The 70712-nt window shown below is 46.1% G+C and overlaps 1 protein-coding gene across 1 annotated transcript; it reads left to right on the top strand.

Annotated features, from left to right (window-relative positions):
* Window positions 1–35702: 35702 nt before the first annotated feature.
* PHGDH (phosphoglycerate dehydrogenase) lies at window positions 35703–67165 on the top strand. The gene is made up of 12 exons (XM_061186094.1): window positions 35703–35985; window positions 41913–42064; window positions 44871–44936; window positions 47731–47785; window positions 47874–47972; window positions 57168–57300; window positions 57831–57979; window positions 59542–59694; window positions 63309–63441; window positions 64684–64814; window positions 65766–66003; window positions 66860–67165. Exons 1-12 carry the CDS (start codon window positions 35848–35850, stop codon window positions 67012–67014), a joined length of 1602 nt encoding a protein of 533 aa, XP_061042077.1. The 5' UTR covers window positions 35703–35847; the 3' UTR covers window positions 67015–67165.
* The last annotated feature ends 3547 nt before the right edge of the window (window positions 67166–70712 follow it).

The raw sequence follows: 70712 nt of genomic DNA, 5'->3' as shown, positions 1-70712 counted from the left end.
CACAAAACACTTGTGTTTTATTTTATACTATTTTCATTGGTTCATGAGATGTTTTGTACAAATTGTTGGTCTGTCTCCCCAGCTAAACTCAAAGCTTCTTGGCGGAGGAATCTCGCTTCATATTTATCCTCTCCCTGCCTCCCCCACTGAGTGCCCTTGCTGCAGTGTGCACAGAGTAGGTTCACAATCCCAGGGGGAGTGTAGTCTCCTCTTTCTCTTCTCCACAACAGCATGAGACAGGCTGGGACCTGGGACCTGGGACCCTTTGCCGCAGTGCTTGCACCTGGACAAACATCTCCTTGAGAAACAAAATACAAAGAAACAATAAGGGACTAAAAATAACTGCATGCATTGGCAGTTGGGGCAAATTATGGACAACAAGATACAAAAAGACCAAAAAAAACCCAACTGCCACTTCTGAAGAACTGGGAGCAAAAGCAGGGTACTGCACATGCCCCCTGCACCCAACACCACCAAAGGGGTGGGCAAACCACCTAAGCCCCCCTCTGGCTGGACTGCTGGACGCACCCCTATCCCCCTTCAGGATCAAGCAAGGGAAACTGTTCCTTGTTTTCACTCACCGCTGCTGCAGCAGGGGCCCCAATAAAGCCTTGCCTGAATTCCTTGTCTGGCCTCTAATCAATTTCTATTGATTGGGGAAGGCCAAGAACCCTGGTCAGTATCAAGAGAAGTCCTCAGCAGCTGCATTCTCTCATCCCTAGCGCCGCAGAAACTTCCCAGAGGTGGGCAACACCCCAGAGTAGATGCAGAGCTCACGTTTTCTCAGGGTAGGGCTAAGTGTTGGCTGGCCCTGGGTGTCTGAGCCCTGAGGGCTGTCCTCCTCCACAAACTCACTAAGGCTCTTCCTGGCCCTGATCCCCAAAGTCGACATTTTTTGGTCCTATAGTCAGTACTCCAGCTGCACTGAGTTCCTGGCTTAATTCCCCACTACTCTCAGCCAGAAATCTTTCTGGTCCAGAACTTCAACTACATTCTCTTCTTTTGCTAACTTTGTTTCCCTCTCCTGTACTGTATGAGCTTGTTTCTTCTGGCTGCTTCCAGAAACACTTCATCCATTGCCAACGGGCTCTGTAATAGTTGCTTTAATCATTAACACTGATACTTATAGAGATTACCCATGCCAGCCCATGAAATGTTTGCCTCCAGTCAGGCCCATGAAAAGGGAAATTGTGTCCCAGGATGGTTGTGTCTTATGTGCTTGGATCATACTAGCATATTCTCCTGCCTAGAACATGGTCTGTCCAGAATTCAAGTGATTTAACTTTGAAGAGAAAATAATGCACATTTTTTTTCCCCCGTGAGATTTTATTCATGGTCATTTGCTTCAGCTGTTGATATAAATAAACCAGTTTAACTGCTTCAAAAGGTCAACTGAAAAAGGAACTAGTCAACCTGTGTACTCATTAAAAATAAATGGAAGAGTTATGGAGAGTTATTATTATATCATGTCAAGACTGCTTTTTGGAGGGGGAGGGGAATGCAGGCCAGGTGGTTAATTGGGATTATGCCCTTAGCTACATCTGTTGTGATATTTGGGTTTACTCCATGTGAAAATGAGAACAAGGGTTTGCCCCAGGCTAGGGTCTCTAGAGAGAAATATTACGTGAAGTGTTTTAAAGGCACAGAATCCAGGGGAATGACTATTCTAAGAGTTCAGACGGTTACAAGGAATGCAGTTTTAACCAGAAGCAGAGATAAAACCTCAGGGTCACCAGAAAACCCCAGGTGTTTTCAAGGACCATATTGAAAAGTTGGCTGACCAAGTAGAAAGGGAAAGAGCCAGGAGCTGTAAAGCCGGATTTCAGTGACGCAGACTGGATTCAGTGCCCATGGTTAATATCAGGAGCTTCTCTATCTGTACACCACTTACATCAACCCCAATTCCTCATCCTATAGTTGAGTCCGTTTTTAAATCTGAAAACTTAACTGTATCCTGGAACTGATAAACAGCTGAGAAAGTGTAGGGAAGAAAGGAATAGGTGGGTGGGGCTAAGCTGCAGCCCCAAGGTAACAACAGAGCAAAAATAAGTAACTGGATTCTCTTGGAGGTGGCAGATGAAGGAACCTATTGTTACCAAAGAGAGTTCCCTACCCAAGAGACCCTGAGGCATTACATCAGCAGACTAGCACATATGACTCTTTCCCAACTCTGGCTCCAGTTTGGAAACACATACCTGCTATAAATGGTGTTTGGAGAGAAGGAGAGGAGATGCCATGTCTGTTTTTCTGCTTCCCATGTCTCTATTAAAATTTAGCTGCTGTGGGCAGGGTATTCATCATCTCCTTTCTTGGTGACCCCTCAAATTGCAGTGGGCCACTTTGTAGTTGTTCGATCACATGGTCAGGACAGATGGCTACTGCATAGCAGTAAGATGGACAGGGTCAAATCAGTCCTAAATGCTGAGATCTGGTGCCTATTTAGGGGCAGAGCTTTGGAAAAATAATGGCTGGTAATTATTAAGAGTTTCATATGTGCAGAGACTGTGCTAGGAGCTTTAAGTGTATCTCCTCATTTACTGGTCACAACAAACCAATTAGGCATTACTGCTTTTTCTGCTGTAAATCTGAGGACACCGGAGTTCAGAGAGGCTCAGTAATTTGCCCAAGGTCACAGAGCCAGTGAGTAACAGAGTCAGATTTCAAACCCAGGTCTGACTCCAGATCTCGTGCTGCTACTCCTCGTGTTGTCATAGGAAAGGCACCTGAAGGGACATCTAGTCCTGTAGTCCTAGATTAAAAAATAAGGGTAAGCTGCTTATTTCCTGTCCCCAGTTTTCTTCGTTTTATCACATTTACACCTCATATCCAGATGCCAATATTGCACTTTTAGTTACATGCCGAGTTGTGTGGAAGGGTGAACAGAGTTTATCTCTATGGAAGAATGTTCATGGATCAATGGACCTGCCATTACATGGTCCCTATGTGGATGATACTGTCTACCAGGGGGTGGGGTACATACAGTTCTCACTCTCAGGAGATAAGACAGGCCTATCAAATGGTATCCAAGGCAGCATACCATAAGTGCTAAATCAACAGGAAGGAGAACTGCTCTCCATGCTGGAAGAGGGAGAGATCACTTCCGAGTAGACGGTCAAGGAAGGATTCCTGGAGGATGAGGCAGGATCTGAAGAGTGAGGGAGGGTATTTATTTGGAGGCAGAGGAATCACGAAATGGAGACATGGAGCAAGGAAGCAAAAGGCGTGTTTGGAAACAGTGAAGGCACCAGGTCACTTGAGCTAGGCTCACTGGGGGAGGAGTAGGAGACGAAGCAGGAAAGGCAAGCTGAAATTAGATTGTGCAGATCCTTGGAAACAATGCAAAGTGGTTTGAAATCATGATAATAAATAAGATCCATGGTGTGAAACCCCAGTCCTGTGGAGGCACTGGATCACCTGGGGAGGCTGCTGTGCAGCAACAGCAGGGAGAACAAGGGCTTTGAACAGAAGGTCTGCTTTGAGTCGAAGTCTAACTCTGTAATTTACTAGCAGTGTGAATTTGGCTAGTTACTGAATTTTTCTGAGTTGCTGTTTATTCATCAGTAATTCCCATCTCACCTGGTTATAAAGCAGGAGTCAGCAAACCTTTTCTGTGATGAGCCAGATTGTAAATATTTTGGACCCGATGGGCCATATCGTTGCTGCTATTGTACAGTGAAGGCACACAGACAACTTGTAAACAAATGAGTGTGGCCATGTTCCAATAACATTTTACTTACAAAACAGCCATCCAGACGAATATGACCTCTGGGCCATAGTTTTCTAACCCCTGTTATAGAGGATTAAGTGAAATTATATCTGTAAAACACCTAGCACAAAATAGGCTTTAAATAACCATTCCCACCTCTGCTAATTCCTTTTGCCCCCCCCAAAGTGGCTTGTACCCCATTACCACACCCTGATGTAGTTGATACTTATGCATATATTCTTTATCACTTGTTTTTCTTCAGTGCTGGCCATAATATTATCTCATAAAAATGGGCTTCAAAATCAATAGATTCCTTAGGGTATTGTTTACTAAAGGCATAAAGAAAAGGGAGTCTTCCTGGTTATAATAATAAAGGATACAGTGTGTGTGTGTGAAAAAAAAAAAAAAAGGTGTGAAAAGAAAAAAAAAAAAAAGAATGTAAAGTGCTGGTGACCTAAATGGGAAGGAAATCCAACAAAGAGGGGATATATGTATATGTATAACTGATTCATTTTGCTGCACAGTAGAAACTAACACAACATTGTAAAGCAACTATACTCCAATAAAAATTAATTTAAAAAAAAATAATAAAGGAGAACCATGTCCCATTTCTAGGCTGAGAGGGCATGAGGCAGTACCCTCCCTTTCCTTGCCACTTAAGGCTAAGAAAAATGCAGTGGAAGTCCACCTGCTGAATTTAGAATAGAACTGCTGGGGGATTTGGAATGAAAGGGTGCCCCCTAATGGACACTTACAGAATTCAGTTGAATTCTCTTCGTTTCATTCTCCAAAAAGGATTAACCAAGATGAATATACCTCACCAGCAGTCTACTATTTTTTTCTTTTTAAATATTTAATTAATTTATTTATTATTTGGTTGAGCCAAGTCTTAGCTGTGGCAGGCAGGCTCCTTAATTGTGGCATGTGGGCTCCCCAGTTGCGGCATGTGAACTCTTAGTTGCGGCATGCATGTGGGATCTAGTTCCCTGACCAGGGATCGAACCCGGTCCCCCTGCATTGGGAGCGTGGAGTCTCAACCACTGTGCCACCAGGGAAGTCCCCCAGCAGTCTACTTTTTACAAGCCCCCTTCATGTGACCTCATTTGATCAACAACTGCGTTGTGGGATGATTTTGCTCCTAAGGAAGTTGAAAAAGAAGTGGTTAAGGACTTAGCCAAGGTCACCCTTCCTGGCGTAAACCAATAGAGAGAGAGAGAGAGCAAGCTGGATATTGGTGGGTGGACAAAGTGATTAAGGCTTAACCAGGGCAAATAGTGGGAGGCTCTGCTCACCCTCTGAGTTTTCCCTGTTGCCAACACAAGAACGAATTGATCTACAGTAAGAAACCATCAGCTCATCTCACTGAAACCTCTCCCACTGCAAAAGGCTTCTAACTGGGCTGACATCATCTAGGCAAAGCAGTCTTCCAGCTGATAAGCCAAGCCACCCAACAGGGAAGACCTAATGGTTCTTTCCAAAGCCTCTACTTGGAGTCACAGGACACTCATGTGCAACAGGCTGGCCATCCCCCTCCCCCTTCGTCAATAATTCACTTCCGTAGTTGCTGAATGAGGTTTGTTGAAAACCACCCTGGAGCCCTCAGGGAGCCACCTGGAAAAAAAAACTGGAGACCCAGGGTAGGGCTGTGGTAGAAATGCTAGAATTGTATTTCTAAGGGCTCACAGAGCGCAGCTGTAGTAGTCCTCCCAGAAGAACAGGACACGTGGATATACTGGCCAGAGAGAAGAGAGCACAGGAGACTGGGAGAGACTCAGATGTCCAGAGAAGGACAACAGTGGCAAGACCAGGTCTCAGAGATGATCCAAGTGGCGGTGGACAACAGAGGGGAGGGTCAGCAGGGGCTCTGATTATATGTGAGGTGGTGGTCTACCTTCTGGAAATCTCAGAGAAAGAGACCACCAAAACTGGTGATTCCACTAAAGTTACACATTTCTGGGAATTCTTAGAAATAGTTGGAGAAATAAAGAGTGAAAAAACAAAAGCCTTCCTGCTAGTCAGCAGTTGTAGGCATGGAGGACCGAGATTTAGATGATGATTATTATAAACATGACCCTGGGCTATAATTATATAAAACTGCTTACTAAAGCTCGGGGCATACAGACTATAATTACATTAAATTTCTTTTTAAAAAATTTTTATTGGAGTATAGTTGATTTAAAATGTTGTGTTAGTTTCTGCTGTACAGCAAAGTGAATCAGTTATACATATACATGTATCCACTTTTTTTTCAGATTCTTTTCCCACATAGGTCATTACAGAGTATTGAGAAGAGTTCCCTGTGTTATTCAGTAGGTCCTTATTAGTTATCTATTTTATATATTGTAGTGTGTGTATATGTCAATCCCGACCTCTCAGTTTATCCCTCCCTCCCCTTTCTCCCCTGGTAACTGTAAATTTGTTTTCTACATCTGTGACTCTATTTCTGTTTTGTAAATAAGTTCATTTGTACTATTTTTTTAGATTCCACATATAAGCGATATCATATGATATTTGTCTTTCTCTGTCTGACTTACTTCACTCTGTATGACAATCTCTAGGTCCATCCATGTTGCTGCATATGACATTATTTTGTTCTTTTTTATGACTGAGTAATATTCCATTGTATATATGTATCACATCTTCTTTATCCACTCCTCTGTCAATGGACATTTAGGTTTCTTTCATCATTAAACTTCTTTTTAAAGTAAACTTTTCATTGAAGTACAAGTACTTACAGAAAAACACACTAGCCACAGATGTACAGCTCAATGAATTTTTCCAAAGAGAACACACCTGTGTACCCCAAATCCAGATTAAGAAACAGAAGGTTATTACCACCCCAAAGGCCCACCTCTCGCCCCCTCTTAGTAACCACCCCCTCCCAAGGGTAACCTCTATCTTGACTTGTAACACTGCACATTAGTTTTGCCTGTTCTTGAACTTTATATAAATGGAAACACACACAACTCTTTTGTTGGCCTTCTTTCACTCAACATTATGTTTATGAGGTTCATCCATGTCCTTATGTGAGGTTGTGGTTTATTTGTTGTCTTTGCTGTATAGGATTCCATTATGAATATACCACTATTTATTTATCCATTCTACTTCTGTTGGGCATTTGTGTTATTTCTGGTTTGGGGATCTTCTGGATAGCTCTGCCATGGACTTTCTACTACACGTGTTTTGGTAAATACATGATGTGTTTCTGCTGGGTATACGCCTAAGAGTGGCTTGCTAGGTCATACGCCATGTGTATGCTCAGCCTTTGAAGATACTGGCAATTGTTCGTGCTATTTAGACTCTCCAAACAATGTTTGAGGGTTCCAGTCGCTCTTTTTCCTCTGCAACACCATCTTTTCTTTCATTTTGGCCATTCTGGTAAGTACAATAAATACATAAAACTTTTAGTTTTATTTTCAGATCTGGCAGATTCCCTGAAGTGTGCCTCCCAGTTTAAAGTTTTTCTTGAATTTGGCCAGACGAAATCTTCAATATAAAGATCCAACTGATCTTCTCTTTCTGAGGAAATCGAATGTTTGTAAAAGATTTGGCTTATAGAAAAAGCATTTCTTTGTTTTTGAGACTTTAGGATCTTTTACGTTCTAAATGCAGAAACAAAATTAAAATAAAACAAAATAAAATTTTTTAAAAAGCAGATGTAAGGATGGCCACATAAGAAATTTTCCTTTCCCTCCTGAGCTGGTTCTTTATAAGACATCTACAGTAGGACTCAAAGTTATACCCTTTCTACTAGAGTGTACCTTGCCTTTTCAGATGCCTGGCTACTATACCATAACATATGGACCTTTCATTGAATCTACACATCCCAGAACAGAGAAGATTATTGCCGGAGACCTGCTGCCAGTGTTAGTAGGGGAACTGCAAGGCTTTTCTTATAATTGATCTTGAGAGGGAAGGGTTTTCTCATAGAGCGTTTTTCTAAGGGCAGCTGTGTTAATTTAAGTGGAAAGAATCTGTTAGCACCAAATAGCAGACAGTGAAACAAATCCGGCATGGCATGAGGATCTCATGCCTTTCTGCTCTAGAGATCAATACACAAAATGTGCATGATTGGTTTTCTCTGTTATCACCTTTGGCCTCGAGAGTCTGAATTCTGCAGAACTATTTTTGCCTTTACATTGGTCATTGACTTAGCTGAAGTATTAGCATACTTGGGCCGGTGTATCAGAACATTGAAAAGATTGAGATGGAATGGGGCCTAAAAATAATGTTTTTGTTTTTTTTTTTAACTGAAACCAGATTTATGCATTTGTGCAAAATGGGCTTCATTCTTCCAGTGCTGGTAACAAGCACAGTTAAGAACCCAAACATGACCACGGTAATGAGGAAGCACATGAAATGAAACAGGAAAGAGGTTACCTGAAAACTCTTAAGAATCACGATATTACTAGCATTTTCCTCCAAATCACTTAGGTATCATAAAGCCTTGTAGGAAATTTTGGGTTTGGCTGCAAGGAAGGAACTAGGGACACATTACCCAGTTGTTCTCTGAAGGACTGCCTCTTAACAGCTCTTAATTTCACAGATTATGTACAATAGCCTTGTTCCCCAACCAGATTGCAAGCCTCTGGAAGGCAAGGACTGTTCATTCTCTCAAAAAATTTGTTAAGCACCTGCCTGGTGCTGTGGGTGGCAGGATGATGCTTCCTGCTCTCAGACTTTCTGCTGGAGGATGGAGGGAACAAAAGTGCCCACCGAACTGAGAAGGCATCTTGAGACCGAAAAACAAGGCTGTAGCTCCATGTAATCTATGGATCAGTTTATTATAGGGTAACTTACTCACAGGGTGGGATCTTGATCAGGCAGAAAAATCTGGAAGCATTCGAAGCTGCCCTCCCCACTGCTGAGGGGCCATTGGGACAATTTTATAGTTAACCTAGGGTGTGAGGGTAGGTGCTTGGAAACAGGACGTGCATTCCTAAGTCAAGTTATGCACCTTGCTAGTGTCAGCCACTTATATGAATCCCTGACCAGTGCCTGCTCTCAGGATCCTGGGAACTCTCTTCTCCTCCTCTGGAGACACCCTGGACTTTTTGCTGTCCCCTCATGATGCCAATCATTTATCTGGATTAACACTGGCCTGAATACATATTCTCCCTCACAGGACTTTCTTCGTGCACCTGAGGCAGGTCCACCACCTTTGCTCTCACCACCCCACTCTGTTGCTGGAAATACACACCTCAAGGTCCACAACCTTTCTGGACTACGTCTCTTCATTCATAAATGCTTTAATTTCACAAATGTTAATTGAGCTTCTACTTCGTTCCAGGTGCTGTGCCAAGTATGAAAGGTACAAACATTTTTATAATCATTAGATTGCTAATGAAAACATAGGCATGTGGACAAATACATAGAAGGAAGTGTTACAAATGCATCGATCGATGTGTGTCTGGCATACAGGAGGGTGCCAAGGAATAGCTGATCAATTCTTCCATGAGGTTAGGGGTAGGCAGGTGAGACTTCACAAGGGTCAGTGTTAGGTAAGTTAGCTTTTACCCAGACCTGTTCCTATGGCAGTTCCCAACATTGTCACCTGCTGATGCTGCATTGCTGATTAGAGCTCTGGCAGCAGTGGGCCAGAGAGAGGGCAAACAGAGGCTACCCACAGGTGTATGCATACTGGAATTCTGTAGAAATTCTGGAATTACTCAGTGTGGTCGTCATTGATGCTGTTGGCCAAATGTTTCCAATTATGTGTCTTCCAGGCCCATGATAGAATTGTGTTTCCTGGCCCCCTTTTAAGGCCATGTAGCTAGTTCTGGACAAGGAATTATAAGCAGATATAAGTTTGTGGCCAGTGCATTGAATTGCCACCCTGAGACACTCCAAAGGTTTCTTTTCTCCTCTAACATGACAACTGACAAGCTTTCAGACAGTGGTCCCCCTGTCAACCTGGGTCCAGTGTGAGTAGAGCCACCAGCTGCCCTTTGATGGACGTGTGGCATACACAAAACATGAATCTGTATTATTTTTAAATACTCAGATTTTAGGGATGAGTCTTACAGCAGCCTAACCTAGAGTTTAGCATCTTGCAGGAGATACCAGTTGTCTCTTTTCAGGAGAGTAAGGGAAGATTAAAGAAAAAGTTGAAAGCAGAGCGAATTATCTGTATCTGTGCATGAGTTGCTTCAGTGTGCAGGTATGTGTAGGAGAAGGGGGGCACACTTGTGTGTGTTTTTTTTAATTCACAATTTTCTTTGTCTTTCCACTTCAGTGTCTTATTTCTCTCCTGTCTTTTTCCTCAGTCCCACATACAGTGACCATAAATGTAAAGTCAGCCCCTTATTTACTTAAATGCCCATTTGACAGATAATTATCGATCACTTACTGCATGTCTAGCACTGTGGTACGTATTGAGATAATAGAGATGAATATAGATTCTATCTTGAGGATGCCACCAATGACAAATTGATCCCAGCACAATTTTGAGAGACTGAATTCTAAAAATAATCCAGATTAATATCACGTCAGTAACCATACATCATATGAATTATATTTGTGACTATATATTGCTCATAGCAACAAGCTTAAAATAGTTGAGTCACTTTATAAATCTATATTCCAAAATAGGACAAAAGAAAAAGATGAATGTTGGAATCTTTTTTTTAAGGAGGTTTATTGAGATATAATTCATACATCATAAAATTCACCATTTAAAGTGTGCAATTCGGTGATTTTTTAGTATATTCACAAAGATGTGTAACCATCACCACAAAATCAATTTTATAACATTTCGTCACCTCAAAAAGAAACCCTGTACCCATTAGCAGTCACTTCCCATTCTACCCTTTACCCCTCCCAACCCCTCCCCACAGTCCTATGCAACCACCAATCTACTTCTTGTCTCTGTAGATTTGCCCATTCTGGGCATTTCATATAAATGGAATCATACAATATGTGATATTTTGTGACTGACTTCTTTCACTTAGTGTAGTGTTTCAAGGTTCATCCACATTGTAGCATGTATCTGTATTTCATTCCTTCTTATGGCCAGATTATATTCCATTGTATGGCTATACCATACCCTATTTATCCATCAATCAGTTGATGAGCATTTGGGTTGTTTCATTTCTTGGTTATTATGAATAATGATGCTATGAACACGTGTGTACAAGTTTTTGTTGTGGACATATGTTTTTATTTCTTTTAGCTATTTACCTAGGAGTGGATTTTCTGGCTCATATGTTAACTCTGTTTACTTTTAGAGGAACTGGCAAACTCTTTTCCAAAGCAGCTGTACCATTTTACATTCCCATCAGCAATGTATGAAAGTTCCAATTTCTCCATATCTTGACCAATACTTGATATTATCTCTCTTTTTTATTACCCATTCTAGTGGGTGTGAAGTAGTATCTTCTTGTGGTTTTGATTTGAATTTCCCTAATGATTAATGATGTTGAGCATATTTTTATGTACTTATTGGCCATTTGTATAATCTTCCTGGGAGGAATGTCTGTTCAAATCCTTTGCTCTTTAAAAAAAAAAATATATATATATATATATATTCTGGATACAATCTCTAATAAGCTTTATGATTGAAAATATTATCTTACATTATGTGAACTGTCTTTTCATTTTCTTCATGGCATTCTTGAAGTAAAAAAGTGTTTAATTTGAAGAAATATAATTTATCTATTTTTTTTTTGTTGCTTGTGCTTTGAGTACCGTATTTAAGAAGGCCTTGCCTAAACCAAGGTCACAAAAAGTTATCCCGATGTTTCTTTTTTTCCTAAAAGTTTTATAGTTTTTGCTCTTAAATTTAGATTCATGGCCCATTTTTTAGTTAATTTTATGAATGATGTGAGGAAGGGTCCAACTTCGTTCTTTTACATGTGGATATCCAGTTGCCCCAGTATCATTTTCTTGAGAAGACTATTCTTTCCCCCATTGAATTGTCTTGATTACTGTGTCTTTTCCTAAGTTTAGATATCAGGAAGTATGAATCTTTTAACTCTTTTCTTCTTTTTCAAGGTTGTTTGGGCTATTCTGGGTGCCTTGCATTTCATATGAATTTTGGGATTCATTTGTCAAGCTCTGCTCAAAGCCAGCTGGAATTTTTAGGTATTGTGTTGAATCAGAATATCAATGTAAGGAGTATTGCCATCTTAACAATATCAAGTCCTCTCATCCATGAACATGGGAAATCTTTCCATTTATTTGGTCTTAAGTTCTTTCAACAATATATTGTAGTTTTCAGAGAACAAAATTTACACTTCTTTTGCTAAATTCCTCGTCTTATTTTATAATCTTATTTTATTCATTTTGTTACTGTTGTAAATAGAACTGTTTTACTATTTTTTTCAGATCTTTCATAAAGTGTATTGAAAGATAATTTGAATATCAGTCTTAAATCCTGCAACTTGCTTATTAATTCTAATAGTTTTTTTTTTTTTTTTTAGTAAAGTCCTTAGTATTTCCTTTATGCAAGATCATGTCATCTTCAAATAGAAATAGCTTTACTTCTTTCTTTTCATTATGGATGCATTTTATTTCACTTTTTGCCAAATTTCCCTGGCTAGCACCTGCAGTACTCCTGATCTTAGGGAGAGATCATTCAGTCTTCACCATTAAGTATGATGCTACTAGTGAGTCTTTCATAGATGCTCTTTATCAAGTTGAGGAAGTTCCCTACTATTCCTACTTGTTGAGTATTTCCATAATGAAAGGGTATTGGATTCTATGAAATCTTCTTTCTGCATCTATTAAACTGATCATATGGTTTTTGTACTTTGGTCTATTCATGTAGTGTATTGTTTTAATTAATTTTTACATGTTGAATCAATTGTGTATTCCAGGGATAAATGCCACTTGGTCATGGTGTGTGATTCTTTTTACATGTTGCTGGATTCTGCTTGCAAGTATTTTGTTGAAGAATTCTGTGTCTATACTCATAAAGGATATTGGTCTGTAGTTTTTTTATGATGTCTTTACTTTGAGGATCAGGGTAATACTAACCTCAGAGAATGAGTTGGAAAGTACTCCCTCCTCTTTTATTTTATGGAAGAATTGGCAAATAATTTGTATTTATTCTTTTTTAAATGTTTGTTAGAACCATGAGAAAAGCTGAGAGAGCATATTCTTTGCAAATTGAAAGGGGCAAACTAATTGTCAAAAACAGATTTTCTTAAATAGAAAGAAAATTAAATTGAGGGGAGAAAGGCTCAGAGTGTTTGGAAGGTCTTTGCATGGTCTCACAAGACATATCACAATAGAAAATTACAGTTCAACCCATTTATGAACATGTATATGAAAATCTTGACCAAAAATACCAATGAATCAAATGTGACAGTACCATTAATCAAAAAATCATGATGAAAGGGCAGTCTTATATCAAGGATGCAAAGACAAAGCACTATTAAAAAGTCTATTAATATCAAAGATAGGTCAAAAAAGAAAACCATACCAATTCAGTTGATGCTAAAATGGCATTTGATAAAATATCTATTCCTGATAAAGGCTTTAAAAAACTAGTTATTCATATTCTTAGGTGTAGAGAAATACTGTTTGATTCCACTTATACGAGGTACCTAGAATAGTCAAATTCATAGAGTCAGAAAGTACACTCGTAGATGCCAGGGGCCAGGGGTGGGGGGAATGGGGGGAATGGGGAGTTACTGTTTAAAGGGGACAGAGTTTCAGTTTAGGAAGGTGAAAAATTTGGGAGATGGATGATGGTGAGTGTTGCACAGCAACGCGAATGTACTTAGTGCCACTGAACTATACAGTTAAATATGGTTAAAATAGTATGCTTTGTATTATGTGACTTTTACCAAAATAAAAAAATAATAAAAAAAAAAATAAAAGAGTGAACCCAATGTAAACTATGGACTCTGGGTGATAATGATGTATCAGTGTTGGTCCATGCATTGTATCAACAAACATAACGCTCTGGTGTGGTGTGTTGATACAGGGCAGGGGCAGGGGGGAGGCTGTACATGGGTGGGGGTAGGGGGCGTATGGGAACTCTCTGTACTTTCTGCTCAATTCTGCTGTGAATCTAAAACTTCTTTGAAAAAATTAACTCTGTTAAAAAAACCCCACTCATACAAGAAGGCTTCCTTAAAAATGATAAAGAATATATACTTCAGAGCAAGAGAAACAGTATTTAATAGTGAATCATTGAAAGTCATCTCCTCGTATATCTACTATCTCTAATATTGTTATCATTTGAAAGGTCCTGGTTAATATGCATTAAGATAGGTCACAAAAATAAAAAGAGTGGCTTTTAGAAAGGAGAACACAAATAATTACTGTTTAACAAATGATAATATCCACTAGAAAACTCGAACAAATAAACTAAAAAAAATAGTTAAAATTAATAAGAACAGGAAATACAATGGCCAAACCCAAGTCAATATACTTCAGCATCTTCTTTTGATAACATTAATGATAATACCCACATTACATGAGCACAGGTTATGTGGCAGATGCCGTGTGAGTGCTTTTCATTCACAATGTAATTTAATCTTTTAAAAACCTTTTAGCCATTAATTAATGAAACTTCACAGCAACACTTATGAGATATGTACTATCATTATCTCCATTCTACAGAAGAGGGAACTGGGGCTTAGGGAAGCAGATTAACTTGCCCAAGGTCACAAAACTAGTATAAAGCAAAGTTAGAATCAACTAAGCCTCATTCTTCATTATTATCACTATCAATATTACAGTTATTCTTATTATCATTATCTATTGAATTATCATAGGCTGAAAGTGTTGGGAGACAATTTTTCATAGTCTCACCCATTTCTGCACATCTTATGAGCTGTAGAACTGGCAGCTTTTGTTCCTATCTTTTCCAGGCTGTTTGTATAGTGAATAGCCTTGGAAGCTAGAGATAGAGTCTCCATCCAGAGCAAAGAACAGGTTTGTTTGCTGTCCAGTGTAATAAAGATAATATCTTCCTTTGGGAAAAAGGTCCTTTGTAAAGATGTGGTTTCCCTAAGCTCAAAGTTCTTGTGTAATGCAACTCTCTGCGTATGCAGGTGGTACCTGGCCTTCTTCACATTGCCCAATGGGAACTGGGGCTCAGGAAACTGATAACAAATGTTGATACTCTGACGACTGCTAATGCTGTGAGAAATAAAGTCCTTTGTCTCTGACCTGGGTATCTCCTGTCTTCTGCCAACATCCATAAAATGGTTGCAGGTTAACTTGTTAGTTTGCAAGTAGGGTACAATTGCAGACCCTTCCTGAATCTGGAGAGACATACCAGGATGGGAAGACTGACTATTGTAAAGATTTTCAACTTCCCCAGTTGGGTGATAGTTTTAGCGTAATCCTTATGGGTTTTTTGAATTTAATAAAATTCTTCTTAGCTTCAACTGAAAGAATAAATTGCTAAGAATCACTAAGAGTTTTTAAAACAAAAGAAGGGAGTAAAGAGGGAGTACTTGCCTCCCCAGATATTAAATTATTCATAAAGCTAAAATAATGAAAAAAATGATTGTGGTTCTGGCATAAGAAAAGATAGGCAAATCAATGAAACAGAAGAAATAGCTTGGAAACAGATTCTATCACACAGAAGTTAAAATACCACGAGGGAAACATCACAAATCAATGGTGGCAGGTTGAACTACTGAATAAATTGTGGCTCCAAAAAACCAGTTGGACATTTGGGGAGAAAATCAATTTAGAGATTCACATGATGCGTTAGTATACACTTTTGATAGATAAGATTTAAGTATGAGGAAACATATTAAACCATTAGCAAATATAAACAAAGCCTCGAAGAGTCTCATTTCTGGATGGGAAAGAACATTTTGAAATATCTTTCAGAATTTTGAAATTGTCATGTCCTTTGACCCAGCAATTTACCTAAGAGAATGCAAACTTCATCTTTACGGATCTAAGACCATTAACTATTGTTTATTGCTCCCTCCAGAGAACGGTAGGAATTCAATAAATGTTTGTGGAATGAGCAAAAAAATGTTGCACAAGAACATAAAGCTGTAGGTACAAGGATGTCATTGCAGTCCTGGTTGTGTAAGTCAGTTGCCAGCAGTCACTCTATGCCTTGAGAGTTAAGTGAAATTGACACGAGACGCTAACCCTGCCGGCCGTTCACTGCCCTCCTCATGATTTCTGTAAGTTTTGGCTGTTTTATTTTCTCATCATTACTTCTATCTTGCTCAGAGTTCTGGCTCCGTCTGAATCCTTAATCCCACTTGGGTCTCACCTCTCACAGCTAGTCTCGTCTTTTTTATCTGAACAAACCTACACAAGTCCCGTTTCCCTGATTTTCCATCTTCTTAAAACAAAACAAGACAGAGCCAAACAACAAAAACGCCTCCCAAGGCACTTGGATGTGTAGCAACTTTCACAGGTTTGAGATGACAAAAGGGGTTTTTACAGCCACACAAATGGACTCATTCAAAAATTAATGTTAGACATCCTCATACATAAAAGTTCTTTGGACACTCTCATGAGGAATTTCTCACTGGCTGCATTTTCCCATGGACTCCTGTCCTGATGGTCACTTGTTCTCCTCCCTTCACCTCTGGACTTTGCTCACATCCTATCAGGCTGTCTTTCCTGGGCTTACCGCCTCCTTAGGCTGTGTTGGGACAGGGGAAATGCCTCCCTCTGTTATTCAGAGCAGTTTTTCTTTCCACACCTTCCCCAGTCCCCAGCCTATCTAAAGCTTAGGTAATTGGCCAGACTACTCAAAACCCCATTAGTTTGGCCTCAAGCTCTCGCAACATGGAAAATGAGTAGAGATTTTCATATATCAGACTTCCTCTCTTTCTTATAAGGAAAAGGGAAGCAGTATAGATGTTTGATCTCCCTTTGATATGAAATATAACTTTCCTCTTCCCTTAAAAGGCAGAAGTGGGGAACTCCCTGGCGGTCCAGTGGTTAGGACTATGTGCTTCCACTGCAGGGGGCACGGGTTTGATCCCTGGTTGGGGAACTAAGATAGATCCCACAAGCTGTGCAGTGAGGCCAAAAAAAGAAAGAAAAAAAAAAAAAGCTGCAACAGACAGTTTTGGTTTTAAATAATATTTTTTCACCCAGCTACATTTGTAATAGTAAGAAAATTAAAGACGATCCAAATGATCATTAATAGAAGACACCAGGTTAAATAAATCATGATACAATAAAGAATGTAATAAATCCAGATGTTCTGGAATGGAAAGGATGGCCAAGATGGGTTAGTAAGTTAAAAAAGAGAAAAAAAGGAAGTTGCAGGAAAGCATGTATAGTATGAAACTGCTTGGCGCTGGGTACATTTTTGGTTGTCACAGATGGGTAGTGGTGATGGAGTGGGGTTACTACTGAGGCTAAACACCCGATTCTGCCCAGGGCAGTTGTCCAAACAAAGAATTTTCTGGCCCCAACTACCAGCAGTGTCGAGGTTAAAAAACCCTGTTCCAGATGAATATATGACAAACTGTTATCAGTGGGTATGTCCAAGGGTTGATTTATGGAGGAATTACACCCTTTCTAAGTCATTAATTTCTCTTTGCATTTCTTTTGATAAGTTTATTATAATCCGAAAAAAGGTTTCGAAAAGCTATAAATAGTTGGAAGAGATGGCACATTAAAAAAAAATCAATATATTTAATCAAATCTGGATGAGCAGATAGGGAGAGGGCAAGACCAGAGAGGAGAGGCGTGGCTTGTTCGCAAAGGACGCCACCGAGCTGGGTAATGAACTCAGGTAAGAATCAGGCCTCCAACCAACGAGGAATTTCCTCCCCAGAGCACACCTCAAGTATGTCCTGTTCTTTCCTGGTCTCACTCGGAAATGCTCTGCCTTCAGGAGATTAAGGTTGGCAGGTCAGGGGTGCGCTGTGGGAGCTGAAGTTCCTCTCTGTCCAAACGCCACACCCACAGTCCTGGGGGTTGGAACAAGTAACAGTAAGAGGCGTGATAGAACATGAAAGCACATGTGAAACGGAAGGGTAGCGCTATTTGTCTTCCAAGGGGTAAATTTTGCTTTTATTTTCCGCCTCGTCGTTTTGTTAAACTGGAATCTCTTGAGCGCCATCTGGTGGACACATTTCGATTACCAACTCAGATATGTCCTCGCCTTCCCCAAGAACATTTTAGTCACAGTAAATCACTGTCTACATTTTAAGGTGTTCTCTGGGCAGGGCTATGGCTTGATGTCACTGCCTCAGCACCTTGTACAATTGACAGATTATAAGCCACCAGAAATTGTTTGTTGAAAGAGTAAATATTGATCCATTATAAGCTGGGAATGGATATTGGCGTCCAGCCTGAACAGGTGTTGGGAGAAGGAGCCAGGAATAAGTTGTCCTGGTTGCCAAGGGTGAGTGCAATGCCTGCAACTAAGGAATAAAACCAACTCCAGGCCAAAGCGCTTCTGAAATCCCAAACAGACTCCCGGGGGACACACAGGGAGCCAATATGATTCCCCGGAGCCTAGGCAATGTTTGACGGTGGTGGACTCAGGCCCCCTCTGGGATGAGACTCCATGAGGTGCACAAGTGCTCTGGGGTGTAATTTAACTAGTCCCTGCCATTTCAGCTCTGCCCCACTCAATCCCGCAATAACACAATTCCCGGCCTCCAGAGTGGGCCCCAGGGGACCTGGCAAGCATTTCCCTCCTAATGAGGACAGCTGCTAATGTGTGGGCCCAGTGGGTACCTGAGACCAGTGTTGCAATGTTTTCAGACTTTTCAAAAGAAATGGAAATCTTGATTAGTATGTGAAATCGCTTAATTTTCCAATATTGGCTCAAATTACTTTGGAAACGCTCAATGGGCCAAAAGCCACGTGTGTTTGTGGCCAACAGTGAGTGACTCATGAACTAGAGGATCTCTAGGCTTCTTTCCACTCTTCTGACCCACTGCGGCTCTGACCTCTGCCCACATCTATGCATGGCTAGTTTTGAAATGAGGTCAATTGATAATCCGAGCTCAATATGACCCACAAGGTCAGGTGCTCTTTCTTTGAACTTTCAGGACAGTGAGCTTCTCTTCAGGGAAAAGAGCAAAGTGCTTCTCTTTAGGTAACATATTTTCCAGCGCAGCCCCCATGCCCACCCGGCCCCCCATTCCACTCCACCCAAATACAGCTCTCTTCTCCCATGCTTCTCTCTGCTACACAATTCTGCAGCCTGTTGTGTCTTGTGATCTGAACTGGATCAAGCCTCTGCGTTCTCGTCTTTTCCCCAGGGTGTGGTCTTTTTCAAACTTTCTGTTTTCATTTATTAAGAAGCCTATTATGTTATCAAATTAATTAAACTAATTCCAATCAAGCACCACGTGTTAAAGCTAGTGAATGACTTTGCTAGTTGGTCTTTAAAAGGAACAGGATTGAATGTAGACCCTGAGATATATATATGCAAATATAATTTTATACATATAATTATATGTGCATATGTAATTATCAGTTTCTATTAAAATAATAACAGGAACAGAATCAAAACAAAAGTAAAAAGTATGTATAAACCTACTGTTTTACTATGTTTTAATTTATATGTTCCGTTTCATACTTTATTCAAATGTTTGCCAATTTTTTTACAAAGATAATGAAAAACACACAGATGCATAAACATAAGCCCACACAGAGAAATCGTGTGTCTACAGGGGAGACCAGCCTGGGGGTGAACAGCAGGTCAACGATAATCAGATAATATTCCTCTGGTTCCACCCCTATTCATTCTGTGGAAATTCCAGTACTCAAATCCCTCCTAACTAATTCTTGAGTCTTCGGGAAGTAATCCTCCCAGCTATCGTGTGCCATCTCCAATTTCCGCCTGCTTTTTAGCGTCTCCCTTTAGAAACGTCTCCTGTTGCTGATGCTGCCATTGAAACCTCCCCACTTCCTCCCTCTTGCGTCCCTCTTCCATCAGCCAGGGAGGGCCAGTTCAGCTCCTTGGTTAGCTTGCTTCTACTCCATCAACAAACCCACAATGATAGAATCAGGGACACAGGCTAGAAAGCAGTACAAACGTGGAGATTTTAGTGAAACCGCACTTGTGGTTTTTACCAGTTTTTTCTTGCAGTCCATTCTTCCTTGAGCACCTGTGAGTCTGGAGTTTGAAGGAGGGCAAACTAAATGACAGACAGGTTTCTTGTCATCACCTTTTCTTTTTTGCTGACTCTGTTCCTGGGCTGAGCTTCCGTGATTTGATTCCCTTCTCCTTATGATGGAATTTTACTTAATAGGTTCCTCAGTCCAACGAGCAAACATATGCCAGGTGGGTCTCTTCAGAGAGGCCTAAATATGTTTAAAGACTTGAGCCAACACAAGTTAAGGTGTCTGGGCCTCCTAATACAATAGCATAGACACAGTTTAGGGTTTTGCCTTTTTCATTTCTCACTTTGAGTGTGTATCCAGGTTACTACCTAGTTCTCATAATTATTAGGTAAGTGGTTATATGATAAACATTACATAGGATGAATATATCATAATTATCTAATTGTTCCCTTCTTTTGGACATTTAGGTTATCATTAATTTTCCTCTAATTTAAATACTATGAATTGAGCAGGGACAATTTAAGTGGTCTTGACTGTATGTTTTACTTTGGGGATAGATTACTTAAAGAAATTGTAGTTTCTGTAACTCCCCAAATTTCAGGGACCTAACACTAACCATTTATTTCTCACTCACATAACCATCTAGTGTGAGGTTCTTGGTCAGCAATGTTGATGAGTGTTCTGTCCCACACATTCTCTAGGGAGCCAGGGTGATGGGGGCTCTACCATTGTCTACACAGGGCTTCCAAGACCTCTCTGGGTACCACCATTAGCTGGCAGATGAGTAGGAGAGAGAAATTCAAGTGAGGGTTTCATAAAATAAAATTCACCCATTTTAATGGTACAGTTTGATGAACTTTTGGTAATTGTTTACAGTTGTATGTCCACTGTGACAATCACAATATAGACATTTTCAATATCTTAAAATGTTCCTGATGTCTCTTTACATCTGATCCCTTCTCCCAACCCTTAGACCCAGGCAACTCTCTGTCAATATAGATCAGTTTTGCCTGTTCTTGAATTCTACATACTAAATGAAATACAATATGTATTCTTTTGTGTCATGCTTCCTTTGCTCAGTATAATTCATGTTGATGATTGTATTAGTAGTTCATTTCTTTCTATTGCTGAGTAGTATTTCATTGCATGGATATACCACAATTTGTTAATCCATTCACCAGTTGATGGACATCTGGATGAGTTCCAGGTTTTAGTTATTATGAATAGTTCTGCTATGATTTGCAGATATATGTCTTGTATGTTCATTTCTCTTGTGTAAATACCTAGGAGTTTGATTACTGGGTCATAAGGTAAGTGTATTCTCAATTTTATACTGTTTACTAAAATGACTGTACCATCTTTCATTCTCACCAGTAATGTCCGAGAGTTCTAGTTGATCCAGGTCCTCATCAATACTTGGAACTGTCAGTATTTTTAATTTCAGCCATTCTAGTGGGTATGTAATAGAATCTGGGTTTTCACTTGCATGGTCCTAACTACTAGTGATGTTGAGCATCTTTTCATGTGCTTATTGGCTATTTGCATATTTTATTTTGTGAAGTATCTTTTCAAATCTTTTGCGCATTAAAAAAATCAGGTTGTCTTCTTATTATGAGTTGTAAGAGTTCTTTATATATTCTAGATACAAGCAAAGAGTATACTACTCATTATCTAGTACTTTCCAATACCATGAGACAGCTGATTTTTGCATTATTTTCAGATCTTATAGTTGTTTCTGTGGGGGAATTGGTCCTGTAGCATCTTGCTCTCTCATTATGGGAAGCAGAAACTATGAAGGAGGTTTTAAGGGCCAGGACTGGAATTGGTTTTCATCAATTTTGCTTACATTCTGTTGCTAGAATTCAATCATGTGATAACAGCTAACTCTAAGAAGGCTGGAAATATGGTCTATGTGTGTGTCCATAAGGTAGTGTGCCCTAGAGAAGAACAGAATCGATGGTTAGCTAGCAGTATCTGCTGTGGTGGACTTAGAAGGCACACGTGGTAGCAGAAGTTCTGGCCCAGGAGCATGGTAAGTCTGTTTCTAGATCCCTTCCACAACAATAGTTATGCAGTACTTACTGTATGCTAGAATATGAGACTAATGTTTATTGAGCGCTTACTACGTGCCAGGCAAATACAGACTTTCTGTAAATGTTTCTTAACTATTGAATGGACCTAACTTCCTGGGGTGGCCTGAGGAAGACTCCCCGTACCTTTCATTGCTACTGCTGTACCAACCATGGTGTGTTTAATGATGCGTCCCAATCTTGCCAGCCACAGCAGGAACAAAGTTGTGAGTAATGAGGATGCATGCCAACCACTCCCAGTTCCCCTGAGGGAAAGGATCACTGGAGAAACAGAGCATTATTAATATCCCCAAACTTCAACAAGCCAGTTTTTCCACTCTCTGGATAATTATTTGTGGACATCTGTTGACCCTTGAGGGTTTGGGTAAGATTCCAACTTACAAGCTGTCCCTTTGCTCTCTGCTATGTTTCTGCACCAAACTCATCACTATGCACAGCATTTCATGCCAGAGAAGTTCACAGAACTATGTTTATGATCTTTCAGTGAATTTCCTGCCTTGCTACATGATTTTGCCAGATTTACTTGTAATAGCGCTTTGATTGTCCAAATGGATTGGAAATGCTGCCTATGTTATCATCATCTCTCTAACCAAAGTATCTAGACACAAAATATATATTATAATAATAATAGCTAGCACTTGGTGGTCACTGTTGCTCACAAACTGCTTCCATATACGTTATCCTATTTGGTCCACCCCTACCACATAAGTCATTTGGATGTCAGTGGTAAAGCTACTTCACTCATTCACAGGCTTAGTACCATAAAATGTTCACATTTATCTTTTTCTTCATCTTACTCTCATGTTACAAAGATTATAGACAATGAAAAGGTCCAAAGACATTCAGTAGGAGGTCCAGGAAGAGAGTAAAAAGACCAGACAATACAAGTAGGATCAAAGACTCCACAGTATTTTATAACTGAATGCTGTCAACACCTCCACACCTAGAATCTGTCATACATACATGCATATATATATATGCATGTATATACATACATACATGCATGTATGTGTGTTCCAGATAAACCCCCCCCCCCACCTGAACACACTCTCTATCCCTTCAATGCTTCCCTATCTCTTTGTCGATAACATACACACTCTTTGATTGCATGGCTCTTCCTGACCTCACCAATGTCCATTCTCTTGTGTCATTGCTCATCACTACTCCCTCACATCCTACACTCTGATATTACTGCTCTACTTGCAGTTTCCCTCTGCACAAGGTGTGATTTACTTACTAGATAGATTGCTCCAGTAATCTTTCAATATTCAGCTCAGTGTCCCTGGCTTTGGGAACTTCCTCAGCCCAGCCCCACAGCTCAGAAAACCCATCTGATTTCTCAGAGCATATGAGAATACCCTCATCAGTGCTTTCCACACTGCTTGGTAATCGTGTCGCTGATTTACCTGACTGTGTGGCCCACACACTGTGAGCTCCTTAAGGATGTAGCATCTTTTTTATTTGCGTAGTTCCTGGCATATTTTAATTGAACCATAAATGTGAATAAACAAATATGTAAATGAATAAATCAATATTCACGTCATATGCATCAACTCTTTTGTTTGTTTGACTTGTATTTGAGGTACCTTTTATAACCTTGTACAGATGGGCAAAGCAAGAAGAGATATTGGAGTAAAACAAAGATCAATACATAAAATGGCTTCAAGAAAAACAGGTTGAAGGAAATGGTTATAGAATAACAGAAAATAATGGTCATCTTTGAACACATTTGCCTTTTTTTGTCAAACATAACCAAAACAATAGTGGCTCTTATTTCTCATCACTGAACAGTAACAACAAGTAACAGTTGTTTAGGATGTGTATTTTCAAAGCATTTACACAACCAATTTTTTCAGGACGTGTTCACAACAACTCTGTTCTTCACATGAGGACAATGAGCTACATCTGTCAAACATCCTATAGCCACTATATGACCAAACTGAATGTCTATCAGCTCAGGTCTTTCACTCAATATGGGGTCATTGGGACAGCTTCTGATTATCAGATTGCCAATTTATACTTTATCTGCCTATCTAATTTCCCAAGGGATTGCCTTCTGGGGAACACAGAAACATATGGCTTATCTGCATATATACATTGCCTAATTACTGGTTATACAGATGATTGAGCAAGTTGCTAATGAAGATATAATCATGGGCTTGATTCTAGAATTTACAGTTAGCTTGTCTTTTTTTTCCCCCCCTCTATTAACAGCCTGACTCCTGTGTCAGTCTCTAAATTTAAAACCTCTGCATGATATAAAAAGTTTTTTTATAACCTACCTTTCCAAACTAATCTCTTTTCTTCTCCAACAATAATGCCTACTACAGCCAGGCCAGGTTCCTTCCCCTTCTCCCCCCACCACTCTCCTATGCACATTGCTCCTTCCATACTTGTGCTTAGAACCCTCTAGAAAGACTCACCCTTCTTCACTGCCTGTCCTATCCTATCCTATTCCTTCTTAAAGACCCAGCCCAGCAATTCCATGAAGCCTTCCAGAAATGCTAGCCTCCGGTGATGTAGTCCTCCTCTGAGCTAACGACCAAACATATGATCCATTCCATTTTCCTGGTATGAAATGATGAAGATAATACTAACATAGTGCCTTATGATACAATTTTTGTATCCTCAACATTTACTATGGCTCATAACAAAGCTCTTAATAAATGTTTGTCAAATAAAAGAATAGGGGTTATGCTTTCATTTAAATCTTCTAATGCCATGGACTTCCCTGGTGGTCCAATGGATAAGATTCCATGCTCTCAATGCAGGTGGCCTGGGTTCAACCCCTGGTCAGGGAACTAGATCCCACATGCATGCCACACTGAGAGTTCACATGCCACAACTAAGAGTCCGCATGCCACAACTAAGAAGTCTGCATGCCGCAACTAAAGATCCTGCATGCTGCAATGAAGGTCCCGCATGCCGCAGCTAAGACCCAGTGCAACCAAAATAAATAAATAAATATTAAAGAAAAGAAATCTTCTAATGTCAGAGTCAGTTTGAACTGTCAGTAAGAACTGTTTTAGGACCGTCACAGCTCCTGAGCCCTGAGCCTGTAATGCCTAAAGGATGAAGTGGTTTTGCTCTTGATTAAAAGTGGACCAATGATGCAAGTACTCTAATTTACAATTTTGATGGTGGAGCTCCATTCTCAGGTTATTCTCAGAACTTCCCATGCCTTTCCCTAAACTTAGACCCTTCCTTTCCATGTCTGATTCCACAGACAGAATGTAAACTCCTTTGGGAAGAGAGCATGGGGATTTTTTCTTTTTTCTTTTTTTTTGCCATGCTGTGCTGCATGTGGGATCTTAGTTCCCCGACCAGGGATTGAACCCGTGCCCCCAGCATTGGGAGTGTGGAGTCTTAACCACTGGACAGCCAGGGAAGTCCCATACATGTATTTTATTTATTCTTGGAGTCTTCCATATTGCCAAACTTGCATAGCACTTTGTACAGAATATGTGTGTAAGCAGTGTTTGTTAATTAAATAAATGGCATAGTATTATGCACAGCAGCATGATGTAGTGGGTATAGATTGACCTAGATGTCAAAAGACCTGCACTCAAGTCCCTGGTCTGCCACTCCCTGACTTTGGGCAAGTTGTGCAGCATCATTGTATTTACCCATATAATTAGCATTTCCTTTGTGTAGATCCAGATGGTGTCATTTTCCTTCTGCCTGAAGGACTTCCTTTTATATTTCTTATAGTGGAAGTTTGCTGATGATTAATTTTTCAACTTTTGTATGTCTGAGAATGTTGTCTTCATTTTTTTTTTTAACATCTTTATTGGAGTATAATTGCTTTACAATGGTGTGTTAGTTTCTGCTTTATAACAAAGTGAATCAGTTATACATATACATATGTTCCCATATCTCTTCCCTCTTGCATCTCCCTCCCTCCCACCCTCCCTATCCCACCCCTCTAGGTGGTCACAAAGCACAGAGCTGATCTCCCTGTGCTATGAGGTTGCTTCCCACTAGCTATCTATTTTACGTTTGGTAGTGTATATATGTCCATGCCACTCTCTCACTTTGTCACATCTTACCCTTCCCCCTCCCCATATCCTCAAGTCCATTCTCTAGTGGGTCTGTGTCTTTATTCCCGTCTTGCCACTAGGTTCCTCATGACCTTTTTTTTTTTTTCCCTTAGATTCCATATATATGTGTTAGCATACTGTATTTGTTTTTCTCTTTCTGACTTACTTCACTCTGTATGACAGACTCTAACTCCATCCACCTCACTACAAATAACTCAATTTCATTTCTTTTTATGGCTGAGTAATATTCCATTGTATATATGTGCCACATCTTCTTTATCCATTCATCTGATGATGGACACTTAGGTCGCTTCCATGTCCTGGCTATTGTAAATAGAGCTGCAATGAACATTTTGGTACATGACTCTTTTTGAATTATGGTTTTCTCAGGGTATATGCCCAGTAGTGGGATTGCTGGGGTCTTCATTTTTGAAAGATGTTTTTGCTGGCCTTAAAATTCTAGGTAGATAGATTTTTTTTTCCCTTTCAGTACTTTAAAGATGCTGTTTTACTTTCTTCTGGCTTGCATTAATGAAAAGTCTGCCATAATTCTTATCTTCGTTCCTCTGTATATAACATCATGTGTTTTTTCCCCCTCTGCCTGCTTTTAAGATTTTCCCTTTGTCAGTTTTTTTTTTTTTATAAATTTATTTATTTTTTTACTTTTGGCTGCGTTGAGTCTTCGTTGCTTCACGCAGGCTTTCTCTAGTTGCGGCAAGCAGGGGCTACTCTTCGTTGCGGTGGGTGGGCTTCTCTTGTTGTGGAGCATGGGCTCTAGGCACACGGGCTTCAGTAGTTGTGGCATGTGGGCTTCAGTAGTTGTGGCTCGCAGGCTCTAGAGCACAGGCTCAGTAGTTGTGGCGCACAGGCTTAGTTGCTCCGCGGCATGTGGGATCTTCCCGGACCAGGGCTTGAACCCGTGTCCCCTGCATTGGCAGGTGGATTCTTAACCACTGCACCACCGGGGAAGTCCCCTTTGTCAGTTTTTTTTCAACTTAATTGTGTGAGAGTTGGTGTAATTTTCTTCATATATCTTGTGCTTGGGGTTCAGTGAGCTTCTGAGCGTGTTGATTTATAGTTTCATCAAACTTGGAAAATTTTTTGGCCATTGTTACTTCAAGTGTTTTTTCTTTCCCCTGACCCCTCACCTCCCCTTTGGGGACTTCAGTAACATTTATATTAGACCACTTGAAGTTTTCTAACTACTCACTATTAATTTTTTCCCAGTCATAGTATCCTGTGTAGTAGTTCATTATGAGCAGTTTATATTGATATGTCTTCAAATTTACCGGTCTTTTCTTCTATAATGTCTAGTCTGCAGTTAATTCCATCCTGAGACTTGCCATCTCAAACATTGTAGTTTCCATCTCTAGAAATTTGATTTGACTCTTTTTATATCATCCATGTATATACTTCACATGTTCAATCTTTCCTTTAGTTTTTTGAATATATGGAATACAGTTATCATACTTGTTTTTATGTCCTTGCCTTTTAATTCTATCATCTGTGTCAAGTTCTGGGTTGTTGCCATTGACTGATTTTTCTCCTCATTATGAGTAACATGTTCCTGTTTCTTTGCTTGGTAATTTTAACTGAATTCTATACATTGCAAATTTTACCATCTTGCATGCTATTATTGTGTTTCTATATATATTCTCAAGTTGTTCTGGGAAGTGGTTAAGTTAATTGGGAACAGTTTGCTCCTTTCAGGTATTTCTTTTAATCTTTGTTAGGCAAGACCAAAACAATGCTTAGTCTAGGGCTAATTTTTCCCTACTATTGAAGCAAGAAATGGGGAGTCTGCTATCTGGAAGAATAATAAAATTAAATAAAATTAGAAGGGCCTGGAAAAAAGAAAGATTAATGCCTTGCAGTACAGTCAGTGTAAACTGCATAAATGGAGACTTTGAATTTGTAACTCATCTTATCCATGTATATTTGATTCTGAAATCTGCTGTGCTCTGAGCTGTATGGACTCTTGGGCTTGAAGTATATGTTGAGGAAGGCTGACATTGGAGCCCAGGTTTTGGGGGGAAAAATGCTAAGGTTTTGGAGGGTGCTATGGACTGAATATTTATGTGCCCAACAAATTTGTGTGATTATTTGATTAATGCTTGTCACTTCCACTAGAAGTAAATTCCATGAAAGCTAGGGCCCTACAACTGCCGGATATGTTGTAGTTACTCAGTTATGCAGTATGTGTGGAAAGAATGAATCAGGAGTGGGGGTAGTGCACCCCTCCCCTCTCCCACCTCTGTCACCTGAGTGCACGGGAGCTCCATTCCCCTGTGACTCAGGATCACCTCCCTTAAATAGCTCCTTCAGATTTGCCTATAGTGCCACACTCCAATGGTTCAAAAGCCAGCTTTTTGAACTGGTTGGGGGATGATCAGCCCTTCATTTCTTTTCTCTTTCATCTCTGGCCTCAGGTACCCTTAATCAGCTAATCGCTCCAGGAAATAGATGATTAAGGAATAGGAAGGGAAAGGTGAGGAGAGTTCTCTGGTCCTATCCATCCTGTCTCACTTTAGGCTTAACTAGAACTACCTAGGATGTTTGTTTGTTTTTATGTAAATTCCCTGGTTAATTAGAGGCAAGGGGGCAGGGAGACCATTAATGTTCCATCTACCCTTCCTATCTTTTAGAATTTCATTTTGTTTCTTTTAGAAAATTTTGTTCTTTTCATTTTGCATGGTTTCCAAGTATATTAGTCTTCTATTTTTGCTGTAACAAATTGTCACACATTTGGTGGCTTAAAACAACACACATTTATTCTCCTAGAGTTCTAGAGTTCAGAATTCTGAAATCAGTTTCACTGGGCCAAAGTCAAGGTGTCAGCAGGGCTGGTTCTTTCTGGAGGCTCTAGGGAGAATCCGTTTCCTTGCCTCTTCTAGTTTCTAGAGGCCACTTGCATTCCTGGCTTGTTGTCTCTTCCTCCATTTTCAAAGCACATCACTCCAATCTCTGCTTCTACCATCACATGGCTTCTCTCTCACTCTGACTCTTCCTGGGTCCCTCTTATGAGGACCCTTGTGATCCACCCACTCAGATAACCCAGGATCATCTCCCTGCCTCAGGCTCCTTAACCTAATTACATCTGCAAAGTCCCTTTTGCCATATGAGGTAACATTCACAGGTTCTGGTCTTTAAGATGTGGACATCTTGGGGGACCATTATTCTGCTGCCACACTATGACTCTCATTTCTTGGTAAACACCGATATCTTGGACAACTTCTCAGGCAACACAGAATCCCTGATTTCTGCCTGTAGTCAATAGTTATAACATTCAAGGCTTTTGTGCTGTTGTTTCTAAATTGAATATGGTGTTCTAGAAGTGGAAAGATCTTTAATTTCATTTTGAAAGATATAAGGACCGCACAATTAGAAGTTTAACTAGAGATTTAAAGAAATGCTATAATCCCAACTTTACAGTTTATTGTCCTGTGACTTTAAGTCATTTTTACTTCTCTAAATTGTAAAGCTGGGGAAAACACAGCAATGTGTCTCAGATTTATCATTTATAAAATGAGAATAGTGGTACCTACTCCATAGAGTTGCTATGAGGATTTACTGAATTATATTTACCTAGCACTTAAAAATGATCAATAAATATTTGTATTATTACCGTGGCTATTTTGCAGTTTATTACCATGTCTCACCCATGGAAAGTATGGGTTTCTTATGTTAAAGAGAAAACCGCAGGCCCAAAATGCCATCAGTGTGTTAAAGCCCATGATACCAAACCTAGACTTCGTATATGACTTAATAACAGTTTCGACCTTCCCTAGAAATGTAATCTTAATCAACCAGTTTGGGACCGGGTTCTGGTCAGCACCAACGAGGTAGTCCGTCCTGTGGGCCCTCTCCATTTCCCTCTCCCTCCCCAAGAAGAGGCAGTGTATGTGATAAAGATTATTGCTGGTCCCCAAAAGAAGATATCCTGGCCCCATATAAACTTTTCTTTTCTTTTGCTAATGAATTCCTTGCCCCACTCTCTTTTCCATGAAAGCCTTCCATTTTGCACCCCTCAGGAGAGCCCTTCTAGCTGTTAGATGGGATATTGCTCATTCGTACATCGTTGAATAAAGGCAATTAGATCTTCAAGTTTATTTGGTTGAATTTTGTTTTTTTAACATTAGCAAGAGGTTCATGGAATACTGTAAGCCTTATGAATAGGCTTCAGGAGGCTCATTAGTCCCCAAAACTGTCTGCACAATTTAGGAGGTGAGAGGGTTTGTAGCTTTCATCAGATTCTTGTAGAGTTCAGTGACCTAAAGAGGTTTCGAGACATTGCAGTTGAAGGTAAAGAGGGGAGAGCTTGAGATAGCAGAAGGAAGCCCTCTGACTACGAGACTCCCAAGGTAGTAGCTCAGGGTTCATTCTTGGGTCAATAAGTTTAAAAATTTGATTTTATCAGAGCCCCTAGTATTGATCAGAGTTTCAGAGATTCTCGCTAGCCTAACTCACAAGAGACCAGAGTATAAACCCGAAAGCTCCCGTGTTCGTGAACGGGGATTGCCTGCCTAGTGACTGCCATGCCAGTTCCCTTGCGTCTGTCACTCATAGCTTTCCCCTGGTGACAGGTGCCCTTCACAAAACAGCCTTTTAGCTTCTGCCTGTTTCTCCTTTTGCTACAGGACTCAAAGATGATGGGATCTGCTGAGAAACAGATCCACCCAGTGGCCCCTTACTGGCATCAGGGTATCTGGAAAATAAAATAATTACTCAGAAAAATGGTAAGAAAAAGAGTTGCATAGTCAGCAGGGGCATTTTTATACAGACTATGATACTCTCTGATGAATTCTCTCTGTACCACATCAGAGTACACCTTACTAATGACCTCGGCACTCCTGTCTGTCACATGCACTGTTTTCCTCTTTTTCTCCTGGAACAGTGCTGGGTAAAAGCCAAGACTTGCCTCGAATCACCCTTTTGAACAAGCAGAATGGCCTTTCTATTAATATATTCCTTTCAGAAAAATTATAATACAATTGACTTTATTACGAGTTTTTTTTCCCCTTAACGTTCAATTGTATTTGGATGAAATAGTATTCTTCTTGCCTTCATTTGATCTGGTGGTTCCCCAAACTCCTATTTCAGGCATTTACCTTCTCTCAGGATGGTTTACTTTCTCAGGTGATTAAATTCATCCATTAGTCATTAATTCTTATTAGTTTCACTGACAGAGAGTTGCCTTTTCAAGTTCTGCTTGTACCTTACTGAGTGGCTTCACGTGCCAAACAAGGGACCCACTTCTCTTCTAATCATTATCATCCTTGTATTTATTGTTATCATCATCATCATCAACAAAACAACACTGTAAAAAGGGGCTTTTTTGTGTGTTAAAATAGAGTGATCATTTTAAAACTTAGATAATACTTGCCCCTTCTTATTAACTAATCCTTCAATGGTTTCCCGTCCTAGTTGGAATAAAATCCAAACTCCTTACCATGGTGTCGTGGTCAACGATTGGTATTGCCAGCCTGTCCTACAGTCCCCACTCCCCTTGTTTTGGTTCAGCACCCTGAATTTTTTAGGGAGGACCCACTTTTCTCACACTATTAGTGTACACTTCCGATGGAACAAATCCTCTCCCTAGATCTGAAGTGGGTGCTTTCTCTAGGACTGGCCAGTCAGCAAGTCCCTTCCACTGGCCGCAGTGAATGGTTCAGGGACAGATACATGTTCCAAGTTGGCCCAATGAGGATCAGGTCTGGACATTTTGCAGCAACCATTGGAAGACTAGTGCAGTCTTCCAGGATGCTAAACTGCTAGAATATACAGCTGAATATTCTGTTCTTCACTCTCTGGTGACATTTATGCCACATCTTGCCTTTCTGGAAATGAAGAAAACCCAGAGGCAAACAGAGACAGGAGAGGGACACAGATTACCAGTGACACCATTTGAACTCATTTCTGTCTGCACTTGATCTTTTCAGAGACCTGAGTGATCCCTTTTCTTCCCTCAGGCCAGTTTAAATGGTATTCTTTGCATCCACAAAAGTCCAGACTATTCCCATGGCCTGAATGGTCTGGCCCCCTGCTGACCTCCCCACCTCATCTCGGGCCCCATTCCCCCTTGTTCTCCCTACATGACAGGTGTGCGGACCTTCTGTCAGTTCCTAGAAAAAGCCATGCTCTTTCCCAACTGAGTGACTTTGTTCTTACTGTTCTCCTTCCCCCAGATGTTCTCCAGGGCTCTTCCTCCACTTTCAGATCTCAGCTTCAGTGCTGCCTCCTCAGAGGCTTTCCTGACTGTCCAGTATAAACCAAACATGCAGCACACGCTCTCACACACTGGACTGCGGGTTCCCTGAGGGCAGGGGTCTCGCGTGACTTGCTCAGTATCGTTACCACAGAGCCTGGCATTGTGCCTGGCACACAGGAAGAGCTACCGAAATATTGGTGGGCAGGTCCCTCGAGTGCTCCTTGACTTGTCCTGCTTTTTGCTCTGTCTATAATTCTCTTTCCTTATTTCTTTGGATAATTGACTTCTTATTTCAGTCTCAACCCAAATGTCATCTTCTTGGAAAGACCTTCCCTGATCATAATGACCAAAATAGATGTCCCCTCACCCCAACCCTCTATCACGTCACTCAGTTTCATATTCTTCATTGTACTTACACCCTGAGATTATCTTTTAAAATTTTTCTTCTATTTATTTACTTATTTTCTCTCTTCAACATAAGCTCCATGAGGGCAGAGGTTGTGTTTGTCTCATTCAAAGCTTCATTCCCAGCACCTTCAGCAGTGCCTAGTTTACAGTTTCCCAATAAATATATATCGACTGACTGAATGAATGAAAGCCAAGCAGTCATTTGTGTGCTCTGCCTTATTTAATCCTCACAACAATCTTGTGAAATAAGCACTACTATCCCAGTGCCAGTCTCATATTACAGAGAAGAAAACTAAGTCTTACAGAGGCAATGTAATTTGCCCATAGTCACATAATCATTAATTTGAGAAGTTGGAATTCAAATCCAGATGTGCATATTCTACAGATGACAATTCATCGTCTACCTCTCAAAATATCTGTTTTATTATTCCTAAGGTGAGTTTGGAGATCGCAGCTGGGCTCCAAGTAGAAAAATGGGATTCCTACTTCTGGCTGCCCCTCGCCCATGGACCTTATCATCCACAGGCAGAGCAGCTGGGCGGCTGGAGCTCCTGCACCCTCAAGTGAGTGGAGTGGGGCCTGCGTTGGGGGGTTCAACACACACAAGGAAGCAGGAGAGTGCACGTTATTTTGTGGGCTTCCAGCTCCAAGAGAGAGAGCCAAGAAAGGGCTGACCTGGGCTCACACTCAACCTTTCCCCCAAACTCAGAATCAGATCAGGCTCTCTTCCCAAGGGGCTGGGGTCAGGGGAAGGGAGGGAGTGAGGGGTCTGGAGAGAAAGGCGGAACTCTTTTCCTAATACTTCCAAGAGGGCCAAAGTTCCTGTTTTACAGATGGAGGCAATAACAGAGAGAGAGAGAGAGAACATTTGCCCCACTCAGCCCACCATTATAAAAGAAAACCCTCCAACTTACAATAGAAGTTGGAGATGGGATGAGGGGTCGGGGTGGGTGGGATGGGGAGGGATATTATCTACATTAACCGTATCAAGGCTCAGCTCAGCCAGCTCATTTAATCATATCACTTCTAAAAATTGGCTCAGCACCTCTGTACTATGTTTCCAGTCAAGTTTAAACCTCTTCTCAGGACAAGGCCTTTCACTCCTGGCCCCTCTGCGGTCTCATCTGCTTCCCGGCACCTCCCACTGCTAGTGGCCCTGGAGAAGCCATTACGAACATCTTGTAATTCTTCACGTCTCCAGGCTTTTGTAAATGCTATTTCTCTTCTACTTGGTTGTTTCTTGTTTTGTACATCCTATATGCTTTCAAGAGTAGGTGACTGACCATGAACAGCTTGAAGGCAGAATGGGTTGTACTCATCTCTGTATCCCTGGGCCTCTCAGAGTGGCTGCCCTCAATGAACATCGAAGTGTCAGCTCAAAGGCAACCTTTCTAGAATCCTTCCTGCTGCCTCTAGTTTGTGCTGAGGGGTCTCCTTCCTGCTCCCAAAGCACTTTAGCACCTCTGTATTTATCCTTCAAATGCTACACTTTAAATGTTGTTTTTCTTTTTTTTTCTGGGGAAAGGGATGTGACTTGGGCATCACCACACCCCGAGTGTTAAGCCACAGTACCTGGCACATAGTAGGTGCTCGATAAATTCATTTTGAATGAAACGTCTTCTGAATCTCCAATATGGAAAGCACTGTGCTAGGCACTAGTAGAGGGATATAAAGTTTTGTGTCTCTGATCCTGGGGGGAAATGTTCACATATATGTTGTACAGGGCACTGTGAGATAACTTGAGGACAATGCTATAGAAATTTAAGAGGAACATTTCTGACTTGCTTAGGGTAGAAATTATTACATACCCTCCCTTCTACCTGGAAATGGACTCTTATCTGCTGACTATTTTCTTAATGGTCTTAGAAGTATCTTTCGTGTGTCATTTTGAAAGTAGGTGGGGCATAAATAATAAAGAAAGAAAATAATACCCAGGTGACAGGTGTGAAGGGCCTCTGGTTGTGAGTTCAACACCATCTGAGAAGTTTGACTTGGGGTAAAGGGGTGGGGTTACCCTTTAGAGACAGCGGGCTTTAGATTCTACAATGAATGAAAGCAGAGGGTGAGTCCTGGAAGCGGGCGAGTGAAAGTGGTAACCAAAATGGGTGCTTCCCAAGTTGCTTCGTTAGCCTCTGGGGCCAGGTCCACCGTCTGCTCCCAGGACCCCCAGGGCTGCTGGGCACCTCCTGAGAGGAAGAGAAATGGAATATTCACGAGTGCTGGAATGTAGGACCAAGAAATCATCCAAACCAGTAAACAGGATAGCCAAATTATCTCCTTTCCCACTGGGAGCATTTGGTCTAACTTTTGATTTGTGCCTAGGAATTATCTGTCCAAAGTTTCGTTATGTCAGAATATTGACATTGCATAGTTCTACAGGATAAGGATCTAGCACTTGAGTTTTGTGAATGGTGCAGGACAGCAGAACACAGCGGTTAACTGGGCCAGATATGTCTAAAACACTGAATTCTAATTCATCTATGAGCATCCCTGATCCTAGGTGGCCTTAAATAATCCAAAATGGAATTTTCCAATATTCGACAAGGTGGGGCATGGAAGAGCATGTTTGTTGTGGGGTTTCAACATAAAGGAGTTAAGAGCTGGGAAGTGCCTCCTTGGTCAATATATAAATTAGGCCAGACTGACATCTCATTTTCCTTTTCTTCTTTTTTTTTTATAATCAGAGAGGAAGTAGAGGAAGAGGAGAATATTGAACTTGAACAAACATTCTGGCTGGTCCAAATGCATCAGGCCCTTGCTCTCTTTTAAGCTCATAATTCTCATTGCATCATTCATTTGGAATTAATCACTGCTTTGTGAGGTCTCAGAAACGGTTTCCCACTGCTTTTTACTATTTAACTTTCCGTGTCTGTGTCTTTGGCACCCTCGGATGTTAGGCCACCAGAGGAAAGGGGCTACGTCTTTTTGATGTTCGAGCCTCTTCAGCATCCAGCACTGTGCCTTGCACATAGTAGGTGCATTCAATAAATGCTTGTTAAGGAATTAGTGAATGGGTCCTTAGGAGGAAAGAATGAAGATGAAACATTTCTCTCACGATGAGGACGAATATTTCTCAGTTTATTTCAGATATGAATCAGCTACTCAGCGTAAATTGTGCTTCTATATACTCACCAGGTGTAGAGAAATGCTTTGGCTGAGATTGAGAAATTCATCTCGGGAGAATAATATGGTGGGCGGGGATCTGAAAGCTCCGAACCGCGAGGAGGGGGCGGAGTCACAGAGAGTTGGAGCGTTTCTGTCCAATCAAAAGGAGACGGTAGGAGCAGGACGGGGAGATAAGGGGCAGCGGGAGATCGCGAATCCTGCCCAGTTACACGAGCCAGCCAGCCGGAACAGCAGCTTCTCCGTTTAGGTGTTTCTGCCCAGGGAGAGCTGCCGATTCCGAGGCCGACTCCAGCAATGGCCTTTGCAGATCTACGGAAAGTGCTTATCAGTGATAGCCTGGACCCTTGCTGCCGGAAGATCCTGCAAGATGGAGGGCTGCAGGTGGTGGAGAAGCAGAACCTGAGCAAGGAGGAGCTGATAGCCGAGCTGCAGGTTAGGCGAGCGGGAGACAGACTAGGGCTGCGAGGCATCCTCCGCGGACACTGGGTGACCAATTCCGGCCCAGCGCGCCCCACCCTCACCCCCATCGCTGGTGTCAGTCTTGGGGTCTCCCGAGATTGGGGGCTGGGAAGGGGGGGAGGGAGAAGAAGGAGGGAGGAACAAAGGGCGGCAACCTGCAGGATGCAAACTTTCCGTTCCGTTTGCAACCGCGTGTTTCACGTTGGCATGCCTCCCGCCAGCATTGCAAAGTGCTGGCTGCTTCAGCTGGTCCTGCAGGCTGCCCGCGGGATGCCAGCGCGGCTTCCCAGGGCCGTGGCGCGCAGTGGCCCTGGCAGCCCGGCGCCGCCTCTCCCCACCTCGCGCGGGGGCTCTGGGGGAGGGGCGCCAAAGTGGCTTCCCTGCTTGGAGCTCAGGGACCGGCGATCCTTCCCCAGACAAGCCCTGGCTCGCCCAGCCAAGTCCTGCTTTCCCTGGGGGGCCCCGGCGGAGTCCCACCCTGTTCCGTGGCTGCTGGAGAAGCTGCAGGGAAGGGGGCCCGGCTGGAGCGGCAAACGCCATACCCGCCTTTCGTCTGATGCAAGACTGCGGAGAGTTTTCACCGCCCCTCTGCCGCCTGGGAGCGCTCGGAGGAAAGAGGGGCGGGCGGGGGGCGCCCGAGATCTCCGCGCCGGCCACGCGGCAGTCGCCTCGGCCGCCGCTGTCCAGGCTTAGTCTCCACCAGTGGGCTCGGCGGGGTCAGGAATGGCCAGATCGGACGAGATTCCGATCCCAAAGCCCCCGGAAATGTATATTTCCTAGCAGATCTTTCTCAGGAACGTTATCACCGTTTGTGCAGTTTACTTCAGATCTTTCTCTAACTTGTTTGTAAAAATCCTGCGAGGTTTGGTGGCCTCTTCCTGCCTTATAACATTTATTTCGTGAACTCTTCACTCCAGTTTCTGCACTTCTTACTTCTGTACTGTGCCCAGCGCCCAGGTGTCTCTACCCGACCCGTCCGGATGTATTCTCCCCTGCCCCCGAATTCCCACACCCCGCAGTGTAGCCTCCTACCAACTTCAACCAGTCTCAGCGCGGGGTCCACCCTCTCCAGAGTCCCTTAAATCAAACCACAGAGGTAGCTGCTGTTGCTTTAGCTGTGAGGCAATCGCATGGTCTTCATAACTGCCATTGTATCTCCTGCTGTGTTTCTCCATGGAACCCCTGCCGCTTCTCCCCCACCCCGTGGTACTGTATTCTGCCCCTGGCTTGTAAGCAGAGAAGTTTCTGACTGGTCCCTGTCTTTTTTTTTTTTTGGCTGCGTTGGGTCTTCCTTGCTCCGTGTAGGCTTCCTGTAGTTGCGGCCAGAGGGAGCTGCTCTTCGTTGCGGTGCTCCAGCTTCTTACTGCGTGGCTTCTCTTGTTGTGGATCGCGGGCTTCGGTAGCTGTGGCACGCAGACTCAGCAGTTGTGATGCACGGGTTTAGTTGTCCGTGGCATGTGGGATCTTCCTGGACCAGGGCTCGAACCCTTGTCCCCTGCCTTGGCAGGTGGATTCTTAACCACTGCGCCACCAGGGAAGTCCCTGGTCCCTGTCTTAAAGAAGCTTGTCAGCTAGTTAGGAGCCTGGCCAACACACGGTGAGAAAAGTGACCAGATGACACAGTAGTTGAGTGCTAAATGAGACCATCCGGCAGCCTAGCCTCTGCCTGCTTCACTGCGTTGCAAATGGAGGGAAGCGGGTGATCAGCCTGGACTCGGTGGGGGCCAAGGGCTCAGGACGTGATCCTTGGACTACCCTAGGACTGGATGGGAAACAGGCACCTTGCACTTGTCACCTGCTCTTTTGTGCAGATGGTATCAATGGCCTTGGCTCTGGGCAGTGGCCAGAAGGAAGTGGAGTGGTCTCTAGATTCTCACCTCCACCAGACCACCGGGTTGGGAAGAGTGGCCTGGACTTGGGGCTTTCCAGCTTTGTTATGGAAATTAAAATTCTGTGCCCCGGGGGTAGGGTGGGTTGAGAGGGAGTGGTAAGTGTGGAATTGACTAGAATGGGAGGCCTTGGTCACTAGTGGAGGGTTTCCATGGTGTTGGGAGGTCGGCCGGGTGGGTGCTGGGAATCTGGGGCTGGAACTTGGAGGATGTTTTAAAGGCACTGAAAACTCCTGGCAGGAGAGGAGGGGTGTTTGTTGGCTACATTGTTGGGTGATTTGGGAGTGCCCAGTCTTCATGTCTGTCTTTGTAAAAAACGCTAGGTTCAGACTGCTGGTTAGTCTCCTTGGGCCACTGGAGGGTCCTCATATCCGCACCGCCTCTTGTTATTGCATGGAGAGGTGCCTGGGTTAGTGGCCCTGCCCTCCCCTGTTTAAACCTTTTTAATACTGAAAGAAACTGGAGCCCATTGCCTGAACCAGGCCTGGCCTCCGTTCCCACTCCTTGGTATTCTGGGCAGGCACAATTTATTCTCTCTCACTCTGTGGTCAGGAAGTACAATCATCCCCCAGAACCATGCTTTTCAGACTAGAAGCAAGTCACAGCTCATTAGTGGGTAATGAAGTCCATTTAATGGGTCATGATTAGCATTTAAAAAAACAAAATAAGAAATATCAGAGAGCAATGCAGATAGTTAAGGATAAGTATTGTGTCACGAAATTTGTTTCAATTATGTGTGTGTTTGTGGTGTGTGTGGTATGTGAGTATAAAATCACAACTTAAACATGTGTTTCTTACTGTGGGTCTTAGTCAAAAGTTTGGAAAACACTGGCTTGGAATAATAAAGCATCTTGTTTGGAACTCAACAAAACTCTTACTTAGACTGTGTACCCCTCTTCTATCAGCAGATGTCACATCTTAAATAAGCCTAATATGCAGGAACATTTAAATCTTAGCATGTATCAGTGGCTTTTAAACTTTGACCATGGCCCACAATAAGAAATTCATTTTACATTGTAACTCACTATACACACACATATGTGTACACACATACACTAAAGTTTCATGAAAGAATACCGTTACTATATGTGTTGCGTTCTGATATTTTCTTCTGTTTCATTAACTAGCAATGCTGGTCAGAATCCTCTAAATGCGTGCTGGTAATGCATTTAATTTACTGAAACCCCTTTATATCTTTATTTCAGAATTTGAAGCAAGGAAAAGAAGGGAATAAAGTTCGATGCAAGAGTCCATGTTTTGAAAGGCTCTTTTAAAATGCAAATTTCTAGCCTTTACACTAGGATTTGGTTTGCAAAAGTTAAATAACCATCTACTTAATCAGGATTACACATATTGTGCCAAACACCGCCTACCTGCATTCTTTATAGCTGGGGAACATGATCTGGAGAGTTTCTCTGACTTCTCCTATGATGTAAGTCAGAAGCAGGAGCAATGCTAGAATCATCCCCAAGGCCAAGCCTGTTGTTGAGAAAGGAAGCATGTGTGAACTTGAGGAACGTGAATGGGTTTCCACTGCTGAGTCTGCATAGTTTGTCCGGAACAGCCATAAATCCAGCAGAACGGTGGCCTGTTGTTTTCCAGCTCTGAAGCAGCTGGGGCACTGGGAGTGGGGAGGAAACCCAAGTGTAGCAAATGCCTGTTCCAGCCTGCATTCTTATACAGATAGAGCATGCACAAAGCAGAGAACAGTAGACAGCAGAGTGGGTGCAGTGTTGAGATTCCCACTGCGGGAGTGCCAGAGAGGACCTTGGGGTGCTGCAGAAGAAAGTTATAATCACTGCAAACTGCAGGGAAGATGTGGGCGGATTTGAAGCAGAGGAGAGGCGTGGACTGCAGGGAGCCAAGTCTCAGAGGGATGACCTGGGGCCTGAGAAGGGGACGGAGCCTGGAGTGCAGGGGTTTTGAGGGATCAGCAGGAGGCAGGTTGGCACACAGGCTCTCAGTAAATGCATGCTGATTGAATGACTTCTGGTTGTTTTTTTTTTTTTTTTTTTGGCCACACCGTGTGGCTCAAGGAATCTTAGTTCCCCAACCAGGGATTGAACCCGCGCCCTCAGCAGTGGAAGTGCAGAGTCCTAACCACTGGACCACCAGGGAATTCCCTTGAATGAATTTATTGATGATGTGTTTGAATGAACAGGAACAGGGGTAGTTGAGGGTGTAAAGGGTCTTGAAAGCCCGTGAACTCTGGCCACAGGAATGCCCGGATCGTGTGGGACCAGCGTCTGCTGAATGGGAGTCTGCAAAGGCAGATTCCCACTTGGGATGAGCTCTGCATGTACATCTGTGCTGGTCTGACTGCAGGCTCTTCAGACTTCTTGGCTTCAGAGAAAGCTGGGACACACCCTTGAGGGAAAAGTAGAGAGAGACTGCAGGATAAATCTCTGTAAGGGAGATCCTTCCACAAAGAGAGGTTGTGCTCGTTAAAGAAAAACGCCATGCTGTTTCTGGGCTTGTCCTCAGGGTCTGCAGGAATGGGGTGGGCTCCATAGAAGAGGGAGTCTGCACCCTCTTCTACAGGGGGTCTGTCCTGTGGGAAGCAGATTCCCAAGGTTTGCGGAAGGGCTGGCAGCTTTGGAGCGAGCATTCAAGGAGCATTTTATTCAGAACCACAGACACAAAAGGCTTGGAGTGCCCGTGAAGGGTCCTCCATCCAGCTGTCTGCGGTCTGGCACAGCCCCCAGCCAGTGAGGATGCATGAAGCATTCACGCCTCCAGAGAAGTAATTCTGCAGCCTCCCTTGAACAATCATCCCAGTGTTGAGAAGCCCTCCAGATCTAAATAGGCTGCGACATAAGCTTCATTCCTCTTCTTCCCTCCATGGAGAGAAAAGAACTCTGTGCTCTCTCTGCATGTAACTGCTCCAAACTGGTCCCAAGGCTCTGGGCTTGCACACATTAAACACAGCGTGGGTCCTTGCCCTAGGAGCCAGAGGCCCATGGCCTTTCTCTGTCTCCAGAATCCGTGTGGTGGGGAGGGAAGAGAGAAGGTTCTCATGGGATCCAGCTGGGTGCTCCACTGGGGAAATGCAGCGTGGCTTACAGGTGTCAGATCAGATGTGGGAGGGACCCCAGGGGCCATCTGTTCCAATGCTCTTATGTTACAGAAGGAGACCAGGGTTCGGGCTGACATGACTTGGTACAGTGACCCAACTTGTCATTGCCAGCCCTAGGCCTAGAACCCCAGCCTCCTGGTTCCCAGCTTGCTGCTTGTGCAGTGACCCTTGCTGCTTGCTCACCAACCTGGGACAGCCAGCTTGGGACAGAGTGTGTATTTGCTCACCTGCTCCATTTCCTGGGGATTCTCATTGGGTGTTTGGCAACAGTATCCTTATTCTGCAGAAGATACCACTGGATTCTGGATGAGCCTAAGGAAGATTGTCCTGGGGTCTGGCTTAGCCCCAGTAAAATGGCTATGATGAATCCAGAAAGTCTGATTTTTCACATAGGTATAGTCTTAGTCTAATATTGCCTGGTTTTCCAAGTAACTATGGACAAGTTTAATTATTTTCTCCCCTTCCCCTTACTTTGGTTTCTATTTTAGGAAATGTTTTTCTTTTAACAATTTTCTTTTATTCACTTCATTTATTCATCTATTGAGTGCCTTCTGTGTACCAGGCATAGGGGCTTACAAAGTAGAATCCAATCCCACCTCTTCCCATCAGTAGCTCCGTGTCCAGTGGAGGAAGTGATGACCATTGAGTGGGGCCAGATATCATGCCAGGCGTTGTACCTTCCTGTCTCATTTCTTCCTCACACACTTAAGGAGGCCGAAGCTCAGAGTCATAGCTTGTCAGGGCTGGAGCGTGGATGTGAACCCAAGCCTGAGTGATGGCGGAGGCTTTCAGATGTGTGTGCATAAACATGCCTTCCTTTCCTTGAATGTATCCAAAGTCAGCCAGCCTGCAGGAACTCCCACTTTGGACAGAAGGGCTTTACGAGGTCTCAAAGACCAACTCTGTGCATCCAGGTGTTTCTTCTTCTGCCTCAGGACTGCGAAGGCCTTATTGTCCGCTCGGGCACCAAGGTGACCTCTGATGTCATCAACGCGACCAAGAAGCTGCAGGTGGTGGGCCGGGCTGGCACGGGCGTGGACAATGTGGATCTGGAGGCCGCAACAAGGAAGGGCATCCTGGTAATGAAGTAAGTCGTGGAAGTGGTGGTGGGGGCGGTGGTGGTGTGTGTGGTGACTGACCGTGAGGAGGCAGGAAACACCTGTAGAGAAAGCTGGGTCAGAGTTAGAAGGGCTTCCAGGAGGCCGCCTGCTCCGGGCCAAGTCCAGACAGGGGGTCAGCGCTCACAGCTTAGCGGTTCCCGGGGTTTTTGACACAGAGGCTCTCTTTGTAATCTCAAAATGCTTCACAAACCTGCCCCCTAGATGCTTGCATGCCTGCAGCCTGGTTGGGGAATCAGAAGAATGCTGGTGGATTTGTCTCAGTCCCTGCTTCAGCCCTGCCCTTCCCCCTCGGCTGTTTCATCTGGAGCCAGGTTCTGTTGGCTCTGCTTGACTATGGTCTCCCTTGTGCAGCTGCATAACCTTTGCTAGTAGACAGACTCTCCCATTCTCTCTCTTCCTCACTTCCCTGCACCCTTTGGGGGCCGGGAACCCAGTTTCTCTTTACTCCGGGGCCAAGAGGGAAGGGGTCCCCTTTAGAGCTGTTTTTGCAGAAACCCAGGGCAAAGGTCATGGCAGCATGACAGCGCTAGGCAACACTCATTTCTGGCTCCGGTCTGGCATGTAGGTGGTGTGGCAAGGTTAACCCTTTCCACTTCTCTGTCCTCGAGCCTTTCCTCTTCCCTCGGGAGCCTCATTGTCCTCAAGACTTTCCCCTCCCTTCCCTCCACTTCCCTCCATAGGGTAGGGGTTAACCAACCCAATCGTCTGCCTGAGGTCAATATCCAACAGAAGAAATGTTAACCAGTAACCCATCCTCCAATCTTGCCCTGGACCCAGAGACACCAGCCCCCTTGGTCCCCGCACCTCTTCCTGTATCCCATGCAGCCTGATCATTCGCTGGGTGAGACAGGAAGCCAGGTGTTCTTATGGAAAGACAGACTCTGAGAATCCTTTTCTTATTTTTTATTTTTATTTATTTCCTTTTGAAAAGTTCTGGATTTTCAAGGGAAAGAAACTGTTTTTTTGGTCTACTTAATTTTTTTATTATTATTATTTTTTATACGGCAGGTTCTTATTAGTCATCAATTTTATACACATCAGTGTATACATGTCTGAGAATCCTTTTATCTTGATTTTTAACTTTTTAAAAATAGGATCTCTTGACCTTTTTTCACCTTATAACCTTCATTTCCAGAGAAGACCCAGTAGAGGGAAAGGAGGGTGAACACTTGTGTTAATAAATTATTCCAAGAGCAACAAGAAAAAGCCTTTGAGAAGAGAAAAATAGTTTCATGGGTATTATCTCTATTTTCCTTTCTGTAAGATGGGTAGGGTCAACATTACCCTATGATTTAACTTGTGAGGATGATTTCTCAGCGCAAAACTTGTTGAGAAATAGAAGGAAAAGTTAAACAGGAGGAGATAAAAATATTAGCTTTGTTACTAAAAATAAGCCAGGTTGGGCAAATTGATAAAGGTCTGTGGGCAAGGGGCTGACCTCTGTATCCGTCACGGGTACAGCCTCGATAAGACTGATGGCATGAAACTAACACAACAGTGTTAAATCAACTATACTCCAATAAAAATTTTTTTAAAAAAGATTAATGGCATGGAACAGCAGGGATTTGTGCTTTCTGTAGGCAAGTAGATCCTAAAGTAAGAGGAGAGAGAGAAGGGCTGAGCCACACGTCTCTCTCCCAATCTATTGAGATACTTCTCTGCCGCGGGAGAAGTGAGTTTGGGTAGAGAAATGAGTGTGTTTCTCGAATGGAGGTCCCTCCGCAGGAAAACATAAAGCCAGGGCAAAGGGGTTTTCTTCCAGCCCTGGGGTTAGGGCAGGAGTACATCACAGAACCCAGGGCAGTGGCGTGGTGTTAGGGATTTTCACTAAGAACACGTAAGTTCAAAATGTTGGCGAGAATGTGGAGAAAAGGGAACGCTCGTACACTGTTGGTGGGAATGTAAATTGGTGCAGCCACTGTGGAGAACAGTTGGAGTTTCCTCAAAAAACTAAAAAAAGAACTACCACATGACCCAGCAATTTCACTCCTGGGTATATATCCAAAAAAACCAAAAATGCTAATTCTAAAAGATAGGTGCACGCCAACGTTCATAGCAGCATTATGTACAATTGCCAAGATATGGAAGCAACCTGAGTATCCATCGACAGATGAATGGATAAAGAAGATGTTTTATATATATATATATATATATATATATATATAATGGAATACTACTCAGCCATGAAAAGAATGAAATTTTGCCATTTGTAGCCACATGGATGGTTTTGGAAGGCATTATGCTAAGTGAAATAAGTCAGACATAGACAAATACTGTATGTTATCACTTACATACAGAATCTAAAAAATACAGCCAACTAGTGAATATAACAAAAAAGAAACAGATTCACAGATATAGAGAACAATCTAGTGGCTACCAGTGGGGAGAGGGAAGGGGAGAGGGGCAACGTAGGGGTAGGGGGTTAAGAGGTACAAACTATTAGGTATAAAATAAGCTGTAGGATATACTGTACAACGCAGGGAATATGGCCAATATTTTATGATAACTATAAATGGAGTGTAACCTTTAAAAATTGTGAATCACTATATTGTACACCTGTAACTTATATAATATTATACATCAACTATACTTCAATTTTTTAAAAAGTAAAAAAAAAAAAAACCCATAAAACTAAACAAAACAAACAAAAAGAACGGGTAAGCTTATGGAGCAGGAGAGAGAGCACAGCGTGTACTAGAGTCTTTCCACTGGGACAGGAGTGGGAATCCTGGGTCTGGCTGACCGATGTCCCCCATCTTTTTCCATCTTTAGCACCCCCAGTGGGAACAGCCTCAGCGCTGCGGAGCTCACCTGTGGGATGATCATGTGCCTGGCCAGGTAAGTCCCTGACTTCTGAGCAGAGTCACTCTCTGTGGTCTGTCAATTATTATGACTCCCTAAGCAAACTGACCCTGAGAAACTTAGAAACACTTCAGCTTGGTGACATGCAGGCTGCTAAGAACCTTCAAGGCCGTCAGTCCTCAACTGAACATTCATTCCACTGGTTCTGGCACACCAAGGTCAGGTGGCTTCTCAGGTTGTTTGCAAACACACAGGATGTGCACAAATCTTACTGTGTTGGGTGGTAAAATGACTGTATGAACACTGCTGTTGAACAGGCAGTGGGTCAGTGGGAAGGGCAAGGAGCCAGTGGGAGGGCGGGAAGATGCTCTTGGTCCCTTCGCAGATCCGCGGATCCTTAAACCAAGGAACCCAGGCAGCCAGGACCCCTCACGTCACTACTCAGGCCTGATACCTTCTGGGGCTGAGGAGTGATTCTTTTCCCTTCTCAAGACCTGTTCTCCTCCCTGCTGGGAGAGGATCTGGGGGAGTTCACCTTTGTTCTAATTCTTCCCCAAGATTTCTACCTGAGATCTTAGGTATTCACTGATATTCACTGGTCAGTGAAGAGGAGAGGAGATTGGAGAAAGGGAAGAACAGGGAGAATTGCACAGCAGAAGGGACCCAGCCCGGAAGGGGTCCCTGAGCTGGCTGTCTGGATCTCCCAGAACATCTGGAGAAGTGTTGAGGCCTGATGCCCTGGTATCACTTGTGCTATTAAATTCAGTGGTGATTTTTTTTGGTTTTTGGGGGGGTGAGGGAGCGATCCCAGTGCAGCTTTCTAATTCTCTCACTTTTTTTCTGGAGGTGGTGTTTCCCTTGGGAGTCAGGAGTAATCTTCCTCCTATTCCAAGACCAGCTTTACTTAAAGGAGTAGGCAAAGTGGTATGATTTAGGGGAAGCGCCCTGTCGCCAACCACTCATCATGACCTCACTCATCATCAAAACCAAGAAAGAAGCACCCTATGAGAAGGAATCACCAGTCTCTCATAACCCCTGTGTGCTGGTTTAATCAGACCGCTTTCCCAGCAGGGCAGCAGTAGAGGGGGTGGGAAGTGTGGACGGTAAAGTTGAGAGCATTGGGCAATGTGGGTGGAGAGCAGGCCTGAATGGGCCGCACAGTGGGGGACTTTGAACAGATTTTGCCTGTTCCTGAGGTGCTGGAGAAGAACAAGGACACGGAAGGAAAGAGAGGAGAATACAACAAATGTAGATTTCACCGTTCTGCCTGCTTTATTTTCTCTTGTAAGTCAGGCCGGCCTCCATATAATCCTTGGGAGGTCCTTTGCCCATGTCATGGTCCTCCCCAGACTGGCCTGGTGAGGATCCCGAAATGTTGAAACCTGGGGAGGCACCACGGCCAGCTGGGTGGAGCACCCAGAGGGAGGGTGTGAGGGTTTCCTGTGCTCCGTGGTGCTGCACGCACACCTCTTAGATGGCACCTTGCAGCCAGGTGGGCAGAGGTCGGGAGGCCAGAGCTGGGGGCTCTGTCTCACTTGGTCAGAAGCATCTGATCTGGCTGGCTTTGATGAGGAGGGAGCACTTCCTCAAGGCAAGTCATTGTCCTAAATGACATTCCTGAAATGAGGCCCCATGGGCCAGAGCAGTGAGATGGAGATTCTTCCATGAACTTGTTACGTAAGCTTTGCTGAGTTTACCCATGAGTTCGTGGGACTCTGATCATAGAACAGATTCCCATCAATGTCACCCTCAGATGGAAGTCTGTGTCCTGCTAACGTGTAGACAGGAAAGAATGCTTTTTATAAGAAGTCAGTGAAGTAGAAATACAGGAACAGTTATCTTGGAATCTCTTCTCTCTCACACACGCAGACACGCACACACCTCTGAATTTTGTGACCGGCAGGAACGCCTGCATTTAAATACTTAGGAGGCTAACTGGTGGGGATGTCTTCCTTGGCTTTGAATCGATTCCGCTACTTCTAGTTGAGTGATGCTGGGCGAGGTATTTAACCCCCAGTGACCACACCCCACCCCCATGCAGTTGTGAGCATTAAATGAGCTGATGTTTAAACATTGTTTCTTGTCTCTTCCTTTCTAGCTTCTGGAGAAGCCTGGAAGGCCGTGTCCCATGTGACACATCTTGCCCTCTGACCTCTCACATTGCCCTAACTTCCTCTGTCCTCTCCAGAAAACACATAGAGACTCAGACCTCCATGTTGACCAATAGGAGGAGATAAGCTGTGGAGTGTGTGTGTGTGTGTGTGTGTGTGTGTGTGTGGTGGGACAGGAGGTTGTGTGGTTGTTGGAAGTGTCTGGACTACACCACCCGCCCACCCCAGTCTAGCCTAACTCTCAAGGGAGAATAAGTATTCAGCTGTCCCTTGATACAGTGGAAGATGTTGTAGGTTATGGCTCTGGATGGAATAGGAAAATGGAAATTCTTGAATTTCTGGAACATTTGATGTTATCAAAATCCACCAATACCCCATTTCATTATCCCTATAAACACTGGAGGATTAGCTATTGCTTTTTACATGCCCAGAGTCACTCAGGCTGATACTCCAGCCACTGAGATGGACTCAGAACCTCCACCCAGACACCTAGCTGGAGACAAATCCCAGGGCTCCAAGTCAGGTCTTGCCAAGGGTTTCCCCCTGCTACCCTCCCTTGACTGTCCTCAGTGTTTCTGAACCTGAGCCCCCCAGACCCGGCTTGAAAATGGTTCCCTGGGGGGATGCCCGGCAGAAGTAGTGGCTGTGCAGCCACATTGCGCCTCCTTCCTGGGCTGGCAGTGTCTGGGTGGACCCGCTGACTTTGTCTGTCCTTGCAGGCAGATTCCCCAGGCGACGGCTTCCATGAAGAATGGCAAATGGGAGCGGAAGAAGGTGAGCAGCCGGCCTTGCCTCACCCCACCTGGCTGGGTGCCCGAGGTCCACTCTGGGTGCTGACTTCCACTTCTTCGCCTGTTTGCAGTTCATGGGAACAGAGCTGAATGGAAAGATCCTAGGAATTCTTGGCCTGGGCAGAATTGGGAGAGAGGTGGCCACCCGGATGCAATCCTTTGGGATGAAGGTAAGAGGTCACCAGACCACTTTGATGTGGGGCTTCCCATAGCAATTTTGGAGGAGGCAGCTTTGCTTGAGAGAAGCTAAAGGCTTTGCCCTAGGAGGGCCTGACCGCCCCCCCCGCCCCCCCTTTAGAGCCCCTGAGTGAATGGGTGGCAAAGCCAGGGAGGGAGGGAACATTGGCCTGCTGATCTAGACTCTTGAATTCAACATCTGGGAATGCTTGGTGGAGGTCCTTCAGCTCTGGGGTGAGTAATTGCCTTGAGTCCCCATGGAGCTGAGAGGGGTCTTGTATCCTGCCCTTCCTTTCCTCCCCTTCTGCGAAGGCCTCCTTGTTTTGCTGGTTCTGTCTTCTGTGATAATTCAGAAACCAGGAGCAAATTTATAACCTTAAAACAGAACAATTGTCCATCCATCTTCTAGCTCCCCTCCATAGTCCAGAAGAGATTGAAAGGTGCTTGCCTATACGCTGTGAAACGATCGTGGAGCCCACGGTGGCCAGGAGACCTCACACATCTCTCAGAAATCATCCCTGAACCCCGCCGCCCACCAGGGCTCTCTCTTATCCTATGCTGGGAGCTCAGTAGTTCTTCTGATTGAGGGAGGGCTGTCATCAGTAGCAGTGCCACCCCCAGCCCCCGGGGCCAATCCAGGAGACCTTGCCGAGGCGGGAGGCCATTCAGCCAAGAGAGGAAGCCCACAGGACTGCCTAGGTGGGCCAGAGAGATGTGGCAGCTGGGTTGGCTGGTGGCCGTCTCCATGCTTCCTGTGACTGTTGAGGGAGGGATTGTGGGTTCAAACTGCAGCCAGGAAAGCTTTAGTTAAACATTAAGGAAAATGGTTTTGAAAATCAGATCATTTCAGTTCTAGAAAAATTTACATAGAGCGGCTATGGAATTTTCCCTTTTTCCCTTGCTCCTTCCTTTCTGTATGTCCCTCCCACCTTCACTGCGTTAGAAGAGACTTTATAGATTAACCCTTAATTTTATGGCGACCTCTGGAGTTTGTAAGTTTTTGCTAAGGGCTCGCAGTAAATGGACGACGGATAAGAACCAGGTGGGCAACCCATTGTACCACAATCCACATCTTCTCTCCCCTGCCTCTACTTCCCACCCTATTAATTGAAGTCAGCCAGACATCGTTTCTAAGCCCCCCGCACTGGGAAGGGAGGGGACATTTTTCTGGCTCCCTGTGAGAGGTGGGTGTGGCCCAGCAGGATCCATTGATCATGGAAACAAACCAAAGCCACGTCCTTTGTGCAGGGGTGGTTGTGCCGGGGTGGTGAGGTGCCATAAGCCACAAGGAGCACTTTCTCCTTTTTCCTCATTGGTGAGGGATCAAGGTAAAGGTTCAGCTCACGAAAAATTCTGATCATCTAAAAGCAGGGGTCAGGGTGAAGTAAAACTCGGGGCACAGGTAACCAAACAGGTGAGCGTTCCATTGATGATACAGTGACTTTGGGATGGTTGCCAGGCCCCAGCAGCCATTCTGTCCCGTGCACTCCCGCGTGGTGCCACAGCACACCAGGCCCTTCTAGCTCAGGAACACTCATTGTCAAGGACTTGAGACTTTGGCAGTGACTGAAGTCAGACAAGAAGTCCCACCTCATGTCTTGAATAATTGAAGTGATGGATAAGATAAGCTTGTCTGTTCCTTTGGCACCACTCAGCTGCTTAACCGCTGCCAGGGCTGCTTCCTAGAGGCATAGAGGGATGTGGGACCTTGAGCGTCAGCAGCGGAAGTGACTGACAGGGCCCAGCTCAGAGATGCCTAGAGTCTGCTTATGAGTGTTGATCTGTGTCTCTGGCATAGCACTCACCACATGCCCACATGTTTTATTCCCAGCATGGTTTTGAGGATGTTGGGTGCCTTTTTCATGTTGCGGCATGTAGCTGCTTCGCTGGGGGTTTCTTCTGTCCAGATGTCTCTGGAGGGTTACTCTAGACTGTCTTGCTTCTGGGACATGCTCTTTGAAAACCCGAAACACACCTCGGGATGTCCCCCAACCCCAGCCCCTCAAGAGCAGCCTGGCTCTGGTCCTTTCCCACTGGCCCAAGTGATGTCTCTTCGTGCTCACTTTGACCCAGCTCCTTAACGTGTTTCCAGGTCCCAACACATTCTTAATCTCGTCGCAGGGCAGCAGGTCACTGACCTGCATCATCTGAACCTCGGTTCATGTTCAAGCAGTTGTGGAGAGCAAGATTTTCTAAAGGGCAAGGAAGGAAGATTCTTGAACAAATTGTAAAAGAGATGATTTATCAGCATCCAGACAGGATGCTGTCTGATTAGCATTTACGAAACACAAGTTGTTTCAAACTAGTCTTGGTTTCTCTTTGGAAATCAGTATTAAACTGGTAATATCATGGGACTCCCTAGATGTCATATATCTTGACTATTTAAAATTATATTGTATTCATGTAATAAGTCAGTGCGTTCTCATAAAAACTGAAATATAGATAAAGGTCTCCTAGATGACCATACCAATCAGAGTTTCCTCACAGGTAATGTCAGTTTGACCTGTGTCATCTCAGATTTTTTCTGTGCATTTATATGGAATGCATACAGTTCTATGCCTATAGAGGAATTCTATTTCTAGAGAGAATGGAATATTGTGCATGTTGTTAAGATAAAAACGTATGTCTTGGAATAAATAGATTTACCATATTTTAAAACTGTTGCATGGAATTCCTTTGTAGGGATAAATTGCTTTTATTTGGCTATTCCCTCAGTGATGGACATTTAGATTGTTTGCAGATGTGGACTTTAGCAAGCGTTGGTGAGGTCTTTCATGATACCCTTGGGGTTAAGATGGAGACCGTGAGCATGGTGCTAAGGGTTTAGTAACTGGTTGAAAGATGGATCCAACTCAGTCTGTAGGGAGATTGTACAGGATGGTGCAGGGCTCTGCCTTGTCCACCATTCTCATCAACAGCCTGGATGATGTGTCATTTGTGGATGACAGGAAGCAGGGAGAAAAGTAGTTAATACTTAAAAGTGCAGAATCAGGTCCTAAAAGACATTCGAAGTCTAGAATAGTTGGGCAGTCTTATAGAAACTTTGTTTGGGATACATCAGTGCGCTACATATGAGCCTCCAGAGCAACTAGACTTGGGTGTAGAGGTGAGTATAAAAGGCTTTTTCTAGGGGAGGAGGCCTTTGACAACAGTGCAGTGTGGTTAACAGTGAGTGATATGATTGATAGAAAAGTTTATGTGACTTTTGGCAGCATTAAAAGAAGTATGACATTCAGAGCAAGGGAGGTGACATTCTTCATGCTCTGTACTGATCAGCCCCTGTGTGAGTATTTGAGCGGTCAAAGACCCCAAGTTCTAGGAGACTGTGAAAGCTTTGGAGACAGAGGGTGATGGTGAGGGACCTCATGTCTGTGTTTCCTAAGAACGGGCTGAAGGCACTGGGGTCACTGAGCCCATCAAGACTTGGGAGTCATAGTGGAGGCCTTCAAATAGCTAAATAGAAGTCCTGTAGAAGAGTCACGCTCTCTAAGAAGTAGATCCAGGGAGGACCACTAGGTGTAAGCTAGAGGGGCAGAGCTACAGAGCTGGCCCCCAGTGGAATGAATGGTCTCAGGAGAGAGTGAGTCCCGCATCTCTGCAGATATACCTGCAAGACCGGATAACCACTTGGCCAGCATGTGAAGAGGGGGTGTGAACATAGACACAGATGCCCTGTGAGCCCTGACGTCTGTGAACATCCGTCATCCCAATGGGCTACCACTTTCTTTAAACTGTGAAATGGTCCTGGCAGTGAGTTTACTGTGTGGTCCTAGGCAATGGTGTCAAATTATTAAGGACTGGGTTTGTTACAGTAACTTGGGAGAACAACCTAATTAAAGACATAGAGTGGCCCAGTAGTCGTAGGGGGCACTTTGAGTAGTTCTGGCTGGGCTGGCTCGGGCGAAACAGCAAAGCTTGTAAAGGATATCTTTATCATCCTCTTCTCTCCTGGCACCTGGGGTCTTATCCTGTTCCTGATCTGTCACCAGGCTGTTCATCACTAATTAGGCTGCTAATGGACAACTATTATCTGACCCTCTCTAAGGTATCAGGATTTAAACTATCCGAAACTACTCTTCGGATAGTTTCATTTTGTTACAAGGAAAATGTTTTGGTGAAAAGTGTGTGCAAAAAAAAGGGTAACAGATGAAATCATGGTTTTCCCCGTTTTTCCAACATGCTCAGGGAAAATGTCCTCCCTAAGCAAACCGGACTGTGAAAGCGGGGCACCATTCATGGCTTTCTCTTGTGTGACTGAACAGGCATCAAAACAGATGGACGGTTTTCATTTTCACCAGTACGAAAAAAGTGTAGCTGATGCAGGACCTCTGTCTACCATTCTTGCTCCAAGTGACAGCAGTACCTGCTCTTCTAGGGTCATGGAACTCCTCCAGACTGGGGAAGTCTCAGCTCCTACATTATGAGCCCCAGTATTACTGATTCTACTTGGCCTCATTTTGAGTTTATACTTCAACATAATACTTGCAGATATATGGTGGTTGGGTGAAAACTATTTCCCTGGTAAAACTGTTACTTTTATAAATGTGTAGAATAAAAGCTATTAAATAGTTAAAAAAAAAAAAAAGGGCTCCCCTTCATATCACAGGAGCTGTAAGGAGAGACCTTCTTGGGCTCTGATACTGGGGGTGGACCACCCCTTTCCCTTCCTTTCTTTGTGACTGTCTGGTCACTTAAGGAAGGGGGAGCTTAGCCAGGTGGGGATCGGTGGGGGAAGAGCCCACTTATGCCAGCACAGGCCTAGAAGGAGCCTTGGTTTCCACCTTAGAGCAGCTGCTGACTTTGCTTTGAGCCACAGGTGCAGATGTGGGTTTCAGGATAATTCTGGCAGCCTGCAGCCTGCTGGTGTTCTGAATCATTTGGGTCTTATACTCTGTAATGTTCTTTCTGCTTGAAACTTTTTCTCAATAGTGTTGCTGGATAACAGGTTATAACTCTGGAGGCTCAACTCATTCAAGCTGGCCGGCCCCCAGAATGGGTCAACAGGCCCCAGCCAGCCAGGGGCTGAGCCTTGCACTTTCTTTTCAGGGTTTTCTGTGAGGAGCAGACCAGCATCTCTTAACAGTTTCTTTTTGGCCAGTGTTGTGATGAGTCTGACCTTAGCCCAGAGGGATGGACGTTGAACCCGAGGCACCAGTTGTCACCGATTCTTTCAGGTCCTGCTAATATTTACTGAGACCTGCTGTGTTAGATACTGTGCTTACAATGATCCTCTGGGGTCAATATTATTACCCCAGTTTTACAGATAAGGAAACTGAGGCCCAGGGAGGTTATGTGATGCGCTCAAGATAATAGGACGAGTAAGGGGTGGAGTACAGCTCAGACTCTGGGCCTCCTGAGTTCCAACCTGGGGCTCTTTGCCCCACTCCACCACCGCCGTCTTTATTCCTGATCCCTGCTCGTTAATCAGCCCCTGCCCCGTGTCCCTGTGCTCAGCCATTCGCAGGACAGGCAGCTGCCATCTCAGTCTGGTACCTGGAATTCTGACTGCCCTAGAGCAGTGGTTTTCAAATATTTTCAGATGTAGAATAAGGACCTGGGGTATGGGCCCAGAAAGAGAGCAGGTGGTGGGGCTCTGGGCCTTCACCTCTGCACCTTTGAATTGATCTGGTTTTATTTATTTATTTATTTTTGGCCGTGTTAGGTCTTCGTTTCTGTGCGAGGGCTTTCTCTAGTCGCGGCGAGTCGGGGCCACTCTTCATCGCGGTGCACGGGCCTCTCACTATCGCGGCCTCTCTTGTTGCGGAGCACAGGCTCCAGACGCGCAGGCTCAGTACTTGTGGCTCACGGGCCCAGTTGCCCCGCAGCATGTGGGATCTTCCCAAACCAGGGCTCGAACCCGTGTCCCCTGCATTGGCAGGCAGATTCTCAACCACTGCGCCACCAGGGAAGCCCCTGATCTGGTTTTATACTGAGTTTCTGTGTAAGGTTTCATCGTGTTGGGGGAGAGCACCAACGCTAAGCCAGAAGATTGGCTCTGGGGTAGAGAGAGGGCGAGACTGTTAGGCCCCTCTGCTGGAGCCCCTTTACCTTGCAGGCCTCCTGGCTCTCCTCCCTCCACGGTCAGCCGGGGGACCGGGAGCAGCGTGCTCAGCCTCCCAAGGCTGCCTTCTAGGACGGCAGCTAGGAGGTCGCCCTGGAGCACCGCTTGAATATCTAGGGTTCCTCTGCTGCCCCAACATCAGGAGTCCTGGCGTGGGGTGAGGTGGGGCATCCCTTTGTGCAGCTCCCCAAGGCTCCTCTCTAGGAATCATAGATGTGTGTAACCGCGAGTGCATCATAGATGTGTATAACCGCGAGTGCCCTGACTTCTGCACATGAGGACATCTGACCTATCCAGGATACATTGGGACCCAACTCAGGATTGGTCTCCCGGGCCTGATATCACCCTTTTTATCTCTGGCAACGTGGTCCCCTGATACAAGAAGCCCAGCCCTTAGTTGAGTTCAGCTCCTGTCTGCCCTGGGTATTTTGAGTGAAAAATGAGAACAGGGTAGAATTCTTCCCCTGCAGTTGTCTGCAGATGAACGAGGTACTGTTTCTCTGTGAAAGAAAGCTGAGTCGGGGCCTGCTGACCGCTGTGGCAGATGCTTATCCCTCCTCTTCCCCCCACCCCACCCCATCCACTTCCCTTTAGCCCCAGGCAGCTGCAGCGGGGGCACTGGGCCAGGCTTGGCCTGCAGGACCCTTCCTCCCGGCAGCCCCATGCTGCTTCTTGGCTCCTAGGAGCCCAGAGCCAATAGAGTTGTGTGAACCCCCTCCATCGGGCTTGGCTGTGTGACCTCCGTTGGTGTCCCTGTCCTCTTCCCGCTCCACATGAGGAAAAGTACATCTGGCTTAGAGATGAACGGGGCCGTTGTTCCAGCCAGCCTCAGAGCCCACGGACAAAGAAGACTTGTGAGAACACAGGGCAGGATCCTCTCCCCTCCCCTGGGCATTTCATCCTCCCCACGAGAAATGAGGAGGTTACATCTGGGGGAATGGCCACATGGGGCTGAGGTGGTCACGAGCTCACGATCCTGTAGGGCATCCGGGAGGCAGCCTCTTTCTCCCAAATCTCTGCCGGAGGTCGGAGTGGGACCCACCCGGCGTTTTTTGTCCCACAGGCTGATGATGAAAAATGTGATCCAAAAGCGACACCTCGTTCATAACCGTTTTCAGTTTCCTCTCTAGGAGTGCTGACTTGATATAGCAATCTTCTGTGCCATTATTTTCTAAAATAACTTGTATATTTCCCTAATTTCAAAAGAAATTAATGATCAGTAGGGGAAAGTTAAACGAGCGTAGGAAAGCATAAAGGAGAAAAGTTAATCCTACCACCTAGAGATGACCACTGTTGAAGTTCTTTCTGTTTGTTTTTGTTTAATCCTGGGCCAACTCTGAACATTTTCTCAGGGCTAAGGGAGCTTTCTTTTCGTGGAATATTGAATTGTTGGAAGTCAGAGCAGGGGGTGACTTTGAAATCACCCGCCTGCTTCTTTACGTAGAGTTGAGGACCCAGGTCTGGAGGCACTGACTTGCACCTTGACACACAGTCGACAGTGACTGAGGCAGGACTCAGGCCCAGCTCCTGGTTCACTGGTTCAGAGGCCGTATCCTGGGTCCTGCCAGCCTGCCCAGCTCAGTCGGCTGTCCGGCCTTCTTGAGGACATCCATGCCTTTGAGACATGGACCAAGCCCATGGAGAGAGCCCTGGGAAGGGTTCCTGGGCAGACCAGGCAGAAAGGGGGTAGGTCTTTGCTGTTGCAAGAGGTGGATGATTCTCACCTGGTTGCACATGCATCCCTGCTGCTTGTGCTGCCTTGGCAACCTTTAAAGCATTGTCCCTGCTGAGAGGTGTGTGGCTGACACCCAAGATTCCTTCTGATGTAGGAGAGATGTTTCCATCTCATTCTACTCCTGTTTTCTCAGGTGGGGCTGTGGGCTTCTCACTCCACCCCTGATTAGAGGGTAGGCATTAGGAGTGCAGGCCCTGGAGTCAGAATACTTGTGTCCCAGCTCTACCACTTGCTACTTTTATGACCTTGGCTAAATCATTTAACCTCCACCTTAGTTTCCTCATATGTAAAACAGGGAAATAATAGTACCTAAGGAGGTTTGAGACACATAGTGAATGCTAAAGATGTTTGCCATTATCAGCTATGAGTCTGTGTCCTTTCTTCCTTCCCCTGAGCTTTGTCTTCTCCAGCTTTCCCTCTTCCCATCAATATGTGATGACCTTTAGCTGATTTCATAGGGTTGATGAAGTTTACACCCCCGAGTTTCTTGTCTGTCCCCATCTCCCAGGAGTCAAAGTTCCCTCCTTCTCCGCAGCCTCAGGGAGGTCCCTCTGCTTTGGGGGACCACCCCCTCCCCGGCCAGCCCAGACCAGGCTTCTTTCTGGGTCCTCCCCACCCACGGTGCCTTTATATCTCACTTTCCTCCTCTTGGTGTCCTTCCCCACCCCAGTCAAACCTGCCTTGTTGAAAGGATTTGTCGTTAGTCATTTATACCTCTCTGCGCGATTAGTCACCAAGTTATGCCTTCCAAAACGAGATGCACTTTAAGTCTTGTTAAAAGAAACTTCAAGAGAGGGGACCATACTCTCCCCGCTGGTGTCAGCACTGGTGTTTCACCCTTTTCCCCAGTGGCGAGTCCCGTCTCCTTGGTAACACGCTCAGCACCACCACTGCCCTCCTCCCTCATCTCTTGCTCACTCAGTTGAAGTGGGCGGTGCACCTGCCTCTGTCTTCGGGCCTGTGGGGTCTCCGGCTGCAGCCAGCTTCTCCCCCGTTTCCCTCGTGCCCTCCGACCGCGTCACCGCTTCCCGCAGGATCGTCCTGCCTCACGTGGGCTCCCCACTTTCCAAGGGCATCTGAGCTCCACTGGTCCAACCGCACACCAGCTGTTCCTGCACCCGTTCGTGGTTCAGAGCTTGGAGGTGGGCGAACCTGCCTTTGAACTCTGGCGCCGCCCCCTCCAGTGTGTAAGCTCCACTTCCTTCAGCTCTAATGAAGGAAGAAGAATAGTGCCAACCCGGTTGTATTGTCGTGAGAGGTAGACAGGTGCTGGGGAAGGCTTAACTGTAGTGCGGGGCACAGGGTCAGTGCTCCATAAATGGTTGCCATGACTAATAATACCAGTGCTAATAATTAACAGTGACACTTACTCTCCCTCTCTGACTTCCCCAGACCATAGGGTATGACCCCATCATTTCGCCAGAGGTCTCGGCCTCCTTCGGTGTGCAGCAGGTGCCCTTGGAGGAGATCTGGCCTCTCTGTGACTTTATCACTGTGCACACACCTCTCCTGCCTTCCACCACAGGTAGGTGTGTCCCTACCTTGTGGGTTGGCCACAGAAGCCACAGACCAGATAAGGGTGGGCCCCCAGTCTGGGATTTCTGCCTATGCTGGGGACCAGCTGTGGCGGTGGCCCATCCAGATCCTGTGAGCATGGAGGGTGGTGATGTCTTGTTACATGGCCTTGCATCAGACCGAGGAGGGGTGAGTTGGCTGGAAATGCACAGGGTCTGCGTGAGCTGGGTCAACATGTAACACCAGTGACCCCATGAATACTTCCTGGGACCACTGCAGGAAGCACTAATATCTCAGGGATATTTGGGATGTTTCTAAACTGAGTCTGGTCCAAATCCATGACAAGGACTCCTGCCCCAGAGCATCTGAGAAGGGAGCAGTGAGACCAGAAAGACTGTGGTCCCCCAGAAAGGAGGTGTGTGGGGAAGAGCTGGTGGGGGGAAGAGAGGGCCTCTGAAGCTGGTGCAGGTGCCAGTGCAGTGGGGAGAGCACGGGGGTCCCCACACCATTGCCGCAGGAAAGCGCCTCCCTCCGTTCCAGGCCTGCTGAATGACAGCACCTTCGCCCAGTGCAAGAAGGGGGTGCGTGTGGTAAACTGCGCTCGCGGAGGGATTGTGGATGAAGGTGCCCTGCTCCGGGCCCTGCAGTCGGGCCAGTGTGCCGGAGCCGCGCTGGACGTGTTCACAGAAGTGAGTGCCTGCTCAGGGTCGGTGGGGAGGGGAGACCAGAGCAGAGGAACTTGGGCTGCAAGCCCAGCTGTGCAAAGACCTTGAGCTTCCTGTCTCTAGCGGGAGAAATTGTGTCGCCAAAAATAACACATCTGTGGTTTGAGGAGCCCAGTGCAGAGCCTGGTACAGAGGCAGCCGTGCTGTCTTCTGCAAAACTCAGATTTTATATAGGACCCATTCCTGGGCTCGGGCTCCTGGACGGCTACCCTATTGATAAGTTCAGAGGAAGACAGAGCAGCAGATCAGTTCTGAGGTGGAGGATTTGGGGCAGGCAGAGAGGGGTTTAAGGTATTGATACAGATCTCTGGTGAAATGACTCCCACTGCCAAGAAGACATTCCACCCAGTGTCCGTTGGCCTTCCTTTCCCTTCCTCTCTTCCCGCAGAGGGAAGGAAGCCGAGGATACTGGTTAGACGTGTTCCCCTGGTCCCAGAGGCTGCTGTCCCTAGGTCTCTGTGCAGGAGCAGAGATGTAGCATCTGCTCACCCACTGCCCCCATCCTGCCCTCACACCCGATAGCGTTCCCACTTGAATCCTGTCCACCTCTCTTAAAAATCCCACCTCAGCATCGGAGATCGGGGAGAAAGCACGGGCTTTGGATTAGGCAGTGGGGGTTTGCTGGTTACCAGCTTTGTGGCCTTGGCAAGACCCTGGCCGTCTGACCCCCTGTAGCACTCAGTGTCTGTTCCCTGCCCAGGGCACAGCATGCGTTGGGTTTGTGGTCCTGGTCATCTCTCTCAGCTACATCGTCAGCTCCTTGAAGGCAAGGGTGTGCCTGACCCTTGTTTATATCGCCATCTCCCTAACACAGCACCTTCCCCTCGCTCTCTTTGGCCTCCCCATGGCACTTACTACTCTGCGGCCGGCACTCACAGACCTATGTGGCCAAATCCCATGGGAGCCGATAGAGTCCTGGGGAGAATGACCAGAAGAGAGGAGGCCTAAGTAACATGTCCAAGGCCCCTACATTGTGCCTGGTGAGCAGAAGGGGTGGAAGGGACACTGGAGGGTGGGGTAGGGGTGGCCAGGTGGGCCGCCTGTCCTGGTGAGAGCCAGGATGCAACACCCGTGCGGAATGCCCACAAAGGGCCTGCCTCTGTGCTAAGAGCTGACAGTAAGTGCTGAGGGGTGGACTGGAGTTGGGGCAGTGGGTAGAGGGGAAAAACCAGTATCAGCTATAACAGCTACCACTGGTTGAGAACCTCCTTTATTACTGCATAATCTCCATAATAGTGTTAGGAGATAGGTAGTAGTAACCCATTTTATAGATAGGGAAACTGAGGCTCAGAGAGAGGGAGATTTGCCCAAAAGCACATAGGTAGTAAGTGGTGGAGCTGAGATTGGAATCTGGTCTACAGCTCTGTCTACTCTGCTGTGATGGAACATTCATGAGGAAGACGGTTATTATTGAGTGCAGTGACCTCTTATAGAAGTAAGAGGCAGCATCACCCCTGCCCTCTTCCCCTCTAACTCCCTGGGGCCGATCTGTAGCGGCCCACCCAGAGATGTCTCTTTCTGGGCAGGAGCCACCCCGGAACCGGGCCTTGGTGGACCACGAGAATGTCATCAGCTGCCCCCACCTAGGCGCCAGCACCAAGGAGGCCCAGAGCCGCTGCGGGGAGGAAATTGCCATCCAGTTCGTGGACATGGTGAAGGGGAAATCTCTGGCGGGAGTTGTAAGTATGCCATGTGGGGCTGGGCCTGGAGGTCAGAGGGAGGAGCTGCAGAAGGGCGCGTTGTTGCTGGGACCAGATTCAGCCCTGGGGGCCGAAGATAAGGGACTGTACTTGAGCCAGCGCTCTGGGTGGGGTGGCGGGAGCTGCCCCTGCTTAGCCTGGAGAGCTGAGGCCCGGCAGCAGGGAGCCAGCTTAGCTTGTTTATATTGTAGGCTCACTGCTGAGATTGTGGTTTTTCCCAGTGCCCTGCCTCTGGAGAAAGGCTCCTTTGTTCTCCACAGGCCTTGGGAGTGAAGGAGTGTGGCTGGCATGATGGCGGATGCCCGAGGTAGGGGCAGGTGGGGGACGGCCTGTGGAGAAAGCCCTGAGAGGGCGTCCTCACCTCGTAACCCCGAGCGCTCGCCTTTCATCCCATCTCTCTTAGAAGCCTGGGCAGGGATGCCCTGCCCAGAAGCCTGCTCCCATCTTCCCCATAGGAACCCTCCAAGCCAGCTGGCCCCCTTTCTTTCCCCAAATCATGATTTCTTGCACTCACAGTGGGCCCTTCCTGGCATGTGTTCCTCTTCCAAGCTGAACCTGACTTATACTTCAAGTCCTGTCTCATTCACTCAGTCTTCAGATGGTCCCTAAGCTCCAGTGGGTACCAGATACTGTCAGAGCCCTTTGGGGATATGGAGGTGAATAAGGAAGGAATAGCTGTCCATCAGGGGGCTCGCACGCCACCTGCCCCTTCACGAAGGCTTGCTTGGCCTTTCTAGCTCCATCCCAAACCTTTTGCAGTGAGCCACATTCTCTCCTATTATTGAGGTTTCATGAGTTTATATCTTAGTTCTTAATTAAATTCTAAGTTCTCAGAGGACAAACAAACAAAAAAAACACCACCAAAACCAAAAGGATGTAAGCTTCTCTGCAGTTCATGTGGCTCTGCCTGGAGCATTTAACCAATAATGAATGAGAGTTGGGGCGCGGCTGGGGGGTAGTCCCTGACCCTCCTGGCTGACCCTCAACACAGGCACTTTCGCTTCTGAGGACAGAACTGCGGCAGGAGAGACACAGGATGCTTTGTTCAACCCTGCCAGCCCTGGTTTAAGAGCCCAGGCCACTGTGGCCTCTACACCCTGAGAAAGTAAGGGAGCCTACTGTTGTCCCCTAGGAGGGCTTCTCGGGGGCAGCTATCACAGGTGTGACGGGCAGGCTGGGACAGCCTGGCAGTGGCCACAGCTCGGTGGTCAACAAAGACGCTTACCCATCCATGTCTGCACCCTCCCTCTGCGCTCTGTCTGTGGGCTTCTCAAGACAGGGCACGCTTTCTCACTCCCTTTGCATGCCGTGGGCTTCTGAGCGGTTCATTCCTCCCCCGTGAGGCTGGTGGGGACCCAGGCGAGGTTTGGGCCACCGTGACCATTGCCACCCGGTCTGGGCTGGGCTTTTCTTTTTTCTGTCCACTCACAAGGCAGGGTGCAGCCCTCAGCGGTGCAGCCCTTATGAGTTATTCAGGGAGTGGTGGCATTCCAGGCCTTTTCATGACGGGGACTCCTTAACACCAGTTCCATCAAATGGGCCCACAAAATGTCCCCTTCTTACTTAAGAGGTCACATCTCCTAGTCAAATTGTTAAACTTAGGCAAATTGAACTCTCCAGCCACAACGGCTGGTGGGGTAGAGTAGGCATTTGTAAGAAAGACATATTTGTCACATGGGAAACTCCTCTGTCCCTCATTCTTTACCGGGTCCTCTCCAGTTCAGTTCTGCTCTAACGTGAGGCACAGACTAGCATTAGGGTCAGGTTGGTGCCCCAATGCATTGGCTCTTCCTGGAGCCTCCCACTCATCTTCTAGAGAAGACAGACGCTCCTTTTACTCAGCAGACCTGGGGGAAGCACCGCCCTGGCCTGTGCAGGCATCTGACCAAGCGTGGCGCCTGCCTTTGGGGCTTCTGAGTCGAGCACTTTCCCGCTGCCTGCTGCAGGCTTTCGCACCCCAGCTGTGGCCTGGCCCTTCAGTTCTCCCCCTGCAGCTCTGGGACTCACTGCCCTTTCTGTGCCCTTCGGAGAGGATCAAAGGGGGCCCGGCCGCAGGGTGCGATCACACCAGGATGCCCCTTACACAGAAGGGTCTGCTGGGGGGTCCCGCCTCCTTGGCTGTTTCTGTCATCACAAGTCTCTCTTCTTTAATCCTCTGCCAGTTGTGTCTTTATGAAAACAGGAATAGAAGCGTCCACGTTTTCTTTTCATTACATCTTAGAGCCGCCTGATTGATTTGCATCCAACCCGGGTTTCTAATTAAATCCTTCTTAGATGGTTCTCTTTATAAGTTGCTTCCGCATAAGTGGCCAGGAGCTTAACTCAGAGCCACAAGATGGAATAGACATTTTGACACAGAACAAGCCGGGTTTTGTTATCAAGCCCCTGCTGGGGGTCCAGCCAGCCAGACCCTAGACTTACAACGTCAGAAGATTACGTGGCTTCTGCCTTCTTCAACTGCCCAGCAGGCCTGTGGTGGACTTCACAGGAGTCAACTTTTAAAGAGTGATAGGATCATCAAAAGCGTGTGAATCCAGGGAGTTCCCTGGTGGTCTAGTGTTTAGGATTCTGCGCTTTCACTGCCATGGCCTGGGTTCAATCCCTGGTTGGGGAACTGAGATTCCACAAGCTGCGCGGCATGACCAAAAAAAAAAAAAAAAAAAGGTATATAAATCCAGCCTTACAAATTGTGATATTTGGACAGAGTGTTTTGTGACAATGTAAAAACACATTTTAAAAAAATCAACATGGAAAATAGAAATGAAGGCAAATTAGGAATGCCATCCCAGAGAGACACACCACTCTAGGTCCAAGTGATCTGTGACTGCCCATATGTTTTTGTTTTTGTTTTTTAATTTTTAAAAAAATGTATTTATTTTATTTAGTTAGTTTTGGCTGCATTGGGTCTTTGTTGCTGCGCGTGGGCTTTCTCTAGTTGCGGCGAGCGGGGGCTATTCATTGCGGTGCGCGGGCTTCTCATTGCAGTGGCTTCTCTTGTTGCAGAGCATGGGCTCTAGGCGCGTGGGCTTCAGTAGTTGTGTCTCTTGGGCTCTAAAGTGCAGGCTCAGTAGTTATGGCGCACGGACTTAGTTGCTCCGTGGCATGTGGGACCTTCCTGGACCAGGGCTCGAACCCGTGTCCCCTGCATTGGCAGGTGGATTCTTAACCACTGCGCCACCAGGGAAGCCCTCCCCATATGTTTTATGTCAAAGACCCATCTTCCTTCCCCAGCACACGAGAAACAAGTCTCCAGTGGAGTGGGTTGGGGGTGCTGGCACATGTTCAGAGAAGAGGGAGATGTCCTTCTCCCCATCTTCCCACTCCCCTTCTGGCAGTTTGAAGTGGTCTTAGCCTTTTGTGCCCTTCTCTGGCTCCATAGCTCTCCTCAGCTGTGGGAACAGGTTGTTGTCACCTTGTTGGTGGCTAATGGAGGTTGTCACCCCCCAGGCACCCAAAGCCAGGGTGGCCCCATGCCACCTGCTCTCCACGTGGAGCTGAGTCTCAGCAGTAAGACCTTGTTTGGGAGCTGAGTTGGGCAGGTGTGCCCTGTCCCATCCCTTCCTGACCTCTGCCCTGCTCCCCTTTCTCTGCAGGTAAACGCCCAGGCCCTTACCAGTGCCTTCTCTCCACACACCAAGCCTTGGATTGGTCTGGCAGAAGCTCTTGGGGCACTGATGCAAGCCTGGGCTGGGTCCCCCAAAGGGACCATCCAGGTGGTAACACAGGGTGAGCCGGGAACTCTGCGGAGGGAGAGGGAAGAGGGGCGTGGACTCGGCACCCCACCGGGTGTGTCTGCTGCAGGCCACAGACCAGTGAGGGACTCAGAGGTGACCCCGCTCTTATGACTCCACATTTCACGTTTGGTCTGAGTATGGCTTGCTTGCTACTGAGGAGGATGGGTACACAAAGTTATTGGGAAATATACTTAATTTTCGTAAATCACGTTTATGCAGTATTTTTAAGACATGCATGTTTGGGGTGCAAGAGGGACCTCCGTAAGATTTGGAATTTCACGTGAGAGGCAGTAGGATTGGTGGAGGGAGTCCGGGTGAAGCAGCAGAACATTTTATTCTGGTTTTGACCCAGTTGCTTACCTGCTGTGGGATTTTTCCTTCTCTGAGCTGTGAGTTCTTCACCTGTGAAGTGAAAGCCGGGGCGGGTGTGTCAGACGAGGCAGGCGGTGAGGACATTTTGTGCTCTGTGACATCCTAAGGTGGGCCCTCGGGCAGGCTGATGCCCGCAGGGGCATTTGCTCAGCTGGGGAGTGGGGATGGGAGCAGAACCCACTGTCTGCCCCTCCACAGGCTCTGGCCGCCTTTGCAGTGGGTCCAGCCCTGTGCAGGCGTGGTTGAGAGACCGGGGAGGGCCCCGGTCCCCTGAGCCCTGCAGGGGCTTGTCCTCCCCGTTGACTGTTGGGCATCCCCTCACGTAGGGAGAGACTGGAGTGGAGGCAGGTAGACCCTGAGCATTGCCGGTACCAGGCAGGGGCAGAGCCAGGGGCCTCACTGGCCGGGGTGCCGAGGCCTCAAGGAGACAAGACTGGGAAGTGGGCCCAGCTGCTTTAGTCGCCCCTTTCTGCTTCCATTTCCTGAGGCCGGCAAGGGCATGAGTGCCGGGTAGGGATGAGGGTAGGATATTTTTCAAGTGTCCCTTTGGGGAATGACAGGCAGGCCAGGGAGGACAGGCCAGGGGCAGGTGTGCGGGGCAGCAGAGTTAGGCTGGCTTCTGGAGAAGAGTTTCTTAAACTGGTGTAGCGCGTCCCCGGTGTCCTGGCCTGGACCCCCCCGTGTGTCCCCCACCCCGGCCACCTCTCTGCCTGCAGAGGAAAGCAGAACTGCCTGGCAGGCTGGAGTTGGGCCCCCAGGTCAGTGAGGAGCCGTGACCCAGAGCTCGGGGCCAGCGATGTGCTGCCCACTCCCTTGTTGTTCTACACGCAGTGGCCTTACAGCGGCTTCTCTGGGTCCCCAGGATTGTCCCTGAAGAACTCTGGGAACTGCCTGACCCCCGCCGTCATCGTCGGCCTCCTGAAGGGTGCTTCCCGTCAGGTGGAGGTGAACCTGGTGAACGCCAAGCTGCTGGTGAAAGAGACCGGCCTCAATGTGCGCACCCCTCCCCTCCCCTCCCCTCCATCCCCTCCATCCCGGGTCTGCACTGCTTTTCTCGCCTGCGTTCAGAGCACCTTGCATCTCTGCTCGCCGAGCGAGCGGGAGCCCTGGGCGCCAGTCCTGCAGGTGACAGTGTCTGCCTGTGAGAAGTAGCTGTGATCTCTTCACTTGCAGAGTGGAGATACCACCGGCCCCGAGCATCGCTACGAGTGAACTAATACTCGTGAAGGTGCTTTGTGTATAAGTGCTCTGTGAGTGGGAGGGGCAGCAGTAGCCCCACTTCACAGCTGAGGAGATCGAGGAGCCAGGCTGGGAGCTGGGAGATAGCCCGGCGTGCTCGGCCCCCGATTCTCCAACCAGTGCTTCTTTACCACGGCACCCGGGTTCCTGGTTAGTCTGCAAACTCCGGGAGCTCGCCGCACGTCATCTTAGCCTCTGCCGCCCCTCGTGGCTTCCCTTTGGCGTCTTCCCTTCCGGTTCCCGTTTTAGACTGAAGTCTGTGTTTCTCACCCAGTGGGAGCTGGCAGAGGCAGCGGGCAGTAGAGCTCTCACGTCCCCCTTCCTCTCCCCCCACTGCTCTCCTATATCCCAGGCAGGCCACTGCTTCTGTGCAGGGAGCAGTAAGTCAGAGAAGGAGGGACCAGGCTGGATCAGCCTCTGGTGACCATCCTGCTCATCTCAGCCCTTCTCACAGCCCTGCCTCCCTCCCTCCCACCTTCTCCCCACTTCCCACCGTCCAGCCCAAGCCTTTACCTGTACCCGGCAGATCTCTTTGCCCTCCCTTTAGGGAGGAAGCTCACGCTCAGGGCCACCAGGCTTCCCCATCTGCCCTCTCCCCCCGCCCTGAGTTGCTGAGCGTGGCAGCAGGGCTGAAGCCCTATAAATTGGCGATTAGGCCTAGGGAGGGGGTGGGCGTCACTGTGCCTTTTTGCCTTTTCTCTGCAGGTAACCACTTCCCACAGCCCTGCTGCACCAGGGGAGCAGGGCTGCGGGAAATGCCTCCTGACCGTGGCCCTGGCAGGTGCCCCCTACCAGGCCGTGGGCTGGGTCCAGGGCACCACGCCTGTGCTGCAGGCACTCAACGGAGCTGTCTTCAGACCGGAGGTGCCTCTTCACCGGGGCCTGCCCCTGCTCATGTTCAGGGCTCACCCCTCCAACCCTGCGATGCTGCCGACCATGATTGGTGAGGAGGGGCCTGTAGGGCCGGCCGGTGCCCTTGAGGCAGCGGTGGGTGTGTGTTGAGCGCTCTGTCCTGGGACTGGGCTCTGTGGACTTCTGCCTCCTTCAGCCCCTCTCCATGCCTGCCGGCATCACTGGATCTGCCGCAGGTTCCAGAACATTTGGGGAGCCGGTATGGAGTTCTGAGGTTAAGTGCCTTATCTAAGGTCGTAGAGCGGTGCGTCAGGGGTAGGGCCCCAGCGCCCCTCTTATTAGGCAGGTGCTCACCACAGTAAGGACACAGCTGAGAACTGCCTGTAGAGCTGTATCCCAGGAGCTCAGAATTAAGTTGCAGGTTTCCTTCTGACCGCAGGCCCGGTGGTGGCCAGCCTGATCCAACAAAGCATGTCAGGGCATCCCCTCCAGATGTCGTGGGCATCTTGGATCTGCTCCTGTCCCCTGGCGCTTGGGCTACTGGGAGTTCTGGAGCACTTCCAAGTATGGCAGAGAGTGAGTGTGTCCACAGGCCCCAAAGGGCCTAATTTCACTATCGTTGCCAGCTGCCCAGGGGAACTTTCCCCTGCTTTTCCCCCTTGCTGATGGTCTGGATAAAACTGGCAGCCAGCAAGTCCAGCTCTGGCTCTTCGTGGCTGATCTTCCCTCCCCTGCCTTGCCTGATGGCCAGGGTGTTCCTAAAGCCTGCAGAATAGTGAGGGACCTGGGCAGAGCCCTTTGTTCCCTGTCTCAGCGCTTTGATTCTGAGACCATCACCCCCGTTGCAACATTGATCTTGGGAACTCAAGACTTGTGAGCCTGCTCCCAGCCTCTTGCTTCTCCTTCCCCCGAGCCCTGTGCCAACCAGGGGTTTCTTCTACTTCCAGGCCTCCTGGAAGAGGCAGAGGTGCAGCTGCTGTCCTACCAGACCTCAATGGTGTCAGATGGGGAGACCTGGCACGTCATGGGCATCTCCTCCCTGCTGCCCAGCCTGGAGCCCTGGAAGCAGCACGCAACCGAGGCTTTCCAGTTCCACTTCTAACCTTGGGCTCACTTGTCCCAGCCTCGTGGGATTTTCTGAAGAAACACACCCACTGGGAGAGGAGAGCCACATTCCTGGGGCTGACACTGCTTGTGTCTCATCTGACCCCTGTCGTACAGCAATAACCACCCAATAAAGAGCCTACCCCGTATTCTCCGGGCACCTTTGTGTTGTCATTACCCTGAAGAGCCACTAGAGGGCATCCGCAGGCAGCCGTGGGGCAGGACTTTTGTTGCAAGAGGGTAGGACATGTAAAGGGAGATCCAGATGGGCGGACTGCACGCCTGCCTGTGGGTACTCTGAAGAGAACCCCCTCTCCTGTCTCTCAAGTTTTTAAGAGACATTTTTACAGGAACAAAACTCAAGGTATTTGAGCAAATTCCTATGCTATTTCAGATATCCCCTCCATCTGGGAATTTAGATGCACATTGAAAATATAATTCAACAAACATGTACAGCATTATGTGCCAGGCACTGGGTTAGATGCTCTGCCTAGGAGGAGAAGGATTAAAGCTCAGACTGCTCCCATAGAAGTCTCCATCTGCTGGGGGGACAGAGCACACAGACGTCACTGGAAGCAGTGAGGAAAGTGCCACAACAGGTGTATATGAATTCTGTTGAGAGCAGAGGAGGAAGTAATTGGAGCTGTGGATGGTGGTTCCCAGGAGATGTTTGGAAAGATTTCATAAGGGGAAGAAAGTGTGAGTAAAGGCACAGGGCCTGAAGATGTTTGGTGAGATCACAAAGCCAGCTCAGTATGGGCTGGGCAGTATATTACTCGATTTTTTTTTTTTAAAGATGATTTTCACAAAACATGGCAGAATGGTACTCCTGCACCCTAAGGGTTTCACCTTTTGAGGGTTTTTTACTCCATCTGTAGCGGATGATCCCTTCCTATCTTATGCCCAGCAGCATCTGTTTTGGAGACAAGGCAGGCTAAGAAGGCCTGGCAGGAGCAAACCCATCACTGTGGCCTCAGAGCTGTGATTGAACCAAAGGTCGGTAGAAGCTCCACCCGTAACCGCTCGCTGTGCGGACCTCTGCTGTGAGCTCATAACGTGTATTAGGGCCTTGCAGCAGCAGACTTGGAAGGGGATGGGCCTGAACTCGAACAGCAAGGTGGCTTTGAGCTGCTTTGACCTTGAGCACAGTGTTTAATTCCCCAAGCCTTTGTTCCCTCATCAGTAAGAGGGATGATGAAGCCTCTCAGGACTGAATGGCTTAAAAAAGTGGTGTATGGGAAGTGCCGGAGGCACTTGGCTTCTTCATCCCTATGTCTTTCTTTAATAGCAGACGACCAGGTCTCAGTCGCTTACATAGAATCCCATGCACCAATGGGCCCTCCCTTTGCCCTTGTGGTAATATTCTGCCAGATCTGGACGTGGGGTGTCCTGACATCAGACAGCCCATTCTCTCTGCCTGGAAAGAGATCAAGAAACATCTGGTGGGGGGGGAGGGGGCGGTGGTGGCGCTGGAGCCCATCGATAGCTAGAAAAACAGGCTGAGATTGATAAGTTAAAACTCAGTTAAAAATTGAGCTCAATCTTCAGCCTCTCAGCCTCTTCTCAGAAGCCCCTAGACAAACCATATTCTGTGCTCTAAGGTGGTCAAAACAATTCTAGAAACCCAAATTACTTGAGCATCCCCAAATATCTTCCTAGACATGGGTGGCTTGTGAAGGTATGGGACACATTCACTGTATCACCCTGTCCTGTGGCTGTCCACGTAAACTCTCCTAAATTTAAAAAGGCAAGATTAAGTTCAAGATCCAGCTGGTGCTGTTTACTCCTTCGCGTTTCTCTGTGGTTTGTGGCATCTCTGCACCGCCTAACTTTAGAGTGGAATTTCCTTCTTGTGTGTCTTGGCTGGGAAGCAGAAGGTTTGCTGAAAGCTCAGTGAGGGAGGCAGACAAATACTGGGACAGGAGGGAACTGGCCTCCGAATACTGGCTCCTGGGACTCTGAGATTTAGAAACGTACGTACGTACGTGTGTGTGTGTGTGTTTAGTATGTCCCCTGGAGACCAGAAGTTGCCTCATGGTCAGTGGGCTGGACCACTCTCCACATCTGTTTCAATATACTGTGACATGTTGGTATTCTTGCTTGAGATGCGTGTAACAGGCCTCAATGCCTTTATCAAGTCATCACTCCATCCTCTCCTGCTGTAGGTTGTCCTGGGTGATTTTTTGCCCACATAGGTAAGTTCTTTATCTGCATGATAGTAGCTGATCTTAGGGTGAAAATGGTGACCGGGCAACTGGAAAATCATTCCCTCATATGCTGACCTTAAACAGGGGGAGAGGGCTTTGTTCAGAGCCAGCAGGAGTCAGTTTTAATGAAGTAGATGCCAGAGCTACCAGAGGAAGTCCTAGGGCTTAGTATCAAAGTCAGTGAAGAGGGGGAGAGGAAGGTGACAATGACCAGTGCCCTCCTGGGTGCCCTGCAGCTGATCCAGGGCTCATATTCTGCCGGCGTGCACGGGATGGGCAACACCTTGATAGTCTCATTAAATATTTTTAATATCACCCCCACATAGTGTCCAAATGACTCGCAAGTGGCAGCAGGCCTGGCTGTGGCATTCGGTGACACAGAAGTCCTGGTTGCTTAGGCCACTAAGACCCCCCCAGCAAACTATGTGGATAGAAGGCAAGGCCCGGAGTCTCCTGCCTCAAGAGCTCAGGTGATTATTGTACTAAGTGAAGTAAGTCAGACAGAGAAAGACAAATATCATACAACGTTGCTTTTATGCAGAATCTGCAAAAAAAAAAAAAAAATGACACAAATGAACTTATTTACAAAACAGAAACAAACTCAGCGACTAAGAGAATGAACTTATGGTTACCGGGGGGAAGGATGGGAGGGAGGGATAGATTGGGAGTTTGGGATTGACACGTATACACTGCTGTATTTAAAATATGGGCTTCCCTGGTGGCGCAGTGGTTAAGAATCTGCCTGCCAATGCAGGGGACACGGGTTCGAGCCCTGGTCTGGGAAGATCCCACATGCCGCGGAGCAACTGGGCCCGTGAGCCACAACTACTGAGCCTGCGTGTCTGGAGCCTGTGCTCCTCAACGGGAGAGGCCGCGACAGTGAGAGGCCCGCACACCGCGATGAAGAGTGGCCCCCGCTCGCCGAAACTGGAGAAAGCCCTCGCACAGAAACGAAGACCCAACACAGCCAAAAATAAATAAATAAATAAATTTATAAAAAAAATAAAATAAAATAGGTAAACAACAGGGACCTACTGTATAGCCCAGGGAACTCTGCTCAATATTCTGTAATAACCTAAATGGGGAAAGAATTTGAAACAGAATAGATACATGTATATGTATAACTGAATCACTTTGCTCTACACCTGAAACTAACACAACACTGTTAATCGACTCTGCTCCAATATAAAATAAAAATTAAAAAAAAAAGAACTCAGGTGAATAAGGGCTTTGCTCCCACGACTACAGACACTACTTCAGAGATCCTAGGAAAGGCATACATTGTCCTGCCAGGGCTGCCAGCTAGACTGAGGGCCCCCAAACAGCTTGCTGAGGAGGGGCAGGCAATGGGGGTCAGCCAAGGGGGGCTGCTGGGTGGCAGCTACAGCTGGTGTAATAGAGCAGGGGTTCAGCGAGCAGCTGGAGAGGGCCTGGGAAGGGAGTCAGCTGATGCAGGATTAGCGCTCACGCAGCGCTTTATCTCGGATTT

The sequence above is a fragment of the Eubalaena glacialis genome, chromosome 3 (genome assembly GCF_028564815.1).
Source record: "Eubalaena glacialis isolate mEubGla1 chromosome 3, mEubGla1.1.hap2.+ XY, whole genome shotgun sequence".
Lineage (NCBI taxonomy): Eukaryota > Metazoa > Chordata > Mammalia > Artiodactyla > Balaenidae > Eubalaena > Eubalaena glacialis.
Note: the sequence above shows the minus strand (reverse complement) of the source record. Positions and strands in the feature narration are given on the sequence as shown.

What these genes read in the sequence shown, in the direction of transcription:
- PHGDH (XM_061186094.1), top strand. Translation starts at nt 35,848, where the DNA reads ATGGCCTTTGCAGATCTACGGAAAGTGCTTATCAGTGATAGCCTGGAC. An exon ending in AAGGGCATCCTGGTAATGAA is followed by an intron (nt 42,065 to 44,870) that starts GTAAGTCGTGGA and finishes TTCCATCTTTAG; the next exon opens with CACCCCCAGTGGGAACAGCC. An exon ending in TGCAATCCTTTGGGATGAAG is followed by an intron (nt 47,973 to 57,167) that starts GTAAGAGGTCAC and finishes TGACTTCCCCAG; the next exon opens with ACCATAGGGTATGACCCCAT.